General features: G+C 43.7%; 1 protein-coding gene across 1 annotated transcript; it reads left to right on the top strand.

Moving 5' to 3' along the window:
- The first annotated feature begins 3,135 nt into the window (after window positions 1-3,135).
- Window positions 3,136-57,126, top strand: U2SURP (U2 snRNP associated SURP domain containing). Its single transcript, XM_083177995.1, has 26 exons — window positions 3,136-3,292; window positions 14,688-14,789; window positions 16,296-16,410; window positions 16,873-17,003; window positions 18,086-18,153; window positions 18,803-18,897; window positions 22,875-22,910; window positions 22,996-23,078; window positions 23,563-23,728; window positions 24,963-25,174; window positions 27,061-27,104; window positions 31,132-31,236; window positions 38,260-38,326; window positions 40,086-40,249; window positions 40,936-41,098; window positions 41,198-41,277; window positions 42,628-42,715; window positions 45,896-46,015; window positions 46,118-46,274; window positions 46,383-46,478; window positions 47,713-47,779; window positions 48,126-48,285; window positions 49,899-50,009; window positions 52,783-52,901; window positions 55,784-55,951; window positions 56,456-57,126. The coding sequence occupies exons 1-26, from the start codon at window positions 3,248-3,250 to the stop codon at window positions 56,592-56,594; spliced, it is 2,901 nt and encodes a 966-aa protein (XP_083034121.1). The 5' UTR covers window positions 3,136-3,247; the 3' UTR covers window positions 56,595-57,126.
- The last annotated feature ends 14,963 nt before the right edge of the window (window positions 57,127-72,089 follow it).

A 72,089-nucleotide genomic window follows, 5' to 3' on the forward strand; every position in this document is an offset into this window, starting at 1 on the left:
TTCTTGTTCAGAATCAGTCCAGATGATCAGGATATCATCGATGTAACGGAAGTAAGCCAAGGGTTTGATTGAGCAGGATGCCAAGAAGTCACTCTCGAGTTTGGCCATGAACAGATTGGCGTATTGCGGTGCCATTTTACTGCCCATGGCGGTCCCGGTGCGCTGTAGAAATATTTCTTTGCCAAAGGAAAAATAATTGTGTGTAAGGATGAATTTTGTAAGCTGTGTTGCAGGACCAGGAGCAATCCCATTGGACTCAAGATATATCTGGCATGCTGTCAGTCCATCTTCATGGGGGATATTGGAATATAGGGATTCCACATCCATGGTGGCAAGGATGGCTCCATTAGGGAGGGGACCTAGGACCTAGAATATTTTAGGAAACTAAGACTGAAGGAGTTCTTCCATGACAGAGAGGAGACAGAACCTACAAATAGCCAAACACAAATTAGACCAGTCCACAAGAAGAGTTCTGTCTGGACACCACCACCTGGCCGCAGTACCATTTTGGACCTATATATTGACTCTTTTAGAAATGTGGTCCAGTCAACAATATTGGAAAAACATAAAAAGGAATACTTTAACATCAGTGTGCAAGAAAGAAGAGCTATTCACACCTTAAGAAACAACAAGAAAATCACCATCAAGCCTGCAGACAAAGGTGGGGCCATAGTCATCATGGACACATCGGACTATACTAAGGAAGCAAATAGACAGCTGATGGATATCCAATACTATACCAAACTAGACAAAGATCCAACTCAAAAATATTTAAGGGAGTTGAGAAGGCTTATCAGGGGGCTGTCAGCAGAGTCTACTGAACTTTTGGACTTGATACCCGACAGTCCCAGAATTGGAATATTCTACATGCTTCCCAAAATACATAAGCCCGGCAACCCAGGGAGGCCAATCATCTCATGCGTGGGAACCCTCACTGAAAAAATCTCAGGATGGGTAGAGGGTGTCCTGAAACCACTGGTGAGACATACAACCAGCTTTCTCCAAGATACCACGGACCTACTGAATAAATTATCAACCCTAGGTCCCCTCCCTAATGGAGCCATCCTTGCCACCATGGATGTGGAATCCCTATATTCCAATATCCCCCATGAAGATGGACTGACAGCATGCCAGATATATCTTGAGTCCAATGGGATTGCTCCTGGTCCTGCAACACAGCTTACAAAATTCATCCTTACACACAATTATTTTTCCTTTGGCAAAGAAATATTTCTACAGCGCACCGGGACCGCCATGGGCAGTAAAATGGCACCGCAATACGCCAATCTGTTCATGGCCAAACTCGAGAGTGACTTCTTGGCATCCTGCTCAATCAAACCCTTGGCTTACTTCCGTTACATCGATGATATCCTGATCATCTGGACTGATTCTGAACAAGAACTCATACATTTCCATGAAAAATTTAACAGATTTCATCCAACAATAAACCTGACAATGAATTACTCATATACCGAGATAAACTTCCTTGACACCACTATAACAATTCAAAACAACGCAATACAGACAACCCTATACCGAAAACCCGTGGATCGGCCTTCATACCTCAGATGGGACAGCTTCCACCCGAAACACATCAAAAAATCCATTGTCTACAGCCAGGCCATCAGATATCATCGCATCTGCTCCAGCCCAGCAGATAGAGATGTCCACTTAAAACAACTTAAAGGGACCTTTTTAAATCAGGGATATCATCCCACATCAATCAACGATCAGATTATCAGAGCCATCAGGATACCCAGAAATCAACTTCTCCAATATAAAGAAAGAGAAAGAAACAACCGTGTACCTCTGGTAGTCACCTACAACCCACAGCTTGAGGTGCTAAGAAAAACTGCAAAAAAACTACATCACATCATACACAAAGATGACCGCCTGAAAACAATATTCCCAGACCCTCCACTACTATGTTACCGACAACCTGCAAACCTGAAAAATATTATAATCCGAAGTTCACTGCCATCCATTACACAAAGAGGAACCTATCCCTGCAATGTAAGGAGCTGCAAAACCTGTGCCCATATCCTCACTACAGACAGTGTACGGATCCCCAACACACAACAGGACTATAAGATCCCAGGGACATTCACATGTTCTACTACCAATGTAGTGTACCTGATTCTGTGCACCAAATGTCCTATTGGGGGTCTGTATGTTGGAGAAACAGGACAAAAAGTTAAGGCAAGGATGAGGTCCCATCGCCACACAATAAAGGAAAAAAAGACACACTTTCCTGTGGCCAAACATTTCTGCAGCCCAGGACACAATCAGGATCATATGAAAGTGATTATACTAAAAGGAAATTTCAAATCACAAAGAGACAGGAGGGTCTGGGAATACAAATTAATGACAACGTTTGACACCCTTAACACAGGACTGAATCTATCCGAGGGATTTATGGCCCACTACAACATCTGAGGACACTGGCCCAGAGAGAGTGAGGGCATCGGAGCTCTAACTCTGGTCTGTCATCAACTTAGAGACAATAAAACTTTCACACTACTTATCTACAAACCAATTAAGGACTCAATTTACAAGCTCATTCTGTTATTTTGTTTTGTTTTGATCTTAAGAATGTCCATCTATCACATCTTGTTCCTACTCTGCTGTGTATATATATGTGGTTCTTCACACACCTTGTTATACCATGCCTGAGGAAGAGACCTAAGAAGTCTCGAAAGCTTGCATTTTAACAACATTTATTTTTGTTAGCCATTAAAAGGTATCATATTTGCTAGATTGCTATTTTGTTTTTCTCACTGAGGAACAATAAAACTTTTCTTATCAACTGGCTAACACGGTACCAAACTTTTTTCTTTCGACCATAGGGACAGATGCACAGGCACAGGAGATATAGGGATATATGTATAGGGAGGTATAATAACAGATTACAGATGGGGTGTATAATAGGGACTCTGGGTATAGGGACGGGTGGTATACAGAGGGACACATGTATAAGGACAGAGCGGTAGGCAGCGCAGACGGTGCTGCATTATGACTCTCACATACACACAGGCACGCCACTGAGAGATTCTATCTATTCTATCTATTACATGATGCGGCCCTCAGTTAGCATTCGTGACGTCATCCAAGAGGTGCTGTATGGTGGGTGTCAGCGATCTAGATCGATCGTTCAGGCATCAGCTCCAAGACTGCTTACACGCAGCCTGCTTCCGCCCTTTATACTCGGCTTTCCATTGTTCGGCCTGCAGAGGGGAAGCGACGCAAGATGGCGGAGAAAATGTCTGGCGGCTCGCAGAGAGCGGGAGCCAAGGTGAGACCCCTCCCGAGCTGCGGTAGCTCAGCTGGCCGGTAGCGCGGTGCTGCTGGTTTGCGCATGCTGTGCGGGCAGTGCCGGGGTTCTGCGTCTAGTGACGGGTGATTGTGTGCGTGCGTGGTGCGCAGGAGCCGAGGCCTTCTCCCTTCATACACACGTTCCCCTGCGGCCTGGCCGGGATCATGCATCTTACCTGCCCCCGGGGCCAAACTGCTTGTTGTGCTGCGGTTTGTTTGTGTGTATATAAGTGGTCAACTGTGTGTCTGTGACTAGCATTGTGTGTGTGTCGGTGAGGAACGTTGTGTGTGTGTCGGTGAGGAACGGTGTGTGTGTGTCGGTGACGAGCGTTGTTTGTGTGTCGATGACAAGTGTTGTGTGTGTGTGTGTGTCGGTGACGAGCGTTGTGTGTGTGTGTCGGTGACGAGCGTTGTGTGTGTGTGTCGGTGACGAGCGTTGTGTGTGTCGGTGACGAGCGTTGTGTGTGTGTCGGTGACGAGCATTGTGTGTGTCGGTGACGAGCGTTGTGTGTGTGTCGGTGACGAGCGTTGTGTGTGTGTGTCGGTGACGAGCGTTGTGTGTGTTTGTGTCGGTGGCGAGCGTTGTGTGTGTGTGTGTGTCGGTGGCGAGCGTTGTGTGTGTGTGTCGGTGACGAGCGTTGTGTGTTTGTGTCGGTGACGAGCGTTGTGTGTGTGTCGGTGACGAGCGTTGTGTGTGTGTCGGTGACGAGCGTTGTGTGTGTGTCGGTGACGAGCGTTGTGTGTGTGTCGGTGATGAGCGTTGTGTGTGTGTGTGTCGGTGATGAGCGTTGTGTGTGTGTGTGTCGGTGACGAGCGTTGTGTGTGTGTCGGTGACGAGCGTTGTGTGTGTCGGTGACGAGCGTTGTGTGTGTCGGTGACGAGCGTTGTGTGTGTGTGTCGGTGACGAGCGTTGTGTGTGTCGGTGACTAGCGTTGTGTGTGTCGGGCGAGCGTTGTGTAAGCGTGTGTCGGTGACGAGCGTTGTGTGTGTCGGTGACGAGCGTTGTGTGTGTCGGTGACGAGCGTTGTGTGTGTCGGTGACGAGCGTTGTGTGTGTCGGTGACGAGCGTTGTGTGTGTCGGTGACGAGCGTTGTGTGTGTGCCGGTGACGAGCGTTGTGTGTGTGTCGGTGACTAGCGTTGTGTGTGTCAGGGGCGAGCGTTGTGTAAGCGTGTGTCGGTGACGAGCGTTGTGTGTGTCGGTGACGAGCGTTGTGTGTGTGTCGGTGACGAGCGTTGTGTGTGTGTCGGTGACGAGCGTTGTGTGTGTGTGTCGGTGACGAGCGTTGTGTGTGTGTGTCGGTGACGAGCGTTGTGTGTGTCGGTGACGAGCGTTGTGTGTGTCGGTGACGAGCGTTGTGTGTGTCGGAGACTAGCGTTGTGTTTGTCGGTGACGAGCGTTGTGTGTGTGTGTCAGTGACGAGCGTTGTGTGTGTGTGTGTCGGTGACGAGCGTTGTGTGTGTGTCGGTGACTAGCGTTGTGTGTGTCAGGGGCGAGCGTTGTGTAAGCGTGTGTCGGTGACGAGCGTTGTGTGTGTGTCGGTGACGAGCGTTGTGTGTGTGTGTCGGTGACGAGCGTTGTGTGTGTGTGTCGGTGACGAGCGTTGTGTGTGTCGGTGACGAGCGTTGTGTGTGTCGGTGACGAGCGTTGTGTGTGTCGGAGACTAGCGTTGTGTTTGTCGGTGACGAGCGTTGTGTGTGTGTGTCAGTGACGAGCGTTGTGTGTGTGTGTGTCGGTGACGAGCGTTGTGTGTGTGTCGGTGACTAGCGTTGTGTGTGTCAGGGCGAGCGTTGTGTAAGCGTGTGTCGGTGACGAGCGTTGTGTGTGTCGGTGACGAGCGTTGTGTGTGTCGGTGACGAGCGTTGTGTGTGTCGGTGACGAGCGTTGTGTGTGTCGGTGACGAGCGTTGTGTGTGTCGGTGACGAGCGTTGTGTGTGTGTGTGTCGGTGACGAGCGTTGTGTGTGTGTGTCGGTGACGAGCGTTGTGTGTGTGTGTCGGTGACGAGCGTTGTGTGTGTGTGTCGGTGACGAGCGTTGTGTGTGTGTGTCGGTGACGAGCGTTGTGTGTGTGTCGGTGACGAGCGTTGTGTGTGTGTCGGTGACGAGCGTTGTGTGTGTGTCGGTGACGAGCGTTGTGTGTGTGTGTCGGTGACGAGCGTTGTGTGTGTGTGTGTGTGTCGGTGACGAGCGTTGTGTGTGTGTGTGTCGGTGACGAGCGTTGTGTGTGTGTGTGTCGGTGACGAGCGTTGTGTGTGTGTGTGTCGGTGACGAGCGTTGTGTGTGTGTGTGTCGGTGACGAGCGTTGTGTGTGTGTGTGTCGGTGACGAGCGTTGTGTGTGTGTGTGTCGGTGACGAGCGTTGTGTGTGTGTGTCGGTGACGAGCGTTGTGTGTGTGTGTCGGTGACGAGCGTTGTGTGTGTGTGTCGGTGACGAGCGTTGTGTGTGTCACGAGCGTTGTGTGTGTGTGTGTCGGTGACGAGCGTTGTGTGTGTGTGTGTCGGTGACGAGCGTTGTGGTGTGTGTGTGTGTCGGTGACGAGCGTTGTGTGTGTCGGTGACGAGCGTTGTGTGTGTCGGTGACGAGCGTTGTGTGTGTCGGTGACGAGCGTTGTGTGTGTCGGTGACGAGCGTTGTGTGTGTGTGTGTCGGTGACGAGCGTTGTGTGTGTCGGTGACGAGCGTTGTGTGTGTGTGTCGGTGACGAGCGTTGTGTGTGTGTGTGTCGGTGACGAGCGTTGTGTGTGTGTGTCGGTGACGAGCGTTGTGTGTGTGTGGGTGACGAGCGTTGTGTGTGTGTCGGTGACGAGCGTTGTGTGTGTGTGTCGTGACGAGCGTTGTGTGTGTGTGTGTGTCGGTGACGAGCGTTGTGTGTGTCGGTGACGAGCGTTGTGTGTGTGTGTCGGTGACGAGCGTTGTGTGTGTGTCGGTGACGAGCGTTGTGTGTGTGTGGGTGACGAGCGTTGTGTGTGTGTGGGTGACGAGCGTTGTGTGTGTGTGGGTGACGAGCGTTGTGTGTGTGTGGGTGACGAGCGTTGTGTGTGTGTCGGTGACGAGCGTTGTGTGTGTGTGTCGGTGACGAGCGTTGTGTGTGTGTGTGTCGGTGACGAGCGTTGTGTGTGTCGGTGACGAGCGTTGTGTGTGTGTGTCGGTGACGAGCGTTGTGTGTGTGTGTCGGTGACGAGCGTTGTGTGTGTGTGGGTGACGAGCGTTGTGTGTGTGTCGGTGACGAGCGTTGTGTGTGTGTGGGTGACGAGCGTTGTGTGTGTGTGGGTGATGAGCGTTGTGTGTGTGTGGGTGACGAGCGTTGTGTGTGTGTCGGTGACGAGCGTTGTGTGTGTGTCGGTGACGAGCATTGTGTGTGTGTGTCGGTGACGAGCGTTGTGTGTGTGTGTCGGTGACGAGCGTTGTGTGTGTGTGGGTGACGAGCGTTGTGTGTGTGTGGGTGACGAGCGTTGTGTGGGTGACGAGCGTTGTGTGTGTGTGTGTGTGTGAGTGACGAGCGTTGTGTGTGTGTGGGTGACGAGCGTTGTGTGTGTGTGTGGGTGACGAGCGTTGTGTGTGTGTGTGGGTGACGAGCGTTGTGTGTGTGTGTGGGTGACGAGCGTTGTGTGTGTGTGTGGGTGACGAGCGGTGTGTGTGTGTGGGTGACGAGCGGTGTGTGTGTGTGGGTGACGAGCGGTGTGTGTGTGTGTGTGGGTGACGAGCGGTGTGTGTGTGTGTGGGTGACGAGCGGTGTGTGTGTGTGTGTGGGTGACGAGCGTTGTGTGTGTGTGTGGGTGACGAGCGTTGTGTGTGTGTGTGGGTGACGAGCGTTGTGTGTGTGTGGGTGACGAGCGTTTTGTGTGTGTGGGTGACGAGCGTTTTGTGTGTGTGGGTGACGAGCGGTGTGTGTGTGTGTGTTTGACGAGCGTTGTGTATGTGTGTGTGTGTGTTTGACGAGCGTTGTGTGTGTGTGTTTGACGAGCGTTGTGTGTGTTTGTTTGAGCGGTGTATGTGGGTGATGACCATTGGGTGAGTGTGACGAGCGTCGAGTGTGTGTCTGTGACGAGCGTCGTGTGTGTCGATGATGTATGGTGTGTTGCGAGGTCGTGATATGCGGTTTTCAGGGTGTATTTGTGTGGGTGGTCGGTAGTGTACTGTGATGTTGATCAGTGGTGCGTCAAGGAAATGGGTGTAGGTGATCGGGGGGGGGGGGGGGGGGGGGTGGTGAAGGTAATCAGCATTTTGCTAGCCTGGACGTGTAAGGAGGAGTGTAGGTTTTCAGCAGTGTGCTACTGTGTTATGTACAGTAGGTGATTAATAGTGTGCAGGTTATCTGAGAGGTATGTCTGAAGCTTTTAGGTAAATGTTTCAGGGGTATGTAGTGTGCCATGGGGGTGTTACAGATTTGGGGTGTATGCATGTGGAGGGTAGTTGTGCTACAGTTTTGTCTGCATGGGTAGCCTGTGCCTGGGTGTGTGAGTTGCGTTACATAGACATGCATTGCTGGGGTGCATTGATAAGCTGGTCTCTGATTTGTTTGTTTGTGTGTTGGGAAGCTGAGCTATTTTGAGCACTTGTGACGAGCTGCACTGTTCTAGTGTATCCCTGCACTCGTATTTAATAAACATGTTTACAAGCAGGATATTGTTATTATTTATGACCCTATTTTAGAGGGTGACAACATTCTTCAAGTACCTGTAAAGTATGATTACCTGTATTTTATGTGCCTTTGTTATCATTACAAGAACTGGAGTTTCTGTAATGTGGGAATACAATAATTAGTTTGAGAATTGTAATGCAGATTTTATTCATTTTTGCTAAATAAGGCTTTAACATTGTAATTATTCTTTCCCTGGTACAAACAGATATTGGCTTGAATAGCTGTGACAGTTGTAATTCACCAATTTGATGTGATCGGGGTGAGCACAATGGAGCCTTAATGTAGACCTGTCATGGCGCTGCTTTTGTGGCCTGCATTTCTAAACGCTGTAAGAGTAACTGCCTGCAAGCTTGTGTTAGAATAGTGTACCTATGTGTAGTTACCGGAAATGAACACATAGAGTAGTATAGCATAATACCTTGGTAAAGATAGCTGAAGCTGGCCAATGATTACTGCTTTATTGCCCAATTGAACTATTAAGGACTTTTAGTTCTATGTACTTCCCCACGGGTATGGATCATTAGGTCGTCAGCATTATGATTGACAACCATTAGTTTAGGTCGACATGCAGGAAGGTCGACGGTCACTAGGCCGAAATGGATAAGGTTGACATTGAAAAAGTTAATTTTTTTTTTTTTTTTACCGGATTGTCAACATAAACACTGAAACGTAGCACTGCGTCTCCTCGCATGGATGGTAGTGGCATCAAATACCACCTGTCAGCACATGTCGTGTCAACATGGACACCGAAACGTACCACGCGTCCTCTCACATGGCTCGCCATGCTTCGGGCACACTTTTTTATTCTCCCACCATGCCCTAGTGGATGGTAGGGCATGAAATACTGCCTGTTAGTACATTTTTGCTCAAGAAACAGTAAAAAAAAAAAACCATGTCGACCTAATGACCATATCGACCTTAAGTTATGTTGACCTTTTTGCATGTCTACCTTATGTCATGTTGACCTAAATGCATGTCGACCTAATGCTTGTCTACCATCATGCTGGTGACCCAATGACCGTATTCTTTCCCCACTACATTATAAACCAGCTACATCTGCGTCTTACGTAGGGATTCCGGCGTTCACAATTCCGATGCCGGCATCCCAACTACCTCTTTCTATGACCACCAAACTACACAAAGCTTCCAGCCATATCTTGTTTGATTAGAGAAGCACCACCCCTTTCTTTATACATTATTAAGTTTAACCACCCAAATTAATGCTGAAATTTATCGGAGTAGCAGTTGCTGTATATGAGTTAGGGATGACAGTTTTCTGATTCAAAATACTTTGAGGACTGAGGCATTAAATGATTTCAAAATGTTATCTCAAGCCATGAACAAAGCACCTCCTAGCCATAGATCCTGTGGCAGCCTATGTAGGCTCTGCCCAGAAACTTGGTAGGTTGATCATTGGTCCTGTTGTTGACCCTTCACCTAAATCTCCTGCTACATATTTTACATATTTTAAAATGGGTAACTAAATTTATTTAATTTTAGGGGCAAGGCATTGTTGTACACTTATCACTGTATCTGGACACTAAGAAGCCTCAGGGTTGCTTTGCCCATCAATTGATCTGGTTGGCATACCGCTTGGACGTGGCTTTTAACTCGCTGCCTGTAAATTTGCTAGCAAACTTTTTTTTTGTTTCTTAACTTGGTCCTGCCTTTTGTTGGTTTAGTATACATGCTGCCTGATCACTTGGGAGCTGTCAATCACTGGCGGTTTTTGCTGCAGGTGTTCAATCGATTGGCACACAGCATGATGTGCTGATACATCTTTAGCTGACATGATTGGTCTGCAAACTATGCCATTCGCAGATCTATTGCTGGTACACATGGGTTGATGGTCCAGCAATATATCAACAAGTGTGTACCCAGCATAAGATGTGACCAATTCTGCATAGGTAGCAAAAGGTTTCTTTTTCCTCTGGTCCCATTTTTTTTTTTTTTGCATCTTAGACCCATCGAAAGGTCAAGTTTCTGCATCAGTATTCCTTATAAAGGAAAAAATAAAACCAGCGTTGGAAAGAAAACCTGGAGGACAAAGAGTGCAGTTCCATAAAAAATACCCCAAATTGGGGGTTACTTAGCATGGATTGCTAATTTAGAATGCAAATTAAGCGATTATTGGCCATCTCTGTTTGCACTGCACGTGCGTGACTGCTAATGTTTGACAGTAACCCGGTGTCTGGGGTCAGAAACATGTGATCATTGTGTGCATTTCGGCAGGGGAAGTAAATTCCCGAAAAGGTTTGCTGCGTCTGTGCTCGGATGAACACGCGTCTTTTATTGGGATATCTAATAGCAATCTAATAGCATCACCCGATAAAAGAACATTGTGAAAAACCCACGCAAACTGACGTTTTTGCTACTGACGTTTTATCGTGGGTAATTGGATAATACTCCCCCCCCCCCCCCCCCTGTGATTCTGGAACACACAGTTGCGAATTGCCTTGTCTATAGTGATGGGTGATCTGTGGTGGTGTGGCGTAATAAAACATTTGTATCACCACTAAAGACTTGAAGGTGTTGGCCCCTGCGTCACAACTTACAGAACTCACATTTACTGCTGCTAACGTCTTGCTACCATATAAGCTTTAGGTCAGAGATCTACATGATAATAGGCAGGTGGCTATAATTTATTGGTAATGGGTGTAGTATGTGGGATGCGGACAGGATACCGAGGCTGGCATCCTGATTCCTATCGGTAGACCGGCGCTGGATCCCAGAGGTATCAGGATAACAATGCTGTAATACTGACAGCCGGCATCCCGATCGTGGAGTATGCGGGGCGGGTTTGGATCAGCCCAGCGTGGTGGTTCGGTTTAGACACTAGTGCGGGGACTTAGGTTTAGGGTGCAAGGAGGCGGTTAAAGCTTAGGCACTAGTAGAGAGGGTTAGGCTGCGCACCTGACCCCTGTTGGGATTCCCTCCCGTGCAATTAATATTTGCAAATTAGTTTTGTAATACAGGTACTAATTTCTTTGGTGTTTCAATTTATTTATTATTTATTAATAGTTTCTTATATAGCGCATACATATTCCGCAGCGCTTATTTGAACATTCACATCAGTCCCTGCCCCAGTGGAGCTTACATTCTATATTCCATAACACATGCACACACACAGACATTCTAGGGTTAATTTCTTGGGCACCAATTAGCCTACCAGTATATTTTTGGATTGTGGGAGGAAACCGGAGTACCCGGAGGAAACCCACGCAAGTACAGGGAGAATATACAAAGTCCACACAGTTAGAGCCATGGTGGGAGTTGAACCCATGACCTCAGTGCTGTGAGGCAGTAATGCCAACCATTACACCATCCGTACTGCCTCAATGAAAACATTTTCAAATAAAATAAAAGTTGTAGCCAGCTGGATCAAAATTGTATTTTTTTTTTTTGCATTAACACTTGCAAGTATATACATATGTTTAGCATGGAAGTATACGGTATAATAAAAGGCTGCTGCTTCTCACCTTTGTGGGGAGAATTCAAGTGTTGTGCACATCTGTATTGACTCATCTGTATTGACTACTGTTATGTTCCTTTATGCAGATGGGCTGGTAATTAGTAAAATAAAATAGAAAATAGCTATATAGCATAGAAGTATCTAAGTATAAATCCTTTATCCAGAGACTTCTGCTGGCTGCATGTACAATATCCTCAGTGCCTGCAGGTCTTTGTTCGGAATGCACAGTATGTAGCACACTTAGTACTGGTGTGGGAAGTACATTAAAGATTGTTGTAATTATGTTTTCTTTCTTTCTTGTTATACAAAGCTTACAATGATCAAGTATAACTTTTTACCATACTGTGATGAGTGAAGCAATTTATGGGAGTATAGCTTATTCCCTACTCCTAAATCGCTTAAATTGAAGGATCAAGACAATCTTTCAAAAATATTAATATTGATAGTATGCATACAGAGAACAAGGACTAAATGGAGTGTGGCAAACATGATAACATTAGAAGAGTCAAAAAAAGAGTAAATGACATGATTATTGACGTGCACGGTGATTAAGATCCACTTGTGCTTTGCCATTCCCAAAGGTACCGTATTTGCCGGCGTATAAGACGACTGGGCGTGTAAGACGACCCCCCAACATTTCCACTCAAAATATAGAGTTTGTTATATAAGTGCACCAGGCGTATAAGACGACCCTCCCACTTGGAGGCATGTTTTTCAGGGGGAAAAAGTTACAGTATTTGTAAAATTGATAAATTAAATTGGCCAATATGTAATTGGAGCAGAGTTTGGTATGATTTTGTGAAATGTCCAATTGCAAAGTTGCCCAGCATGTGCGTTCATGAAAAGTCAGTCAGATGTTTTTCTCACATTAAAAATCAGGGTTGGTTGGTTTGACCATAGGCAAAAACCTATTGTAAGGAGATCCCTGGTAATTTTTCCACATTCTTGTAGCTTGCTGGCTTCATCTAAATAAGCTGAAACAATGCAGTTAATCACACATGCAACAAATATATAGGAAAGTGAATCATATAAGAGGTGCTAAATCTGCCTAGCATCAAGCTTCTCCCCCCAACATTCCCATAGGACAGGAACACTCCTCGCAAACTTAAAGAGTGAACAACACCAATGTGTTTTTACATTTCTCTGGAAAGTGCTTTTGAATGTTTTAATTATGTTTATTCAGTCTAAAATTGGTTCTATTGAAAGATTTCAAATACTTTAAACCCTTTTAAAGACTAATAACGTTGGATTGCTAATGTTAGCATTAAAACATGGTTGATCAAGGTTTCTAATACATAGCAATGTTTCACAGTATTTTTTTATAACAAACAGGATTGAAAAAAATTCCAATTAAAATGTTAATGCCAATTGATTTTAAACACAAAAAAGCATGTCTTCTGGGTTAAAAAATAAACTTTTTTTTCCCCAACCCTATACAGTACATATCAAATTATGTTTTTATTTGCAGATACAGCCTTCAGTACACACAGTATAGGCATCTCACATCTCTTATTTAGCAGAATTATTAGTTCTGCATAAGGCGTATTTTCTGGGGGGGAAAAATGTTCAAAAAGGACATGTACAGTCCAAGACCTATTATGAGAGATCAAAGCATACTGTATAGTATGTTGTGATTTTTAAGGTTAAGCCCTGCACACACGGGGAGAGGGAGCCTCCACGTTGAGCGCGGTGCTTAAGCACAGCTTGCTCGGCACACAATTCTATTGTGTCTATTTCTGCGGGCATTGGCATCACCATCGCTATGGGGCATATACATGCTTCACTTCTAAGCCACCGTACTATAGTTAGATTGCTTAGAAATGGTGCTTAAAGCGCCCCGTGTGTACGCCCAATTAGAAATAATTTTATTTGTTGCAAATGTTTGGTAATTGTGTCATTGGTTTTCAGCAATGACAAGAATACAACTCACCAATCTATGGGGGGTATGCAATGTGGGATACCCGCCGACAGCCGTGATCCAGGCCCGTTTGTGGTCAGATGGACCGCATAACGACAGACGGGATTCAATGTCCCGCCTGCCGATGGGCGCAAAGGGGGCGTGGCCACTAAAACGGCCGTGGATTGTCGATCTGCGGCCAGGATAACGACAATCCATGGCCGTTATCAGCAGAACGGGCACGACAGCTTCTGAAGCCGGGCCCGTTCTGCCTTGATCCCGCATCAATGCTGTCATTAATGACCGCATTGAATACGGAGCCGCCGCTATTTTCCACGTCAGAAATAGCGGCGGCAGATTGCATATCCCTCTATGAAAAAGTATTTTTTAGCACTAATTCAATGAGGCCTGTGATGCTTGACTGAAATGCACAAAATGTCTTCCATGTATATCCTTAAGCTACTTATTCAGATAAAGATACTCTGTGTAAAATAACTTGTATGCATTTTATTGAACGTCATGATACAGGATTGAGAAGTACAAGCCAGCAACATTGTTTTCTCATGCGTATTAAGGATGGCATTTTATCCCGGATTCCGACTGGGGACATCCTGACAGTCAGAATCCCGTGCATTTCCAACTGCTTCCCACAGTACACTAACAGTCGGTATTCAATGTACAGAGTTTCGGAAAGTCTGCACATTGTCGTAAACGGTTGCGGATTGTCGGCAAACAGTCGTGAATTCGACAATTCGTATCCGTTTCCGACAAAACAGATCCGACTTTTAAAAAGTCACATCTGACAGCCTCCGGTGCTGTCCGTAAAGGCAGCATTGAATAGATATATTTCTGTGGGGAAATAATGGGACAGATTATCTACCCCTCCCCTTTTTTCTTCTAATTTGCATACCCCCCCTTCTTTTTAAAGACGTAGAACTTCTTCTAAGCAGTAGCTAACTACTTACATGCACTGTAACATCAAAATCTTGGCTACTATATGATAGGCTCTAGCGGTACACAATGCTCACCCACAGGATAATCATTCCAGAGAGAGCTAGTACAACACTCTGCTTCAGGTGGTTGTTATTGTCTGTGTGTGGTGCTTGTATTTTTTTTGCTAAGTGGATTTTATGCATTTTAGATTATTAACATTATTAATTTTTACTCATTCTGCTTTCTTCAATAATTCACAGCCGGTTGTACTATACTTAGTTTAACTGTTTTATGGAAGCATTCAGCCCTCTCTGCATGAAGCTTGTTTTGCTATGTGATCTTTGCTTTGTTATGGAATTCAGAAATGTTTTTTAATTGGGTTCTGTGCTGCAGCAGTAGTTTAATGGCGTTGTTCTCTTCCATCCCACATGCAGCAACCTCTTTTGGAAAGTAAGCTTAAAGCATTCAGTATTGGCAAGATGAGCGCTGCAAAGAGGACACTGAGCAAAAAGGAGCAAGAGGAGCTCAAGAAAAAGGTGAGCTGATGGTGGAGCTGTATACCACCCTATCACAATTATCTCATTATAATGTTATTTACAACATACCATTTGACTGCTTTGATGAAGACTTGTTTAGAAGTCTTCGCTTAATGCTTATTTATGTTTTACATAAGATCTGTTTGTATGACCTATTTCTGCTATATTGAAATGCCATCTGGATTCAGATACACCAAACAGGAGTCAGGTCTCCAAGGAACCATGTGAAACAACTGACTTAATTTAATACCCCCCCCCCCCCTTTATTGTCTCTAGTACACTAAGTGCTATTTTGCTGCGTCTGCAATGTGAATAAGACACAGCATTTCAAGAAATAAACACCACCTGTTGGGTGGACTGTTGTACCAAGTGTCTTGTGCATACATGGTATAAAGCAGGGGTGGGCAACAGGCGGCCCGTGAGCCACATGCGGCCGCGAACATCTCCTGACTGGTCTGCCGCTCGGTGCTGCTGTATGTGTGTCTGATGGCGGCTGTGTGTGCTTGCGGCATAGTCCTGTGTAGCCGACGCTCAGCCGACTACGCCACACGCACACACAGCTGCCATTGAACGCACAGATGCCGCCCCCCCCCCCCCCCCCCCACATGTCACTACAGCTGCAGCGTTAACGCCGAGAATGGGTGAATCGCCGTGACTGCATGGGCTGCAATCAGCACCATTTTTCAAGCTGGCATGCAGCTGTTTGGAATATCTAAAGAGGGACAGGTGTGTGGCATTACTAATGGGGGCAGTTGTATGGAATAACTAAGGGGGAGCTGGTGTGTGATAATGTAAGGGGCCTACTATTGTGTTGCATGATGTTTACAAGGGGTATATGGTGTGCTACAATACATTCAAAGACACCCACCCTTTTGAGTGACCACACCCCCTATTTCTAGTGTGCGGCCCTCGAATATCTGCTGGAAGTATTAACTGGCCCCCCAGCTAAAATAAATGCCCACCCCTGGTATAAATGTTAGACATGAGGACACCTCTATATATGGTCAGCTTTCATCAACCAGTTCTGTCATTCTTCAAGTGATAATCCTTCAGCTTCTACACACAGGACCTTATTCCCATCCATTCTGTCCTCCGTGCATTCGCTTGATGTCAGCTGCCTGCCCTCTCCCCGCACAGGGCGCCCGCAGTTTAGAGTCCCCATATAACGAGCGCTGGAGAAATCAGTCAATGGTCGCCGACTAATGTCTGATTTCTACCCGTCTGCAAATGGATGATTATTCTAATCATCCATTTGCAGCCGTGCGTGGGTCGTGCTTGCGGGGGGGAGCAGCCGGCACAGCGAGCGGCGTCTGATGGACTCACAAGGCTGCGAATTTCACACACAAAAACAAGTTTGTTATGATGAAATTGCATTGCCAAGGTCAAGCGGGATAACTTGTCCTGATCTGACAACACTGGAAAAAAAAATCATGTAATACTAGGAACTAGCAGTTTAGTAAATCTGGGCTTTATTCATGTAACCAAACCATCATTTCCCATACACAGGAAGATGAAAAGGCGGCTGCAGAGATCTACGAGGAATTTCTTGCTGCATTTGAAGGAGGTGACGCTAGTAAAGTGAAAACCTTTGTGCGAGGAGGGATTGTCAATGCTACAAAAGGTGTGTACTTTTCCTTGGAACTAAAACACTTCCGTACAAACAAAAGGGCTTCAGACAAAATGATGGCACCTTTTAGCGAGAATACTGTAATTCCTAGTCAGATTATGCCCCTAATGTTATTTTAGATGGTCTAATATGCCTTGGCATTTGCATTAATAAATAAAGGTATATTTGATGTGTGTGTGTATGTAATACATGGCTAGTTTATGCTTTTGTTTTTTAAGTTTGTTTTCTGTTTTAAAACAAAACTTATTAGAGTGCGATTGTTACAAAGGCTTAAAACAATCACAATGATGTTAGAAAATGCATATCTGTAGATGGACCTTAGATGCAAGCTTGGGCCACCATGCCTATGTATCTGTCGTTACTGTATAGCTGCTGTTCTATAAAAATAAGTGTTGTGATTTTCAGATAAGATACAATATGCTTCACCAGTGATACTAATAATAATGATTATTGCAGATGAGCATGACACTGATGAAAAGAAAGGCAAAATATATAAGCCTTCTTCACGGTTCTCTGAGCCCAAACCTCCACCAGCACCCGTCGAAAGACCACCTCCACCAATAATAATCATGGAACCCAAGAAACCTGTAAGAGAAAAACATTGCTTCTTTTTTTTCCTCTTTATTCTGTAGTATGTGTCAATTCAGATGTGCTCCCCTTTGTCTTATGTTCTGTTTGTCAGTTATTTAGTTTAATTTGGTACAGAAAAAAATGTACAGCCTCCAATAAAAAAAATATTGGGGTAGATTAAGGTCAACGGAATTCATGTGGTGATGTCAGGGTTTTCTCTGACCAGATAACACTAAACATACATACTAATGCTCACAATAGTGCTTGGTTAAAATAAATAAGGATTGATTAATACAACCTGCCCCTATAACTGCATCATGTACTGAAATGTAGGTCTAATATATCCACGGCATGTACAGTAGCTGTAAACACTCCTGTTGGAGTAATGCTTTGTTTGTACAAGTATACCACCATATTTTTGACTTGCATGGTGAGCACCCACATGATGTGAAGTAACCTATTTTACTTTATAATATCACTCCTGTATACTGTCCCCTAGTCCCTATTATTCCTGGAAAGACTTGTTTCACAAGTTGCAGAACATTTTTAAGTATCTTTTTTAATTACAGTGGTTTGGCAGGAAGAGCTATGTAAACTGTATAACGCATACATTGCCCAGTCTGTATGGCGTTTGTTCTCAAGCTTTCCATTGGCTTTATTTGGGTGCTCCAGTTACATCACAACTGGTAAACATAATATGGTGGCTTAAAAAGTTAGTGATACGTTGTTCTTGCTATAAATGTATGAGGTATTTTTGGTGTGTTTTGCACTGGGTAGCTTACTCTTAGGAGGGTATATTACAAACCCCATTCATTATATGTCCATAGACAACACGCTAATATTGCCCTTTTTTGGGCCGAAATTGAGCTGTTATCAGAAGAATAATACCCGATAAGTGCAGACATCAGGGCTATTTGGCTAGTTAAGTGGGTCTACTGTATATAGATAGTCCCCAGCAAACTTATTAGCATTGGTAAAAGATGCTGCTAATAGGATACCCACCTTAGTAAATACATTTTTTATGTTTTGTTTTTAATGAATCTTCTTGTACCCAAATTGCAGCATTACTCTTGTTTTTTTTTCTATTATTACTTAATAGCCGTTAAAGAAAGGGGAGAAAGAAAAGAAGAAAAGCAATTTGGAGCTATTCAAAGAAGAACTTAAGCAGTAAGTGGGTTATTGTTCTCAAGAATATATTTAAATATCGCTGTATCTATTCTGTTTCAGGAATGTACTTAACGGTACCTTAAGACTTGATTTAAGTGTGAAGTTTGTATGTTTTCCACATGTTTGTGGCGATTTCCTCCTACAAAGCAATAACAATCAGGCAGTTTAATGGTCTCTACCATACAGAAATGTGTGTGCTCTCTAGGGAATTTAGCCTGTAATCTCCTGTGGGGCAAGAGCTGGTGTTGGTGACAAACATAAGTGACAAACACTTAGCTCTATTACCCTAACATATGACATTCTATTGGATGTTTTATGGGGTATTGATTAAATGAGATAAGTCAGCAATGTGTGTGTGAAAAATTGTTCAACCCTCCTTTCATCCCGATTTATGCTCCTAGAATTTATATACATGAATTATCACATAATGTGACTTAAGTGTTATTGGGTTTTCAAACTATACCTGCATTATGAATTTGGCGTACAGAATCTTTGACATATTGTTATTGGTGCTACTTAATAAAACACAAAGCTGGTTAGTTGTTTAAGGTTTGAAACCTTACATTCCCTAAGTGGCTAACGACAATACTACATGTAAGGTTAATGATGCACTATTTTTGGGTAGTTTCCTGATTTTAATTTGTTGTAGGATTCAAGAGGAGCGGGATGAACGGCACAAAACAAAAGGCAGATTGAGCAGATTTGAACCTCCACAATCAGATGCTGAGGGACAGAGACGTCCATGTAAGAAACATTTTCATCTTTTTTATTTATTTTTTGCACTTGAAATTGTTATACAATTACTATTGTTGTGGGCACAATTTGTTTTGTTTTTGTTATTTTTTTTTAGGTTGTAGCATACATTTCCAATTTACCACAAAAAGTCTTGAGTCCTCTAAACCAGGCTTGCCAATTTCAAAGCCCTCCATGTTTTAATGCAATTTGGGCTGTGTTTTACTGCTCAATCTTCTGACTTCTAGGACGAGAGTCCGTTGATTTCTTATAAGTAGATGGAGTTACTATTTCAGCACTTATATGGGACTTTTTTCTTTGTGCCTATTACTTTGGTCAGGTTTAGCTGCTTTACGTGGCCTGACCTTCGCTGGGCGCAGGGACTATATATCCCCTATTAGGGGATATCCATTTGTTCCCCGAAAAATGTCCGGCTATCTCAATTTATGACTATTACTATTATTGTGGTATCCAATTAAAGGCTTTTTATGGCTGGAAATGGACATGCAATTGCGAGAGAACACATGGAATTGGGGATAAATTCCTGATCCCATGTATTATCACAGGTCCGGCAGCAATTTATTAAGGATTATGGCCCTTATTCTGATCGGTGCGGATATTCCCGCTTGCGTACGGGCCGCCGATGTTTATCGTCTGCGCATGTGCAGAGGTCACTCTGCGCATGTGCAGGCGATTTCGCCGCATGGATTCTTTATACGCCGCACAGGGGGCGTAGAGGGGCGTGAGGGGCTACTTATCCTCATTACCCTATGCATACGCCCCGCGTTTCATGGGCGTTCCCGTGCAAACGCGGGGCGTATGCATGGTAATGAGGCCGTGACGCGTGGGTACGGGGCGGGCATCTGACATCGCCGGATGTCAGCTGCCCGCCCCCATACAAGATTTCACACGGACAATTGTCCGTGTGGTCTTGTGTTGCGGGACCTGGTGGAGCGTGCGGCCCTGCATTCGATGTTCGGCGACCATCGAATGCAGGGGCTGCTCCCACCATGGAGGAGGCGTATCCCCGTCCACATTCATGCGGACCGCCACATATCCGCATACGGACGGAGGTGGCGATCCGTATGGAAGGCGGGGATTCGCCAAGACGGACATCACCGCATATTTCTGATCGGGCCGCACCGATCAGAATAAGGGCCTATGTTTTGCTTGCCTGAGTCATGTGAAGCATAATCCCTGATAAGTGTGGGTATCGAGAGATAAAGGCACCTCATCGGGGCTAATTGGGTAGCCCCCAAGAAACCAATTACCTGCGGTCAATGACCACAATGTGTTCATTGTTGTAAAAATAATATTTTTTTAGAGGGTGCCTTTTACCTGTGGTTATATACCCAATTGGCACTCCAATTAAGTATAAGACTTGCTCTAATAGTTTGCCATTTTCTATTGATTGGTCTTGCGTTATAAACTGCTCTGTGCTACAGAAATAATTGGAGAAGCAAAAAAAGAGGATTTATGTTCTTACTTGGTTACATACTCTCTTTGAGTCCACAGTAAACTCTGGGTATAGCCTGAAGTGAAGAATCTGGGTCACCAACAGCCATAGAGTAGTGTTCAGAGAACTGGTGTCTTCGGAACTAAACTCGCAAGCAAGGTGCATCAGGGTGGGCGCTCTGTGCCCCCTATGCACTTGAAGAAAAGGATTTCACCATGTGAGAACATAAATCCTCTTTTCTTCTTTCATCTACTAGGAGGCACTGAGAATACTGGGACCACCAACAGCTTTCCCCGTAAGGGCAATGACACCCTTGAGCTGCTCTGTAAAATGCAGGAACCAGCCACCTATGCTGGAATTCCCCTGACACATAGCAGCAGTCCTGCCATCTGTTTGGTAAACTAAGTTGACTACCTCCGGTTTTAGGGCCCATAGAGGAGTAACACTTGAATCTAGAAAGGTTCTGACCTTGGCCTTACCTTGTGGACAAAAATATGTTCTTGACCTGGAAGGTGTTGCAGAAAGGAGGAGATGCATCTTTGGCGCTGCCCCCGTAGCAACTACCTTGTCCAAATTTGGACTTAAAAGAGCCTTCCCTAAACAAGGAAAAGCTTCTAACTTTGTTAGGTTCTGTGATTCTGGTATTCTGGCTGCCATATCAGATGTCAACAACTAAGAGGTGCAGAACCGACACAACCAGTAACGCTAATGGTCTCCACACCGCCAGTGTTTAGCTATGTTTACCTGTTCCTGTTAGGGTGTGCTGTCCCTCCTAGAATTCTTCGGCATAAGTCACAGAGACAGTTTTTTATGCTAACGGTGCTGGGGTTGTTGGAGCGGCAGTGAGGGTGTCCTATAGGACACCTTACACTACCCGCTTTGTTTTTAAGAGTAAAGTAAAAAACAAAAAAATAGTAACATGGGTCCATTTTAAAAGCAGCCCCCACAAAATGATTCACACACCTGCCGGCACAAAACTGAAGCTGCCTGGCCAGTGGCTGAGGTATAGTGAAGAAGGGAGACACGAGACCCTCAAATCTCCAGGCTATACCCAGTGTTCCCTGTGCCCTCTAGGAGACGAATTAAGAAATGTTAGCTCCTAGATGATTGTTCTGTTGGTGTGCTTTCATTAATAGTTGTCTAAGGGGGAATTCCATTGCTGGCAAAAGGGGTGAATTGCCATAGCATTGAAATCCTGCTGTAATGTTGGTGGGTGGGGGGTGTTTGTCTGCAAATTCAACTGCAGACAAATCTGTTTGTCTGCAGTTGAATTTCCCTTTGTATGAGCCATTACACAGAGTTTTCGCCTGTATGAAATGGTCAACCCAGATCCTAAACTACAGGTATTCGACCCTGGTCATTTGCAGTGTCTGAGACCCGGAGTTTAAGATCTGAATTGACCCTTTCACACAAAAAAAGGACCAGTGTATTACATGAAATTCCTGGGTGGAACTGCTTCACCCGGGAATTTCAATTTCTGTGTGAAAGGGGTATTAGGAAGATAGTTTCCCTCATAACAGGGGGGAAAAAACAGAATATGAGCTCTTGGCAGTATTCTTTTCCAAGAAAGCATCCCCCCAAGCCTCCCTCTTTGCCCTTGTCTATGGGGTATATTCAATGCTCTTAACGACCAGCAGTGCCGATGGCTAGTTCTTTTTAGCAAGGTGAAAACGGCGATCAAAACGGCGGGGCTTGTCACAAATTGCAGCATGCTCGCTGCATTTGTGGTGAACCTTGCCATTTAAGGGAAACCTCACCGTCATCTGACGATGAGGATTTCCCCTGGAACATTGAATACAGCGAGCAGCCGGCGAGGGGGTTTGATGGCGAGGATGGCTTGATTTCTTCGCTACTCGCTAAAAACAAGCCATCTTCGCCACACAAACCCCCTGAATACCGCCCATTGTCTTGATGCATCACCTGCTCTGTCCTGTCAGTTTTTATCAGTTAACCATTACACGTGATATCTTTACTCAAATCTGAGCTTACAACTCTTGTAATGATTCAAGACGAGTGTCGACTGTTTTTATTCACAAAAGTTAGATGTCTGCAGTAATTTAACCCTTTGAGTGCCAATTGAATTTCTCAAAATAGGTGTGAAAATTGGCAAGTAAACGTTTTTATTCATCATAATGACCTGTAATGTTTCAGTTATATAGGAAATATAATCTTATTTTATACAACATTTTTGTATTAGAAATTATATAACAAATGTGAGCGACGCTGGCATTTTTAGCCAGTATTTTGCACATCACTCACCGATGTTGGCGTTTTTAGCCAGTATTTTGCACATCTCTCACCGATGTTGGCATTTTTAACGGATATTTTGCGCATCTCTCACAGAAGTTGTCACTCAAAGTGTTATGATGCATCGTTAATATGGGATTTATCCTACACTGGATTAAGCTATGGATTTGTATATTGATTATGGAAACCGTGATGTCTGAATTGTTATGTTTACCCAATTATTTTCTTCCTTTTTTTTTTTGTTTGCTTTTTGTGCCTTTTTTTTTTTTTTTTGATTATTAAACAGTGGATCCTCAATCAAGAAGAAACCGATCCTCTGGTGGTAACCTATTTAGTATTTTAACTTCTACTCTAGAATGTTCATTTTGAAACTTCTCATATTAACTACATTTCTCTCCCTTGTCTAGCTCTTGATGATTATGCCCCTGGGTCACATGACGTCGGAGATCCGAGTACAACTAATCTCTACCTTGGGAACATTAATCCTCAGGTAATAACCAGCTATCTGGGTCTGATGTGGACCTACTGAGCTTTTATTTATGGTCTACTGTTGAAGCACTGTTGCGGACTTCCAGCAAGAGGAGGCAGAGGGGGGGGGGGGGGTTGAGGAAACACTGCCCACACTGCCGCTGGTCCATTAGTAGGGGGAGTCGGGGGTCGGGCGCCACCCACGACCACATTCTTCTTCCTTCCTCCCTCCCTGCTAAAAAATCCGGTCGCCATGAAGTAGAATCTGGTCGCCATGGTGACCTGACCCCCGGTATTTGTAAAGCCCTGCACTAATGCATTGCCTAGAATGTGTACATTGTATTTTTTATTTGCTCAATGTGGGATAGAGATCCCGGTACTTGGCCATCACCCTCCAAGTTCAGTAACTTCGCTGTATATCTTGACAGGTGTTTTACTGATTGCTTGAAGTATACAGAATAAACTTGTTTAAGAATGAAAGTAAACCTTCTTAATTGCCTTTATAGATGAATGAAGAGATGTTGTGTCAGGAATTTGGGAGGTTTGGGCCATTGGCCAGCGTTAAAATCATGTGGCCACGAACGGATGAGGAGAGAGCAAGAGAGAGGAACTGTGGCTTTGTTGCCTTCATGAACAGACGGGATGCTGAAAGAGCATTGAAAAACTTGAATGGTGAGACTGGTTTTATTTTCTGGTTTGATAAGTATATTTTAGGGAGAATGTTTTGGTGATTTGAACCGTTTTTACCCAAAATGTACTCCTAAATACTAGATAAATTTAAACAACCCCCCAGTATAAGTAGTGTCGGGGCTTGCTTTGCCATGGCAGGTTATTTTTCTCTATGTTTGTACCCAGCTCTGCCTGCCCTTTTTTCACCATGGCACTGAATGCCTAAATGGCACGTGTTGGAGTGATAATTGGAGGAAGACAATAGGGCTCTGATTCTGGTTGACTTGGTAAACTGCGAAGATCACAACTTAGCGAGTCCCAGAGTGCCCGCACCGGTGAAAAACTGCTCCCCCACCTTCCCTCGCATGTGCTCGCAGCAGGAGAAATCATTCATCAAGTGACATCAGCCGGCCACCCCCCAGCACATTTTGTCCTGCCCGAATTTGCATGGGAACGCCCAGTGTTTCCATGTCCCAACACCGCCCCCTCCCACCTCATTGCAAGCGACCCGGTGACAGTGTAATTGCTGAGGCCGCTCGCAGTGAGGGTTTGCACATGCGTAAACCCTGACCATCAGGGCAGGGGCAGGTTTTGAGTTCACAGAGAGAACAAGAATCAGCCACTAGGTACCAACAATGTGTTCCTGATTGGTAATTGCATTATTTCAAGAATAACCAATAAGTATTATATTGTGCACTTGTAAAGTCTGCTACTTCCCAGCAGTGTCTGGGTTGGCTCTGCAGTACGTGATAGGTTCCAAACATTCATTTTCTTCTTTATCACTTGGCCGTCTTACATTATTTATGAAATGGTAAAAGGGCCATTGTAGAGACCCCATCAGTGTTTATCTAATATGTGATTCTTAGACTAACGCAGTGGTGCTCAAACGTTTTAAAATCACGGCACCTCTAGGACAAAAAAAAAAGTGTATAATTAAACAGTGTTTGTCATCCTTAGTTTTAGTTATGTGGTGAGGGACATGATTTGCTTCAGATGTCCACATGTTTTATCATTTGCAGCAACCAGCACTGGTTTTGTTTTATTAGATTGACCAGAAATCTATTGAAGTATCCCTGGACCACCAACCCGAGGCACCCCTGCAAGTGTCCTGGGGCACCCTTGGGTACCTAGGCACACAGTTTGGGAACCACTGCACTAGTGCTTCGTTTTGCTTGAAAATGGCAAAAAAAAAAAAAAAAAAAAAGAATTTAATTTAATGCCTTTTATTTTATTACAGGAAAAATGGTTATGTCTTTTGAAATGAAGCTAGGGTGGGGAAAAGCGGTACCTATCCCTCCACACCCAATATATATTCCCCCGTCTATGATGGAGCACACCCTGCCACCTCCTCCGTCTGGTCTACCTTTTAATGCCCAGCCTAGAGAGCGTCTCAAGAACCCCAATGCTCCCATGATACCACCGCCCAAAAATAAGGACGATTTTGAGAAGGTAATTAACAAAACTTAGCAATGTCTTCTCCTCATCAGTGGTGTTGGATACATATATACACTTATTTACATACATACCTATCTAAATGATATACTGTATTTCTTCTCCTGATTCATTTCCACTATGTACACTTCTAAACCTATCCAAATGTAGTTTAAACAGGTTAGTACGTGTACCCCATGTAGCCAGCCCTTTAAAACACAGAATTCTTCTTTGTATAGTCGAGTGAAAACAATATTTATGACTTTCACTGTTTTGGAAATCTGTTGCTTGCTTAATGTAGCTGTTCCATAGCTGATCGGGGAATAATCACAGTGCACTGCAGATATGTGTTTCCACAGAGTTTGGTTGCTTTTAGGTATTGTATTAGTCCCCAGATATACAGAGCTTGGTTAAAATCCTGGTACTTAAGTTTTTGCTTCAGGCTTTAAATTAAGAGCATGGTGTTTGAATATTGTTGTTAGTACGTTCTTGTTTATAAAATACAAGCACGGACACCTGTTGCTATTACATACACTACTGTTCCTTCTGCAGTAGGGGGACACAGTGAGTTATATTTTACCCATGGACAGGGCACCGGAGAAGAACAGTCTTTCTGCTTCTCTGAATTTATATTGCCATGGTTAAACATTCCCTTCTGCTCTTGTCACTTTTGAAGTGATGGGACTGCCTGCCCTATCCTGGAGAATGAGGCATGGAGGTGATTCTGCATCCCCTCGTATATGATCCCCACAGTTTGTAAAGCTGGGTACACACTAGAGCAGGGCTGGGCAACACTGGCCCTCCAGATGTTGATGAACTACACATCCCAGCATGCCTTGCATCAGTTTCAGCATGGCCACATAGCAAAACTAATGCAAAGCATCCTGGGATGTGTAGTTCATTAACATCTGGAGGGCCGGTGTTGCCCAGCCCTGCACTAGAGCGACAGGCACTCCTTCCGACATCTGAACAAATTACATTGAGTGTATTGTGTTGTGTGTACACACTGCAGTGATATTCATAGAGGAAGGACCGAACACTGTTCTGTCCTTCATTAGCAGGAATGCAGTTGTTAGGGATATCTTTAGTTTTAATGTTCTGCACATCAAACCTAGTGTGATTTTATGTGACCGAGGGAGTGTGCATATTGCCAGTACACACTGCTCATTGTGTACTCTGCTTAACCCTTTGAGTGCCAATTGAATTTGTCAAAATAGGTATGAAAATTGACAAGCAAACTATTTTATTCATCATCATGACCTGTAATGTTTCCGTTATATAGGAAATAGAATCTTTTTTTTTCACAACATTTTTTATTTGAATTTATACAACCAATGTGAGCGACGCTGGAATTTTTAGCTGATCTCACAGATAATGGCACTCAAAGGGTTAACTGAGAGCACCGTTTCAGCGGTAATACTGCTCGTATAATATACTGTGTTTTACCTTGGCCATCACCAGCAGTGAAGCCATTTTTCTTTTGCCCCAAAGCAATCATATGTTAACCAAGCTCTGTATGTGTTCCTAGCTGTGATGTTTTTTTGCCTCTGACTGCTGAGGTGAAGGTCCCCACAAGCATGTTAGACATGAGACAGTTGCCCAAAATGTCATTGGAGCATAGACTGTTGCCCATTAGTAGTATCTGAAATGTTATTGCCTTTCAATTTCCAGTGTAGTACCCATTTGCTGCCTCATGTGTATAATGTCCAGGCGTGCCAGCTGTCACCCACTTGGTGGGCACACTCTCTGTATCATGATAGTATGACTTTCCAGAAGTGCCTGCACAAATTTGTACTAGATGTTTAGTGTTTAAATGAATATGTATATATATATTTTTTTGCTTGTTACTTGTTAACAATACTCACATATTCTATGTTTATTATCTGATGTGACTTCATATACAGACTCTGTCGCAAGCCATAGTCAAAGTGGTTATCCCAACAGAAAGGTACATTTTTTTTTCTTTATTATTACTCATTTGACTTTAGAAAATACCCCCCTGAATTACAAATCATTGGTTGGTGGTCTTGAGGCGGGTGATTGGGGCTTCACTGAGCAACAGTTCATTAATGGCCATCCATTATTACTACTCTGCACAGTACATGTTGTAACTAGTCCTAATTATCCCGTAATGATTATAGTAATTGAGATCGTGCACCTCTTGAGTTCATATTTATAAATAAAGCAAGTTTACATCTGATATGGTCTTCTGGCTTCACATTTCTAGTTATTATCACAAATATAGTGTATAACATACATACATACATACATACATACATACATACATACATACATACATACATACATGTTGATCCCTTATACATAATGCTTGTGACCAGAAGCATTTTGGATAACAGATTATTCAGTCTTTTGGAATATTTATATATTTCAATGAGGTATCTTGTGCACGGGGCCCATGTGTGAAAGCGAAATGCATTTATGTTGTATTAACACATCAAACACATGAAATTCACACAAATAGATATTATTTGTGCATATAACAAGGTTTCAAACCCCTGAAACAAACTTTGTGTATTATGTCAAGCACTAAATTGGAATTCTTGCACATATTTGATGCCAGTTACATATCTTGCACATATTTGATGCCAGTTACATATCTTGCACATATTTGATGCCAGTTACATATCTTGCCCCCAGCAATGCCAGTTACATATCGTGCCCCCAGCAGTGCCAGTTACATATCGTGCCCCCAGCAGTGCCAGTTGCATATCGTGCCCCCAGCAGTGCCAGTTGCATATCGTGCCCCCAGCAGTGCCAGTTACATATCGTGCCCCCAGCAGTGCCAGTTACATATCGTGCCCCCAGCAGTGCCAGTTACCTATCGTGCCCCCAGCAGTGCACGCTACATATCGTGTCCCCCAGCAGTGCACGCTACATATCGTGTCCCCCAGCAGTGCACGCTACATATCGTGTCCCCCAGCAGTGCACGCTACATATCGTGTCCCCCAGCAGTGCGCGCTACATATCGTGCCCCCCCCAGCAGTGCGCGCTACATATCGTGCCCCCCCCAGCAGTGCCTGATACACATCGTGCCCCCAGCAGTGCCTGATACACATCGTGCCCCCAGCAGTGCCTGTTACACATCGTGCCCCCAGCAGTGCCTGTTACACATCGTGCCCCCAGCAGTGCCTGTTACACATCGTGCCCCCAGCAGTGCCTGTTACACATCGTGCCCCCAGCAGTGCCTGTTACACATCGTGCCCCCAGCAGTGCCTGTTACACATCGTGCCCCCAGCAGTGCCTGTTACACATCGTGCCCCCAGCAGTGCCTGTTACACATCGTGCCCCCAGCAGTGCCTGTTACACATCGTGCCCCCAGCAGTGCCAGTTACATATCGTGCCCCCAGCAGTGCACGCTACATATCGTGCCCCCAGCAGTGCGCGCTACATATCGTGTCCCCCCCAGCAGTGCGCGCTACATATCGTGTCCCCCCCAGCAGTGCGCGCTACATATCGTGTCCCCCCCAGCAGTGCGCGCTACACATCGTGCCCCCAGCAGTGCCTGCTACACATCGGGCCCCCAGCAGTGCCAGTTACACATCTGCAGCAGTACTTTTTGCAAAGAACCAAACATTCTTGAAACTATGGTTTTGGGAATCATTTGTATAACCGGTATCTAGATAAGGGATACTCAACCTGTGTATGAATTATAAATATAATATAATATGCACCTTTAGACCTGATGGTGAAAAAGCACTATATAAATAAATATATAATTGCCCTTCCCTTTTAAATTTTCCATAGAAAGAACATAGTGGGACCCTGTTTTAAACTCCCAATTTGTAAATCTTTTTGCTCTAACGCTCCAACCAATTACCATGTGTAAATGTAAAGAATACTTTGTGTAGCGTTAGGCCCCGGTTGCTGAGAACTAGGTCGGGGTGGAACATACACTCTTGCTCAGTGAAGTGCAGTCTTCTCTTCAAGATGAAAAATACAACCTTAAATTATTCACTCAAATTCCCATTGACCTTTGACATTGGCCTTGGTGAGCAACACCACAGCTGAACTGTCTGCGGCAGCGGGGGACCAGGAAAACATCCAGGGAAGGATTGGGAAAGTATTTTGACCAGACATTGGTACGATCGACTCCAATAAATGTGGTTGTTGTTATGATTAAAGCGCTAGACATAACTTTTGGCCAAAACGTAGCTTCCACTTTTATCAATTGTCATTTCTAGCACTTTTCAGTGTTATCCATTTGTATTATCCAAGCTTTCACCTAAAAAAAATGTAATTACCCTTTAAATATAAAACGTGATTTAGACTATAATGCAGACTTGCAGTGAAGCGTATAAATTAGCGTGGAAGAAACAATGCAAAACATTACATGGCCTCGCTTATATCTGTATCGGTGCTCCACTGGAAATTTCCCAGATTAAAGTATGCACCACTGTGCTGCACATGTGCTGCTTTTCCATAGTCGCTAATTACTTATTGTTTATTTTTATTTTTCCTTTGGTTTGGGTGTGTTCGTATTTTATATATATATAAAACCAAAGTAGGCATACATATCTTTCTAATGGGCTGTATTGGCCCTATTTCTGTTGTTGTTTTATGGGAATCTTAGATAAACCCCTTCTTTTCTATGGTAAACTCTGTGGGTGTTGGCCTGTAAAATGAAAAATAAAAAAAAAATCTTATGTATGGAAGCTAATATCCTTCTGTTATTGAAGAACTAAAGTGATTTGGGACTTCCTTAACCCTTTGAGTGCCAAGTGAATTTGTGAAAATAGGTGTGAAAATTGTGTTCATTATAAGGGTATGGATCATCGGGTTGACCTAAAGACGGTCGACAGTCATTAAATCGACACCGTTGGGTCAACATACTGCAAGATCGACGGGGGTCTAGGTCGACCTGGGACAAGGTCGACACATGCATTAGTCTAGGTCAACAGCCAAAAAGGTTGACGTGGTTTTTCACAGTTTTTTTACCCGAATGTCGACACAGCCGACATTGACAGTTTTAAGTGCACCTCGTCCCCTCGCATGGCATGGCTTCGGGCACACTATTTTTTATTCTCCCCCCCCCCCCCATGCCCTAGTGGATGGTAGGGCATGAAATACCGCCTGTCAGCTCAAAAAACTGTGGAAACCCCATGTTGACCTTTTGACTGTCAACCTAGACCATGTCGACCTAATGAGCTGTCGACCTTGTCCCATGTCGACCATATTTAGGTCAACCAACCGTATCCGCATTATAATGACCTGTAATATTTACCTTATATAGTAAATACAATCTTATTTTACACACCATTTTATATAACAAATGTGAGTGATGCTGGTATTTTTAGTGGATAATTATTTGGAACATCTCATAGATGTTGGCACCCAAAGGGTTAAATATTTTCCTTTTTTTTTTTTTTTTTTGAGCGATGCATTTTGTGTCCTTGTTAATAGCCAACTACAGCAATTATTGGCATTGTACATACAACCACTAAAGATCAATAAAGGGTTATGAAGACCTTCCATTCCCAACAGTATATGGAATAGTGACAGAAGGATTTTGCTTATGCGTTTCCTTTCCATCTTTCATAGGATACTTTAAGCCGTTCTTATTAAAAAGTGAGCATAGCACTTCCAATTAAACACTTATCGTGGTATAATGGTATCAATGTAGCATGGCATTTTAGCCTATAGTTGCCCTCAGTATTCATGTTGCATGACCCTATAGATAGACTTCACTTTAAGCTAGGCTATAACTTTTCTACCTTGGTTGCCAAGAAGATAATGTGTTTTTCATGCTTCAGTGGGACTGATCCTTTAGCTGCTGTAGGACCTCACTGGCCTAGCTTGCACTACATAGCCCCTTCAACGGTGCATTTACACACACTCATATGCTTCATTTCTATGTAGTATTGCAGTGTCTCTAGTTACCAGTATAGGAATTAGGTGGCGTGCAACTAGTGGGTAGGGTGTGAATACATTTTTCTTTAACTGTGCTGTCGTTGTAGGAATTTACTCGCTCTGATACATCGCATGATCGAATTTGTGGTGCGTGAAGGACCAATGTTTGAAGCGATGATCATGAACAGGGAAATCAACAACCCAATGTTCAGGTACAGATTTTAGCTCTATCTCTTCTCCCCAGTCTCCCAGGGCCTCAAAAAGATAATGCTGTGCATACTGTGTTTCTACAGCAATCATTTTTTTTTTGTAAATTTGTATTTATTAGTATAATTAATTACCATATTTATTTTTCATCCAGTAGGGGGCACAGGAGTACTATACGCTGGATATTGAGAGGGGAGGTAGCGTAGTGGGCACCATAGGGTTACAAATATGTACCCAGCATGCTCTGACCCCTCACCAGTTGTCTTTTTAGTACTTACAGGAGCAGGCACTGATTTTTGGAGGGGTTGTCTGACGCCCCTGGATACTTTTATTTTTCACTGAGCAGCGGCCGGGTACCACCCTGCACTTGTTAGCGGTAGCATGGTTCCAACCGTCTAAGAGGTTTCTGTTGCCTAGATGACTGACCTCTTTTATTCCACTACCTCCCAAAGATAGGTTAAAGTTGGAAATTCCCCCTCCGGTAGATGCACAGGGCCTAATTCTTTGTCTCCGTAAAAAGCAAAATTTGTTGTTTAGCGAGTGCTCAAATGCTGCCCCCGGCAAACGACCAAACCCCCCTCCCCCCATAAAAATATTTCTTGTTACAACGCAAGGAAATGTGTTCACAAACATCCCCTCGCATGCATCCCCTAGCAGGAGAATTCCATCTATGGTCACCAACCATAGAATAATTTCTCCTGCCTTCCAGTGTCTGAGTTAGCAGACAAATTTGAGAGAGGTCTCTGGCGGCCAGATCACCAAGATTTTACAGGAACATCTGCAAACCACAGCAGCTCTATGGCAATCTCATGCCTGGAAGATCAACTGGAAGAATCGTCTCTAAAGCCTTCCCAAGAGATTGTCCATTTGGGTGCAGTTCTAGATTTTCGTGTACATAGACCAGTGGTAGCCAACTCTAGCCCCCGAGAGCTACCAACACTTCACATTTTCCAGACAACCTAGCTGCTGCACAGCTTCACTCATTAATCACTGACACATTTTAAAAGATCCACAGATGGAGCTAAATAGCTCACTTGTGATTCTGTGAGGAGACCCGCAAAACATGCACTGTTGGTAGCTCTCGAGGACTAGGGTTGGCTACCCCAGACATAGACTGTTTCTTCCTTCAGACAAGATTCACTTTTTACAGGCCAGAATAAAGTCTCTCCTGCATCCACGCAAGGTATCTGTCTTTGCCTGCATGCAGATCCTGGGGTCGATGGTGGCCAGCTTCGACATGGTGGAATATGGGCAGTTTCATTCTCGTCAGCTTCAACTACAGATTCTTTGCCAGTGGAACAGAGATTATGCTTAGGTCCTGAGTCAGATGATTACACTGACCCGGGATGTCGGTCTCTTTCACGTGGTGGTAGAACAACCTTTTCCAGGGCCGTCCTTATCCCAAATTAGGCCCTAGTCACCACAGGTGTCATCCCAGTGTCATTGGGAATCCCTGGAAAGCCGGCTGCCAATCCATATACTGGAGCTGAGGGCAATATTTCTTGCTCTAGTCTGTGCTCAGTTCCTCATCGCAGGTCTCCCAGTAAAGGTCCAGTCAGACAATGGCACAGTTGGGAGCAGTGGCAGAAGTAACAATAAAAAGAAGTCCTAGATCTTCAGGTGGGCAAATTTTTTGGTACTTATGTAGTATCTGGGCTGCCGATTTCTAAATCGGGTACATCGCATCGCATGCGACCATCGGATGCGATGCGATGACCCGATTTTTCCATAGGAATCAATGTTAAAATGGACTGAGTCCATTTTAACATGGAATTCAATGGGAAAAAGGGGTCCTTTTCATACCCCTACTATCCAAGTGGGCATGGAGTTGGATATAAACCTGTGGCGAGCGTAGCGAGCCACCGAGCCCGAAGCGTGGCGAGCGGACACAGAATACCGTCCCCTCGCGGGGCTCGCTTCGCTCGCTACGCTCGCCACAGGTTTATATCCAACTCCATGCCCACTTGGATAGTAGGGGTATGAAAAGGACCCCTTTTTCCCATTGAATTCCATGTTAAAATGGACTCAGTCCATTTTAACATTGATTCCTATGGAAAAATCGGGTCATCGCATCCGATGGTCGCATGCGATGCGATGCGATATCGCATCGCATCTGATTGTATGCCTTAACTTAAGGCATACAATCAAAAAATCGGCAGCCCAGATACTACATAAGTACCAATTTTTTTTTACCGGCACTGTCTGCGTTGTTCATATCAGGATTTCTCAACTGCGAAGTGGACTTTCCCAATCGTTGGGACATTATCTCAGGCGAATGGGAGCTACTTGAATTCCATCCATTGGTTGACGACTCTATGGGTAGTGCTGGACATCTATCTAATGGCATTTCGGCACAACAACAAAGTCCCAAGATTCAGATCCAGGACAAGAGATCCGGAGGCCTTTCTAGTGGATGCGCTCACAACTCCGTGGCCAGTTTCCACTGGTTTATGCTTTTCCTCCATTCCAACAACTGCATCTACTTTGCAAGTTCAAGAAATTGTGGGGAACCATGATTCTAGCAGCTCCAGATTGCCCTCGCCAAAGCTAGTGCGTGGATCTACAAAGTCTCTGTCATGGCTCCTCTGAGGCTACCTCTCAGGCCAGATCTGCTGTTTTAGGGTCCTTACCATCACCCAGATCTGGGCTGTGTGGCTTTGACGGGATGGCTCTTGAAATATCTCTCAAGGGATTTTTGTCAAAAGTTATTCATACAATGCTACAAGCCAGGAAGCCCTCATCGGATATAATGTACTATCCTGTTTAGAAATATTATTTCTCTTGGTGCTTGACCAGTGGGTTCCAGCCTATAGTTTTTCACTTAGCTCGCCTGTTGGCCTTTCTTCGGGCTGGTTTAGACTTGGGCCTTCGCTTGTCTTCTTTGAAGGTACAGGTGTATGCTTTATCAATACTCTTCGAGAAGAAGTTCTATCGGACATTCGCACCTTCGTTCAAAGAGTCCTTCATGTCCAGCCATTCCCCCACTGGCTCCATGGGATCTCTCCCTGGATCTAAGGGAGTGGAGCTAAGATGGCTATCTTGGAAGGTAGCTTTTGTCTTGCCCATATTCTCTGCCCGTCGGGTGTCAGATCTTGGTACTTCATCTTAGCACTCTCACTTTCTGGTATTTCACCCTGATAGGGCTGCTGATTACCTACCTAGGGTGGTCTCCAAGTTCTATTTTAATCAGAAGATTGTGGTTCCTTCCTTCCCTGGGGCCTCAGAAACTGAGGCTTCTCTTCATGTGGTCTGAGCCTTACTCATTTATCTGCGTAGAAGTAAGACTGTTCATAAGTCTGATTCCTTATTTGTGCTCTGATTCTAATAAGAGAGGCTGACTGTACGCTAAGCCTATCTATCGGCATGTCTGCCGCCTCCCGGATGGGTTGCGGCTCATTCCACCCGATCACTAGATACTTCCTGGCCAGCTAGCCAGAGGGCATCTGCTAAATTGCTCTGTGAGGTGGCTACGTGCTCCTCACCCAGACCTTTTATCAAACAGAGGGGCAATGGCGCCTCGACATGCTGCCTTCAGAGTATACGGAAATCTGGTAAAAAAACGGAAAACTGTGTTATTTCTGCTTTAATGCATCTTGCGCATTAAGTGGTTGGTTTAAATTTCTTGCTTTACTTGTTTAGATTGTTTATTTTATTTGTTTGTCTTGATTTCTTTTTTACTACCTATGTGCCATATAGTTTAAGTTGCAATTCTGTTTTAAATCTATTTATGTAGATGGGGTATGGGGAACTTTGGAGGACCTCTGCACAAGTTGCACCCGTATGTTTACAGAATCACATATGACGTTTATAATGTAGTATACAGTAGTATAGGTTCCACAATAACAAAAAAGGTGTTTATTGAATAATTGAATAAATCACTCTTGTGGAGGTGCACCCCTGAGAGTAAAAAAGTACAGAATTTGGGAGAAAAAGAAAAAAGTACTCTCCTTTGTTTGGGGGCACGCTTATCAAAAAGAAAAAAATCTTTATGTATTGATTATTTAGTTTAAAATTTAACTTTTAATCAACAATTTTAAAAGGGCTTATTGGACAGACACACAAATACAAACTACATGCAACATAAATGAGTGGAAAAAACCACTATTGGACTCCAAAAAGTCCCTCCAGCGTTGTGTCGCTGGTAGTATTACACCACTGTGGGTGGATAATTTACCACTAATGTGGATTAAAGTGATACACTGATTTTCAAAAGAAAAATGCTAGTAGCGAAATGGGTTAATTTCAATGAATGGGTTACATCCAACAAATTGTATGGTGTGTATCCGTAAATATTATCAAATTGCAACAAAACACCATAACAAATTGTTCAGTCGGCAATAATTTGTGACAACAAACATAGAGCTCCAAATGCTATCGGTAAAGACAGGTAACGCAGCGATAGCCACAGCAAGAGAGTGATTTCTACTTCTCATCTGGCAGGGATATAGAGTTCCACGGTGGTGCACACTAAACAATAATGCTTTGTCGACCAACTGGTAATTAGCCCTAAGTCGACACCGTAAGCAGAATGTGTACTCAGCCCGTTTTAATGAAGTTATACTGGAGTAGTATAGAGGAATAGCATCTGCTGTCTTTTCCCCATTAAACAGGTGCCCTGTTGACACTGTCAGTGCAGGGTCCAGCCGTTATTTGAATGGGTGGAGATGACAGAGCTGATAAAGAGATGAGTAGGGAGTGTTGTGTCAGCGTGACAGCAAGTTGACTTATGCCTAATGGGCTAGTAGGCTGCTGCTTCCCAGTGTTAAACCATTGGTGGGAAGTGAGCGGTACTCACCATAGGCTGCGTAGAAAATAGATAGTGGAGTATCTTTTTCCACTTGTATGAAGGTATAAGGTGCCCTGTTGACTAATAGTCAGAGCAGGGTCCTGCCGAATCCCCCTTTAGTGTCAAAAATAACTCCTAGCAGAAATATGTGCATGAGATAGGAGATAGAGGGAGAGAGGTAAAGGAAAACGTCTGGGTCTGTTTTTAATAGTTATCAACTCCCATTGCTAAAAGGCATTGGTGGCAGTGATATTAAATACTATGCCTCAGACGTTTTAGAAAGGTTAGCGGGTATCCCCAATATGGCTGTAAACGAGGCCACAAGTGTTAGATCACTAACTGGCACCAATTAATCTTATGCGCTCAGCATACGTGAAGGGACATTACCGCATTACCGCAAATAAGGGGTGAGAAGAGAGGGCGCAGTGTGGCTAACACTGCTTACCTGCCGCCGGGTAGCTTCTATGTTGTCCTGGTGGATGTCTCCCGACCGGCGCTGAGTAGCGGCGTCAGGTCTCGCCGGCGCCGGATGTGGTCTGAGAGAAAAAAGAAAGAGCAGACAGCTGTTTCGCTCCGATAGCGAGCTTCGTCAGTGCTGACGTGGGTGCCGTCCGTGAGTCTATTTATTGTCCACACCATTGGCTAATTGCCTGGAGGTGTGTCACGGACAGCTATTGCGGGTTTATCCATCACTGACGAAGCTCGCTATCGGAGCGAAACAGCTGTCTGCTCTTTCTTTTTTCTCTCAGACCACATCCGGCGCCGGCGAGACCTGACGCCGCTACTCAGCGCCGGTCGGGAGACATCCACCAGGACAACATAGAAGCTACCCGGCGGCAGGTAAGCAGTGTTAGCCACACTGCGCCCTCTCTTCTCACCCCTTATTTGCGGTAATGCGGTAATGTCCCTTCACGTATGCTGAGCGCATAAGATTAATTGGTGCCAGTTAGTGATCTAACACTTGTGGCCTCGTTTACAGCCATATTGGGGATACCCGCTAACCTTTCTAAAACGTCTGAGGCATAGTATTTAATATCACTGCCACCAATGCCTTTTAGCAATGGGAGTTGATAACTATTAAAAACAGACCCAGACGTTTTCCTTTACCTCTCTCCCTCTATCTCCTATCTCATGCACATATTTCTGCTAGGAGTTATTTTTGACACTAAAGGGGGATTCGGCAGGACCCTGCTCTGACTATTAGTCAACAGGGCACCTTATACCTTCATACAAGTGGAAAAAGATACTCCACTATCTATTTTCTACGCAGCCTATGGTGAGTACCGCTCACTTCCCACCAATGGTTTAACACTGGGAAGCAGCAGCCTACTAGCCCATTAGGCATAAGTCGACTTGCTGTCACGCTGACACAACACTCCCTACTCATCTCTTTATCAGCTCTGTCATCTCCACCCATTCAAATAACGGCTGGACCCTGCACTGACAGTGTCAACAGGGCACCTGTTTAATGGGGAAAAGACAGCAGATGCTATTCCTCTATACTACTCCAGTATAACTTCATTAAAACGGGCTGAGTACACATTCTGCTTACGGTGTCGACTTAGGGCTAATTACCAGTCGGTCGACAAAGCATTATTGTTTAGTGTGCACCACCGTGGAACTCTATATCCCTGCCAGATGAGAAGTAGAAATCACTCTCTTGCTGTGGCTATCGCTGCGTTACCTGTCTTTACCGATAGCATTTGGAGCTCTATGTTTGTTGTCACAAATTATTGCCGACTGAACAATTTGTTATGGTGTTTTGTTGCAATTTGATAATATTTACGGATACACACCATACAATTTGTTGGATGTAACCCATTCATTGAAATTAACCCATTTCGCTACTAGCATTTTTCTTTTGAAAATCAGTGTATCACTTTAATCCACATTAGTGGTAAATTATCCACCCACAGTGGTGTAATACTACCAGCGACACAACGCTGGAGGGACTTTTTGGAGTCCAATAGTGGTTTTTTCCACTCATTTATGTTGCATGTAGTTTGTATTTGTGTGTCTGTCCAATAAGCCCTTTTAAAATTGTTGATTAAAAGTTAAATTTTAAACTAAATAATCAATACATAAAGATTTTTTCTTTTTGATAAGCGTGCCCCCAAACAAAGGAGAGTACTTTTTTCTTTTTCTCCCAAATTCTTAAATCTATTTATACCATGTTACCCATGTGTCTCCCTAGTGTTTTATTTCTAAACATGTTCTCATTCATGTATCTTTTGTTTTGCAGGTTCTTGTTTGAAAACCAGACACCTGCCCATGTATATTTCAGATGGAAACTTTACTCCATATTACAGGCAAGTAAATACAGCTTACATGGTGAAATCTATTTTTTTTTCTGTATATGTTTTCCCTCATTAGAAAACTCAGCTTTATTAACCACTTTATTATCTCTATTTACACCTATAAGCCATAACATGAAAACCTCTGACAGTTGAAGTGAATAACACTGTTGTTTTATAGCAATGGTGCCTGTGAAGGTGAGGGATATACACTGAGTGGCCAAATAATTATGACCACTTGACACTTATACGCAGATCGACCATTACTTCACATTGTTGCCGCTAGAGGGCGAGATAGCTATAAAAACAGAACAAGTGAAGCATCAATTGCACTGTGTTGCCTGTGAAGAAATGGGCAAAAACCATGATTTAAATGAGTTTGAATGTAGGTGCTTGAACAGTCGGAACCAGTATCAGCAAAACGGCTGCACTTGTGAAGTGTCGAGAGCAGCAGTTATTAATGTTTACAGAGAGTGGACTACCAGGCGGAAAACTGGGTCTCAACATCAGGCTTGTGGTCATCACAGGTTACTGAATGCTCGATCTGAAAGGAGACTTGCCAGAGTTGTCCAGTCCAACAGAAGAGCAACAGGATGTCAAATTGTGGTGAATCTTAATCAAGGAGCAACTGTGAAGGTCTCTGAAGGAACTGTTCGCCACACAGTATAGACTATGGAAGCTGACGACCTGTTCGAAAGCCTCTACCGTCTGTCTTGAACAAGAGCACACATCTCCAGTTCACAAAGGAGAACAAGGATTGGACAATAGATTGGAAAAAGGTCACGTGGTCCGTTGAATCGCATTTTCAATTACACCATGCAGATGGCAGGGCGCGAATATGGAGAAAACAGCACGAAAGCATGGACCCCAACTGCATTGCCGCAAACACTTCAAGCTGATGGAGGCAATATTATGGTTTGGGGGATGTCTTCTTGACATTGTATGGGTACTTTTATTGCTGTGGAACAACGCCTGAATGGCCAATGGTATTTGAATGTTATCGCAGATAGTGCTGTAAAGCTGGCATTGTCCGCAGATGGTTCGAAGAGCATGACAGAGACTTTACCTTGCTTAGTTGGCCTGCACAATCACCAGATCTCAATCCAATTGAGAATCTGTGGGATGAGATCGAACGGGCCATCAGGCAGCTGGATCCAGTACCATCAAATCTTAAGGAATTGGAAAGTGCAGTTCATCAAATATGGTCTCAAATTCCTCAGACCACCTACCAACATCTCAGAGTCTATGCCAAGAAAAATACATGCAGTATTAAGGGCAAAAGGTGGTCCAACATTGTATTGAGGGGGTGGTCAGAATAATTTGGCCACTCAGTGTATTTTAGGCAGCAAATGAACACTCTGTTTTGGTAGTTGCGATGGAAGCCTCAAAATGGGCGAGCACAAAAATCTAAGTGCCTTTGTAGTGGGCCAAATTGGGATGACTGGACAACTGGGTCAGAGCATCTCCAAAATGGCAGGTCTTGTGTTCCCCGTATGCAGTGCTTCATAGATAATGAAAGTGGTTCAAGAAGGGGCAACTGGTGAACCTATAATAGGGTCACTGGTACTCCAGACTCATACGTGGGAGTTAAGGCTAGCCCATCTTGGCCTATGCCACAGACGAGCTAATTTAGCACAAATTGCTGAAAAAGTATATGCTAGAAATTTGTAAGAACACTTGTCAGAGTGTCCATGCTGACGTCTTATATATTATATTTGTGTGTATGTATTGCGGCCAATTAAAGCTCAAACTGCTGCTTAATTTCTTTATTTAGGGAGATTCTCCAACAAAGTGGAGGACCGAAGATTTCAGAATGTTTAAGAACGGATCACTGTGGAGGCCGCCGCCATTGAATCCATACTTGCATGGCATGACTGAGGAACAGGAGACTGAGCCCTTTGTTGAAGAGTCCATCAAAAAGGGTTCTCTTAAAGAAGAGTATGTCTGTTTTCTTCTTCTTTTCTAATAACAACTTATCGAGTGGAGTACAGTTTAGAATGATGAATTTCCAGGCATGTAAAATGTTACACATTGAATACGTTTTAACCTCTTCAGTGGCAATCCTGAGAAATTTCCGGGCTGTGCCTCAGTGCCCAGTCTGGCAAGCCCGGAAATCACTGAACTCAAGCACCTTCAGCGCTGCCTGCCTCCCCCTCCTCCTCCCCCTCCCCTCCGGCTTTTGTTTTGAAATCCCTAGCGCTGGCTTATGACAAGCCGGCTCCCGGGGACGGGATGCGGGGACGCAGGTCCGGCCAGCGGGAGGCAGTGGTGGGTTTTTTCTAAAAACCCACCAAAAAAAAAAACTCGCCCAGACTTTGCATAGTGCAGCGCTATGCAAAGCAGTCCTTTAAAGCCGCTCTTCTACTGGTAATACCAGTCTCTCCAAGGCTTGATATATACTCCTTTTATTAAGAAAATTCTGAAGCACACCAAATGCTTAAAAGGCTTGATAATTCTCCCCTTGCATGAATTCCTCTTCGCTGTGGTCTACATGGGTATTCTTTTTCTAGGAGTAAAATGCTTCCTGCTGTTATTTAATGTCATCAGTTTTATTATGTTGAGGAAGTGTATAAGCTTTGCATGGTCTACGCTGCATGGCTGCAATTGTCAGTTTTGTGTTTCAGACAAAGGGACAAATTAGAGGAGGTATTACGAGGTTTAACGCCACGGAAGAATGACATTGGTGAAGCGATGGTGTTCTGTCTTAACCATGCCGAAGCAGCAGAGGAGATTGTAGACTGCATAGCAGAGTCTTTGTCTATCCTCAAAACCCCGCTCCCTAAAAAGGTATTGTTAGCAGTTTATCATTTTACATATAGCTAACTATTTTGCTGTACTTGTTGCTTTAGAGTAATGTCTGACATTATGTGTAATTCTGTTCTACAGATTGCCAGACTCTACCTGGTGTCTGATGTCTTGTATAATTCTTCAGCTAAAGTCGCCAATGCATCTTACTACAGAAAATTGTAAGTATTTCTCTTTGCAAGTAATTCTTTTACACAGAAAATAGTTAATACAGATGCACTCTATAATACTAAGCACTGACAATCATAATACTTATCCTAAACTGAAATGTAACAGAGCAATATTTAGGTGCTTTGTATAATTTTTGGCCAAAAATATGGGCCCAGCGTCTAACCTCTGGTGAATCCCGTGCCATTGACTTGGACATTGGTATTAGGGACCCACCAGATAAGGTCACCTGGTTGCGGTTGGTGGGGGCATATTTTTGTCCAAGAAGTATGCTAAGAACCTCCGTTTTGCTCTGTTTCTTTGCAGAGTTTATTATTCTGATTAGCAGTGCTATAGTTATGGTGCTAAAAAAAAAAAATAATATTAATAATAAAAATGTGTGCGTCTGCATTTTTTTTCTTTTTTATTATCTGTGTGCACAGTAGCACCTCTTATACCAGTTATGGCTAACCTTGTCACTCCAGATGTTGTTGAACTACACATCCCAGCATGCCCTGCAACAGTTTTAGCATGGCCAAATAGCAAACCTGCAGCAGGGCATGCTGGGATGTGTAGTTCAACAACATCTGGTGTGTCAAGGTTAGCCATCACTGTCTTATACTATTCCTCTATCATCAATCTGGGTATAGCCATTACATGTGTGTTTTATAGTGTGGCAAAATGAGTTTGGCACTAACTAGTTAAAAGATCACCCCCCTTTTATAATTAAGTTTGCCATACTATCCCTTGCGACTGGGACACTTATGCATTGGCGGGTACTGTAGCTGTTGACTTCAAGCCTGCATCGTCATTTATATCAGCCCCGCAAACTTGAGTACTTCAGAGGTGCTCCAGTTTACAGGTTTAGTATGGTAAGCTTAATAATAATGCCTTCCTCCTCCCACCAGATCCTCCGTTTCACTAGACACTATTGGCTGTTCTAGCCTATGGAATATACCAGTTTTCATTGCTTTATGGTTTTGGGGTATAGTCTATGTTTTGTTTAATTTAAAGCGCACTGCCTCTATCAGACATCACAATGTTACTATCTGGTGTTCCCTTTATAAAAGGCGCCCATTCGAAAAGACTGATTTATTTATTCCTCTTATAGATCACCGTGCAGTATTTTGTGTAGCAGCATATCTATATTATATCTCACTGTTGGCTTATGTCTGCCTGAGAATGTGGCGTAGTAGAGAGACACAATGCTACCACCAGCATAAGCGTTGCTTTCCATGACCTCATTTCTGTAATAGCGTCCAGTCACTTATTTCGGTCTGTGACTTGATCTCCTGGTATTTGTGATGATAAAGCTGTCACATTACATGTGAACTGGATAACCAATTCTTAATTATCATCTTCAGCTTTGAAACAAAGTTATGCCAAGTATTTGCTGATCTGAATGCTGCCTATAGAGCTATACAAGGGCATTTACAGTCAGAGAATTTTAAGGTGAGTAAATATAGTCCGTTACTATAAAAGGTCTGATTGCCTTGTGCTGATATTCTTTTACTTTTAATATAAAAAAAAAAAAGGTCTATATATTTTAGTGGTACTTGTGTAATTTCACGGCGCCGGCATGGCGCCTTGCGTCGGAGTCCCCTTGCGGGGCTCACTTCGCTCGCCCACGCTGCGGGCTCGGTGGCTCGCTACGCTCGCCACGCTATTTAAAATCAACTCCATGCCAACATGGGTAGTGGAGGTATGAACTATCCATGTTGGCATGGAGTTATGTTACTTTTTTTAAAATAGTTTGTGCCGAGTGTAGAACCCGGAAGTAGCACGGCGCCATGCTGGCGCCGTGAAACTACACAAGTACCATTTTAGTTTCTTTGAACAAGTTCACATTTAACAGCAATTGGTATTTTATTGTAAAATTATTATTATTATTATTATAATTTTATTTATAAGGCGCCACAAGTGTTTCGCAGCGCCGTACAAAGGAACAATACAGGGAGACAAAACTTGGCATAACATTGAATAAATAACAAAAATACAGTACAAATAAAGAGCACCACAGTTCAATACACATTACAGCTTAAATGTAAGTAGTGAGGACTCAATCAACATAAAACTAGAGGCTTGAGGCCAATGATGGAGATGAGTATGAAGATGGTCACTGAGTGTTGGAGTAAAGGAGAGCTGTGAGTGAAATGTGAAGAGAAGTGGGCTTTGACAACAGGAGGGAAGAGGGCCCTACTCGGAGGAGCTTACAATCTAGTAGGAAGGGGAGACAGACAGATTACAAGAGGTGCAAGCGAGGGGGTGGTGGTTAGATAGCAGGATGTAAACAGGCAAGGGGTCGGAGAACCAGCTGGTTTATGCAGTGGAAGGGTACGCTTTGATGAATAGGGGAGTTTTCAGTGCCTGTTTGAAGCTTTGCAAGGTCGGGGAGAGTCTAATGGAGCGAGGGAGTGCGTTCCACTGAAGGGGTGCAGCACGGGCAAAGTCCTGTACTCTAGCATGGGAAGCAGTGATCAGGGTGGAGGAGAGACGACAGTCGTCAGCTGACCGTAGAGGGCGGGAGGGTGTATGAATGGAGATGAGGTTAGAGATATATGGAGCAATGGAATTAGAGATGGCCCTGTATGTGAGTGTGAGGTGTTTGAAGAGGATTCTGTAGGGGAATGGAAGCCAGTGCAGATTTTGTTGAAGGGGAGTGGCAGAATTAGAGCGTCGGGAGAGGAAGATAAGCCTGGCTGCAGCATTGAGGACAGATTGGAGAGGAGCTAGTTGGGATTGAGCAAGGCCAGTGAGAAGAGCATTACAGTAGTCAAGCCGTGAGATGACTAATGAGTGGATGATCAGCTTAGTTGCACTCTGTGAGAGAAAGGGCCTGATGCGAGCAATGTTGCGTAACTGGAACCGGCAAGAATGGGCCAGGGCTTGGATGTGGGGTGCAAAGGAGAGGGAGGAGTCAAGTGACACCCAGGCAGCGGAGTTGGGGAACAGGGGAGATGATGGTGTTGTTAACAGTGATAGAGATATTAGTAGGGGGCATAGCTCTGGGTGGGGGAAAGATAATAAGTTCGGTTTTGTCCATATTCAGCTTCAGAAATCGCTCAGACATCCAGGTAGAGATGGCAGCGAGGCAGTTGCAAACTTGAGAGAAAACAGTGGGGGACAGATCAGGAGAGGAGAGGTAGATTTGGGTGTCATCTGCATATAGGTGATATTGGAAGCCAAAGGAGTTAATGAGTGCACCCAGAGAGGAGGTGTACAGAGAGAACAGAATGGGGCCAAGGACGGAACCCTGAGGGACCCCGACAGGAAGGATAGAAGGTGGTGAGGTAGAGCCAGAGGCAGAGACTGAGAAGGAACGGTTGAAGAGGTAAAATGGAATACGTTTAGGACTGGAACTTTCTTGTATATTCAGTAAGGATATTGTTAAAAGTATAGTACCCCTAATCTGAGCCACCCTAGATATCTAAGTGCAGTGTAGAAACACAACTGTAACCCAGAATAATGGGGGGAGAGAGGTCCTATAGGGTTATCGGGAAAGATACCGCTCCAGGCTTGTCGTATTCTGGATGCCGTCCACATCTTTTGACAGCCAAAGGGAGTTATGTCTCCAAAGGTAGGCCACCCCTATGGAACTTTAAAATAAGTGCCACAAAAGTGAGTGAACTTATACACCTGGGAGAAGGTACTCTGATACAAACACCATAACATTTCTAGAGAAGGAATTGTGTACTCAGGTTTTCCATGATGGAATCTTCATTATAGAGAAAAGATGATACGCATATAGAGAAACAGAAGACAAAAGCCGTAGCTCCCAAAAAGGAGAGATTGGGGGGCACAAGAGTTCAGAGAAACACATATTGTTGTCATTTTTTTACAACCACAATAAGTCTTGAAAAATATTACTGTAAGTGCCAAGGGGCCTTGGTCCTGGCAACCTGTAGGATCGTACAAGTTTTTATAGTGCTAAATCTTAGCAGTGATTGTCCAGAGAAGCTCCGAGATGAAGATGACTTGGGCTTATATGTTGAGCTATTTTAAATGCCGAAAGTGGTGGTCAACTATGATTCCAGGAAATGCACAGGATTATAATCTCCCACCTTCTCGAGTAAACCAACCAGATAAACATTACTGCAGCAGAAATGCACCCATCCTTGTCTACCAGTTTTTGTTGTGGCATGCCACCATCTGAAATGCAAGGTTAGCCATGAAGGCATGGGGCCAGCAATACCTTCCAACTTGGTAATATCTCCTCAGTTGGTTTAGGGGGAAAACAAAAAATAAGAGCTTTTGTTTAACTTGGCTAAACTAATGTGAATATGGCCATTGTCCATTCATGTTGCACTCTTAATGATGATGATGTATTGTGTAGGATCATGTTGCCCCAATGTGCAAATCTATACAAAAACCATGGTTACCATTGTGCCCTGCACCTCCTGTTTTGTCTGCCTTCTCCGTAACTTTATTCAGGATCATTTCCTGTTGCAGTGTAGGAGGGTATAGCGTTGGAGTGTTAAATGAGTAGAAATACAGATCTATTTGTTTTGTTGTGTTTACCTATTTAGCATAATCTGAATTCCTGAATACCTGGAAATATTGTTCCTCACCTGTCTATCCTAGAAGTCCCAGAATGCTTTCTTCAGCAGTTCCTTTTGTGTTCTTTCCATACAGCAACGAGTTATGGCTTGCTTCCGTGCCTGGGAAGACTGGACCATTTATCCAGAGCCCTTTTTAATCAAATTGCAAAATATTTTTCTTGGTCTTGTAAATATTGAAGAGAAAGAAATCGAGGTAACACATCATAAAATTGTAAGAAACTATGCCGCTTGCTTTCTGTATGGTAGTATGGCACACTAGTCCACAGTAGTACCTATGTTTCTGTTGTGTTGCTAGGAGGTAGTTGATGACTTGGATGGTGCCCCAATTGAAGAAGAAATTGATGGGGCTCCACTGGAAGATGTTGACGGAATTCCAATCGATGGTGTTATACTTGATGACCTGGATGGTATACCCATAAAAGTGCTTGATGATGAATTGGATGGCATTCCATGTAAGAGTTTTATCTTATTTCCGCAGTCTCATAAGCTGCATAGTGACTATTCTCTACTTTATTTATTCACTGAAACAATGTTTTTTTTTTTTTATTTATATTAAAAAGTGTACCTCGGTGATGACTCTAAAAAGAATGAGCCAATTTTTAAAGTGGCACCATCTAAATGGGAGGCTGTAAATGAATCCGAGTTGGAGTCACAAGGTGAGTAACCATGTAATTGTAAATTACATAAAAGAAAATGATTGCTGAATGAATGAATGAATATTTGAATAAGTAAGTCTTTCTTTTCCTTCAGCAATACTGGGGGCTAAGCGGCACAGTGGCACAAGTAATAATTAAATGTATAGGAAATCACGGTCTAGTTTTGATTATAGTGGATAACTTATTAAAACCTGAATGTGCAAAATTGTTGATATGTGGAACCTGTTGTACTGTTCAAAAAATATATATATATATATTATTTTATAAAATTATAAATAAAGATTGAATTTAAAAACAAAACATGTAAATGTAATAAATGCCCTGTAATTGCTGTGTACACTTGTTTTTTTTGTAGGGTGGGTTTAATGTTTCCCTGTAATGTCTGCATCGCTTTTAAATATTGACGGTACTTGTTTTCTAGCACGGCGCCCGTTGGGGTTGATCGCATGCCTTAAGTTAAGGTACTTAAGGCATGAGATCAACGCGGAGGATCTGATTTTCTGTCAATTACCAGCTTAATTTGCCGGTAAAGACAAAATCGCGTTGATAGCGTCCATCGCGGCCCATTATAAAGGGCCGCGATGCGACTGACGCGATCAACACGATTTTCCCATAGAGAACAATGTTAAATTTGTTTTAAAGTTAAAATCGCGTTGATCGCATGTCATTATAATGGCATCCGATGCGATCGACGCAATCAACCCGATTGTACATAGAGAACAATGGGAAAAGGGCCAATATGGCCAATTTCTCATTGTATATGCCCCCTAATGGGTTTTAAGTATGGTTAATGGCCCCCTATTGTTAAAGGCACCCCACTATTGACGCCAACTCGAAGCTTGGCGAGCGCAGCGGTACGCGTCCTCGGACCTTTTCATACCCCCACTATCCACGTCGGCGTGGAGTTGATTTTATATAGTGTGGCGAGAGTAGCGAGGGGATGCGTATACCTGTGAAGTTATGCGCATCCCCTCGCTGCGCTCGCCACGCTTCGGGCTCGCCACGCTTCGGGCTCGCCACACTATATGGTTGGTTGGCATGCGATCGACGCGATTTTTGCGGCCCCGATCAATACAATTAAAATCAGTGGCGCCGTGCTAGGAAACAAGTACCATATTGACACTTTATATGTGTACATTAATAGGACATTGTATGGCCATTGCATGTTTGCAATATAGAACTTGCTTTGTTTGAATATAAACAAGTGGTGTTATGTTTTTTTTTTCTCCTTTAGCTGTCACAACGTCTAAGTGGGAATTGTTTGACCAACATGAGGCTTCTGATGAGGAAGAGAATCAAAAGTAAGGACAGAGAATTAGGTCTGCATGTGTCCTCTAGGAAAATGCTCTATGTTCATACTAGTTTAAATGAAAAGGTAGCATATGACTATGGGCCTACAGCCATGTCACGTATTAATCGGTACACTTCTCTTTTAACCATGAGTGGTAGTTGCCATTTTCCCATTAATGCCACTTTTTTTTATCAAATATTTTTTTGTGAGTTGGAGCATTTCATACATAGCCAGCAATGCAACTGTGTCCCCTACTTTTGAATTTTAATTAAACTTGCACCTGAAGACTCTGATTTACCACTTTGCTTATGAAAAATATAGAATCTTATTTGGGCCACAATTCTGATTCATTGCAGCCAGGAAGAGGATAGTGAGGATGAAGACGATACACAGAGTTCTAAATCAGAGGACCAACACTACTACTCCAACCCCATTAGAGATGACCTCTCGGACTCAAAGTCCACGAAATACTCTGAAATGACGGAAGAGAAGCGCATCAAACTTCGTGAAATTGAAGTGAGTAAAAAAATGTTTTGCATATCCCCTAATTCCCATCTCTGCTCAAGCTTCTAACCACAAATTACTTTTTATTACATTTAAAATACTTCTCAACCTTCCCTCACCCAAGCTCCCAGCCACTATCAAGTCCTATACATATAAAAGACTACATGAGAACTTATTTGGTTGTGGCATAGCAAAGGATTCTCCGCTCCAATAGATAACCTTTGTACCTGGTTTTATTCATGTCATTAACTGCATACAACCTCTGAATGGAAAGAGCCTGGCTGTCCAAATACTCCCCCCCCCCCCCCCCCACTGTATGTACAATGTATTGTCAGTGTGTACCTGCGATTGTGTGTTTCCAGCCCATCTGATATGCTGCACCTCACATGGGCCTACCCTGCTGACGACTGCATGCAGGTGAATGTAGTGGGTGGCGGTATATCGCGTGGGCGTACACCAGATTGTGCAGGTGTACATACCTTACCATCGGTCCTTCTATCAGCTGGGACACATCATCCTGATGCATACCCATAGTATTTCATCAACCATTTTGCTGTGTACACACTTGTACAATCTGCATGAGATCCAGATGAGATTATAATTTAGACTATCTGCATACAATATATACAATTTAGACTATATCGTGCAGATCTGCACGATATAGTCTATGCAGCCAAGACTTTCTGGCTGCGATACGGGAGCGCGCATCGAGATCGCAAGGGATAAAACCCTTATGCTGTGTACACACTTGTATAATCTGTATGAGATCCAGATGAGATTACAATTTAGACTATCTGTATACAATTTAGACTATCTGCATACAATTTAGACTATCTGCATACAATTTAAACTATATAGTGCAGATCTGCACTATATAGACAGGGCAGCCAAGACTTTCTGGCTGAGACATGGGAGCGCGCATCTGGATCGCTTGGGATAAAACCCATGCAATCTGCATGAGATCCAGATGAGATTTTGACTATATAGTCAAAATCTCATCTGGATCTCATGTAGATTGTATAATGCTGTGTACACACTAGTACAATCTGCATAAGATCCAGATGCGATTACAATTTAGACTATCTGCATACAATTTACACTATCTGCATTCAATTTAGACTATATAGTGCAGATCTGCACTATATAGACAGGGCAGCCAAGACTTTCTGGTTAAGATATGGGAGCGCGCATCTTGAACGCATCTGGTTCGCTTGGGATAAAACCCATACAATCTGCATGAGATCCAGATAAGATTTTGACTATATAGTCAAAATCTTATCTGGATCTTATGCAGATTGTATCAGTGTGTACACAGCATTAGTGTGTACACAGCATAAGATATTAATTCATCCTTGTCTAATTTAGAAGTCATTAATGCATTTTCTTTTTGTTTTTATAAAGGTAAAAAAACTTACCACATTCACTGTAACGATTTTTTATACTGGAGATACAATACTTAGTAAAGGGATGTATAAAACTTGTACTGATTATTAGTAAATTATTTGTATACTTTGGTGGATTACTGAGCAATTTGTGCTCACACCTAACGTATGTTATTAATGATGTTTTATTCTTACTGGTTTTTTTTTATGGAGTTTTTTTTTTTCTTTCTTTTTTCCATATAGCTGAAGGTAATGAAATTCCAGGATGAAATTGAGTCTGGGAAAAGGCCGAAGAAATCTGGGCAAAGCATTCAGGAACAAGTGGAACACTATCGGATAAAGTTGCTCCAGAGGGTACAATTGATTTTGCAGTATTATTGATCTCTATTTTTTTGTTTTTTCTATGTACCCCCGTCAATATTATTTTGGCATGATATATCGACAGCTATGATGTCAACAGCACATTGTCAACCCGAGAATGCCTACACATTAGTAATATCTGTATATGTTTAGTGTCTGGGTGTCACCTAGACACTGCCGTCTGTTGGCAGCAAGTGAAACTACATCTTTCTCTCACAGAGGCAATCCTGTACAATTAGCTGCCTTATTAGCTTTCTAGGCATTTTCTTTGAGCAGGCTTACTAGTTCTTAAATATAGGATTTGACAGCAGAAAACCACTTGCCTCCTTTTTAACCTTAGAATAGCCTAAAAACCTATGAAATCATTAGTTCTTTGTAAGAATACCCTTATGTCTATCCAAAGCGTGTTTAGATTGCTCCACTGTATTAGATTGTACCACATCTGTGGGGCGGCTATTCCCGTTGTCTGCTAGCCCGTGAAGTAATTTTTCCTCACATTTCCCCTGAAAATAGATTCCTCCGGTTTCAGCATGTGTACTCGTGTCCTAATACTACTTCTCTTCCTTTGAAGAATGTCTCCCTCCTGCTCAGATGTGTCCACATACATCTAGCTCTCTCGTTCATTAAACAGCCTTTCCAGCCGTGCCATGATGCCACTCAGTAGCTGTAACTTTTTCCAGTAAAATGTGTCTTATTCGCAAAGCGATGCAAATAAGATGCACAAACAGCTTCTGCTGACTTCAAATTAACATGCGGCATGCCTATATTCCGTGTGTAACTGCAGCTGAATCTGTATACCTAATGCTAAGTTACATTGATTAGCATTTCTTATGCAGATACACACACAATACAGGGATGCTGCATATCATTTAATCGACAGAAGCAAATTATTATGCATCGCTTTGCAAATAAGATATTGCAATAGGAAAAGTTAGACACAGACACTTGGCTATTACTACAGAGTCACATGGCACTCGCACATTATGTGAGTAACGCGACTTGTAGCGCATAGAGGATAGATGTTTGTGGACACGTGTACCTTGTCTTCATTTGATTGAAAGTTTCTATAATGCCCCCCCCCCATCCTGTTTAGCTCAGCCCCATTCCCGTGTAGCTCTGCCCTCTTTTGTTCCCTGCTGCTGCTTTTTTTTCACTGGGGCAGCAGGGCTGGAGCTCCATGCATCAGGTCCACTGCCTGATCTGTCAGGGCACAGGAGCAATGGCAGCCAAATGCTGCAGGTGAAGTGACTGGAGCCGGAGAGGGTCCCGGCAGTGACTATAGGTCAATATCACTCGCGTCGTTTGTCACTGCCACACGCTGAACAATGTGCACAAGCAACCTGAGCAATATTGTCCAAATTGAGCTGCATGCCCGGTAGATACAGATGCTCGTTAACGGCGTGCATCGTTAAGGATACACACTAGCCAATATTCTTATCAATATCGCTCAGAAGCCTTTTTCTGAGTGATCTTAATAACAATATCTTCTAGTGTGTATGGGCCTTTTATATTTGTGTGTGCCTCCAGTCAATTCAATTTTGGATAGTGTAAATGTATGGGTTGAGATTTGTTGCAGCTCTTTCTTTTTAAGAATTTTTTCATTTCCCTACAGTTGTAACGCCCTTGGCTTGTAATGTACGTCACTTTGTCTGATTTATAACTGTAGATATGACCATAACGGACCCGGAAGTAATCGGTTGTCTTGGGTTGAAGTTGTGACTGTTAGCAGGGAAATTGAGGACCTCCCATTAATGTTGTTTTTTTTTTTTTTTTTATTAACCCTTTCAAGTTCAATGTCTAGTCAAGTTCAACAGTCCTAGCGCTAGTATCAGATCCAATGGTGAGCCACTTTAAAATAAGAACATTAACAATGTTCAACATTCATTATAGACCATTTGCGAATAAATAAAAAAAATTACAATTAATTTAAACCAGACTGTTTGAACTGCAAACAAAAATGTAAACTGCAAAAGGTTAATCTATATGGAAAAACATCAATGTCTGTATATGTTTTTGCTGTCATGTTCCTAAATCTATTCAGCATACATCCCATGCCTTTTGTGTTGGCTTGCATTCAGCTTGTGACACAGGTACCTGTTAGGACTGTAGAATCCTAATGACCCCATCACTGCACACTGTTCCTTTCTCCGGGGAGAATGTGCATGTGAACTTGAGTAAATGGTCCCAAGGTTCATTAGAGCATCAGATTAGCAGTTAAGTGAAACGTTCAAGACACAGTGTAGGTGTAGAGTGTCTGGAACAAAAGTTCACCTGTAGTCTCCTGCTTATCGGATAGCCGCCTGGCTTTGGGGTTTGTCCTGCCTTTCAACTTATAAAAGATTAATGATCCCACTGATAACCTATGGGAAACTAGAAGCTTTTTTTCACATTGGCCAGCTGATGCTCCCAGATAGAGATCTTCTGTCATGCAAATGTGTGTTTGGCGCAGTTGTCCTCGCTAGAATAAATTGCTCGGTGGTGAAAAACTACATTGATGGTCGGAACGTAACAATAATGGTACATTCTTATAGATCATATATATTTATTCGGTTATCCTCAGGATATAGAGAATAGAAAACAGAGGTAATCTATTTACATCTTTTGGAATTGAAAGGGTTCATGATAGAAGTTAGGCATCTTTTCTTCACTTTCTATTTTATTTACATGCTTTCAATTCAGCAATGCACAATTGCATGCAGGTGACTCCTAATTCCACAGGGTGGCAGCAGTTTGCATATAGAGGTTTACAACTGTTATTTTCTTATAGGAGAGAGAAAAGGAGCAGGAGAGAGAAAGAGACAGAGATAAGAAAGATAAAGAAAAGTTTGATTATCGATCAAAAGAAAAGAAAGACAAAGATGAAGCTACTCCAACCAGAAAAGAGAGGTGCGTTCGATCATCTCCAAACCATTCTGTTTGTATTTGTATTTTTTCAAATTGTTTATTTTTGCCCCTCCTGACATGGTAATCGGTCATAGTTCCTAAAGATCCTGCTTGGGGAAAAATAACAAGGAAGTGCCAACATTACAAGATCTGTGCAGCCTGTAGTGACTGTTTTTCTGCCCAATTTGTGGCTAAATGTATTAGTCTGAGTTCGCCCGAGGTTCGGAATGCTGGCCAAACTCAGACTTTTTTTGGTGCTTGTGTAGTTTAATGGCGCCACTTATGTAGTCAGCGTAGTGTCCCTGTCAGCATCAGCGTCGTGTTCCCACAGCCAGCGTGTAGTCAGCTTGTGTCTGCGACTGTGTGCACGTTCGCGCCTAATCAGAGCTTGCGCAGTTAGCGTGGTCAGTCAGCATTACGCAGTTAGCGTGGTCAGTCAGCATTGCGCAGTTAGCGTGGTCAGTCAGCATTACGCAGTTAGCGTGGTCAGTCAGCATTGCGCAGTTAGCGTGGTCAGTCAGCATTGCGCAGTTAGCGTGGTCAGTCAGCATTGCGCAGTTAGCGTGGTCAGTCAGCATTGCGCAGTTAGCGTGGTCAGTCAGCATCGCGCAGTTAGCGTGGTCAGTCAGCATCGCGCAGTTAGCGTGGTCAGTCAGCATCACGCAGTTAGGGTGGTCAGTCAGCATCACGCAGTTAGGGTGGTCAGTCAGCATCGCGCAGTTAGCGTGGTCAGTCAGCATCGCGCAGTTAGCGTGGTCAGTCAGCATCGCGCAGTTAGCGTGGTCAGTCAGCATCGCGCAGTTAGCGTGGTCAGTCAGCATCGCGCAGTTAGCGTGGTCAGTCAGCATCGCGCAGTTAGCGTGGTCAGTCAGCGTCGCGCAGTTAGCGTGGTCAGTCAGCGTCGCGCAGTTAGCGTGGTCAGTCAGCGTTGCGCAGTTAGCGTGGTCAGTCAGCGTTGCGCAGTTAGCGTGGTCAGTCAGCGTTGCGCAGTTAGCGTGGTCAGTCAGCGTTGCGCAGTTAGCGTGGTCAGTCAGCGTTGCGCAGTTAGCGTGGTCAGTCAGCGTTGCGCAGTTAGCGTGGTCAGTCAGCATTGCGCAGTTAGCGTGGTCAGTCAGCATTGCGCAGTTAGCGTGGTCAGTCAGCATTGCGCAGTTAGCGTGGTCAGTCAGCATTGCGCAGTTAGCGTGGTCAGTCAGCATTGCGCAGTTAGCGTGGTCAGTCAGCATTGCGCAGTTAGCGTGGTCAGTCAGCATTGCGCAGTTAGCGTGGTCAGTCAGCATCAGTCAGCATTGCGCAGTTAGCGTGGTCAGTCAGCGTTACTCAGTCAGCACAGTCAGTCAGCTTTGTGTCAGCGTTTATTACATTGTGTGGGAACCATTGACCATTTTTAACCTGCGTGACATGACAGGTGTGCATGTGTTCCTGAAACACCCCCACTATCCACGTCAGCCTGAAGCGTGGCGAGCGGACGTAGTACGCGTCCTCCCGACCTGTTCATACCCCCACTATTCACATCGGCGTGGAGTTGATTTTATAAAGTGTGGCGAGCTACCGAGCCCGAAGCGTGGTAAGTCCCGCAAGGTGGCGTGGATTACTTGACGTAAATTCCGCGGGGCTCACTACGCTCGTCAACTCCATGCCAATGTGGATAGTGTGGGTATGAACAGATCGGGAGGATTCGTACCACGTCCCCTCGCGGGGTTTGCAGCATTTATTTTTTTTCTCTTTCCCTGCATTTCTTTTCATTTGCTCCCATACATTTCCAGGTTTTTGTTCCCACCAGATAGATCAGACAGAAAAATCTGTACGTGTGTATGCACCTTTACAAGCATGATTGCAGACAATAGATTTTCTCATTCAGAGATGGTGCCTCATGTAGAGTGATAGTTTAAAGTAATCTGGTGAAATTGAAGAAAGCGCCAGTAGGAATTAAAATTCCTATTCTCTGAAAGACCTGGAATTTTTAGTCTTCGATCCATTTTTACTCCTCTGCCTCATACAGGTTGTTATACTATATAACTTTTCGGTACTTGTGTAGTTTCATGGCGCCGTGCTACTTCCGGGTGTACGCTCGCCACGAAATATGTCCAAAAAAGAAACTTAACTCCATGCCAACATGGATAGTTCATACCTCCACTATCCATGTTGGCATGGAGTTGATTTTAAATAGCGTGGCGAGCCACCGAGCCTGCAGCGTGGGCGAGCGAAGCTGGCGCCGTGAAACTACACAAGTACCAACTTTTCTTTTGAAAACCTCGACTCATAATCAGGGAGATAATGCCACTTGCGATCCGGTCGGTCAATTGATCGACCGTAATAACATCTATAGTCAATAGGTCAAACACTGTTGTTTGTCAGGCTTTAGATCGCCGTTGACATTAGTTTTTCATGTTTTTCTTTAAACCAGCTTTTTTTTTTTTACGAAGTCGGCATAGTTAGATTCTAATAGTTTGACCTTTTGTCAATGTCGACCTAAATCCTGTTGTCTTTTTTTCATGTCAACCTAAAGCCTGTCTACCTTATTACTGTAAACCTAAAGAACCACACCCAAACCACTTTCAGAGCACTCCTTTACCTTGAGTTGTCAGCGCTACAGTATATTTATTAGGATTGCAATGTCTTGGAATGGCTGAACAAGATAGCTGTCCTATGAACACACTTCTATACCAATTGTTAGAACATGAAATCACTGCCGTCGGCTTCGGGTAGGAAGTGCTGCAGCTCCTTAGTGGTTTCTGGAGCACATCCCATAACCTTCTGGTCTTTTTGAATATTTGGATGATGTCTGTGCTCTCAGATTTGTTTTTCATCAAACTGGTTATTATAGGTACCAGAATTGTTTAAACCCGCACTGATGAATGATTCCTCTTCCTTATGTTAATTAGGAAAAAGCGCCACAGCGGGTCTCCCAGTCCATCACGCAGTCTAAGCAGTAAGAGAGGCAAATCTCCTTCACCAAAATCTGAGCGCTCTGAAAGATCACACAAGGACAACTCCCGATCCAGGTCCTCTCACAAAGACTCTCCCAGAGATGTCAGTAAAAAGGCTAAAAGGTAAACTCTCATTAATGTGTCTTCAATCCTTTGCAGAGCTTGGTATAAAGGAGCAGATAAAAAAATATCCAACAGATTCACAGAGTGGAAAAGCCACTATTTTTTAAAAGTTATGAAAAATATAAAAAAAAAATTTATCCTAAAATAGTAAATCACACATATATGGTTACCTCTGTACCAGGGTGCCCTTAGGAAGCCCATACAAACTCCACACAGAAAGGGTCTTGTTGGTAATACAATCCAGAACCTCCATGCTGTGTGGCAGCAAGCTAGCCATTGCCGGTTGTAAAGCAAATTTATCTTGGATATTTATATATAATAACTGTATTGAATGATGGACCATTCTGTGTTTTATTTTTATTCTGTATCTGCTATCGTTCATTCCTCTTCTCAGAAGATGCCACTTAAATGCCTCTGACTAATAAATCATTGTTAATGTAATCTAAAACAAATGCTTCCCGTCATGGCATGTAGAGTAAAGTCTGGTCTTTGTTTTTTTTACAGGTCGCCATCTGGCTCTCGAACGCCCAAAAGATCTCGAAGATCACGGACAAGGTCACCAAAAAAATCTGTGAAAAAGCCCAGGTCCCTGTCCAGATCCCCTCACAGATCTCACAAAAAGTCAAAGAAAAGCAAACACTGACAGAACTCCCTCGTTTCTTTTTTTCCTGGTGTTTTTTTTTTTTTTAACAATGTTTTTTGTTTTTCAATGAATATGTCATTTAATATGCTTTTTTCTGTGCCTGAGGATATCAGATTTAAGAAAATAAATAAAAATGAAAAACAAGGGTAAAAATTACAAAGTCCCATAAGGCCGCATTCCTCCATTTCCTGTGAATGCATGTGTATACATATCAGTAACTGCATCTGTAGAACTTGTCACTGTTTTATATTGTAAAAAAAAATCCTGTCCACCGTGGTTATGTATTTCCTCTAAATGAACCATTTTGTGCTCTGAACTTCACATCTGTCTGTATATGATCTGCTGGCGGTAGTAAACTTTTTTTATTTTTTTTGCCTTCCCCATATCTGTTTGTTTTAGGATATTATGATGACGATAACTCATTGTTCCCATGCCCCCAACTTTTTTTCTTTTTTTTTTTTTTTTACTTTTTTTGTTTTGTAGCTTTAAATTTTTGCGTCAGGTTTCAAATAAAAAATCAACTGATTATTAACAGCTTTCTTGAGACATGGTGAGCTAAATGATGTCTCCTCTGGTGCACATCAAGATGAGTCTAGGTTTGTGTTGTACTAACAACAGCTCAATATGATCTGTATTTTTGTTCTATACTGAAGACTATCACTGCAGCAAATCTTTAAGATTGATCTGTACAAAGTAAGACTGGGCTAGCAACCCCCTAGCATCACAGCTATCTTTATGTCTGTAAGAGATCTGATCAGTGTGCGTGACTTAGTGTTTTTGCAAAGTGGATGCAATGGGAGCATAAATCCTGTAATAGCGTACCATTTGTAAATGTAAACCAAGCCATCAGGATGGTAGATTTGGGTAACTGATAAAATATAATCCATCCTCATTTAGAATATATTCTGTCTATATTCCCCTAAACAGGCAATTGTTGTGGTATTTACCACTGCAATAGTGTTCATTTACATGTAGTAACTTTTGCGGCATGGATCTTGCGAACAATACAGTGTATCCGGGAAGTATTTACAGCGCTTCACTTTTACCACATTTTGTTATGTTACAGCTTTATTCCAAAATGGAATACATTTATTTTTTCCCTCAAAATGGGTATGCTAGTCACAGAGATTGCCACAACTAGTAGCTAGGATGAACGCAGGCACATGTGTGCAGTATGTACATGTTTTGTTAACAGCTTCAACAAGGTACACTTTTTTTTTTTGTACCACCCCCTAGAAAAATAATGGGGTGCAGCATTAGGCTACATACAGTGCATTTGAAAAGTATTCACAGCGCTTGACCTTTTCCATATTTTGTCATGTTACAGCCTTATTCCAAAAAATAATAAATTGTTTTTTTTCCTCAGAATTATACGCAAAATACCCCATAAATGATAATGTGAAAAGTTTTGGGGTGTTTTTGCAATTGTATTAACTATAAAACACGAAGAAATCACATAAGTACTCACAGCTTTTGCCATGAAGCTTAAAATTGAGCTCAGGTGCATCCTGTTTCCACGAATAATCCTTGAGGCATTCCTACACCTTAATTGGAGTCAACTTGTGGAAATTTCAGTTGATTGGACATGATTTTGAAAGACACACCTGTCTATATAATGCTGTGTACACACGGGGAAATATGATTGCTGGGGATATATTGCTAGCAATATATCCCCAGCAATCATACTGCTACGGGGCGGAGGGGGAGCGCAGCAGCAGACGCTGCTGCTGTCACTTTGAACGGAGGAGGGAGGGAGCAGCCACACGGGGCTGGGGAGATCAACGCTGATCTCCCCGGCGCTGACCTCCCGGCACAGCGATCGCGGGGAAAGCCGCTGGTCGCAGGAGCATGCTCCTGCGACCAGCGACCATTAGGCAGTGCACACGGGAGCGCGCAGCTGGCGATTTATCGCCACCTGCGCTCCAAATCACTGGCAATATGGTCGCTCAGCGACCATATTCCCAGCGATTTCACACAATATTGCTCCCGTGTGTACACACCTTAAAGCACACAGGGGGAGATATATTGCTCAGTCTCTCCTTTTCATCAGCGACCACAGCCGCTAGTGCTCCCGTTTTTAGCCCCATTATAGTCGCTGATGAAAAGAAACCTCTGCCAGGGGGAGCTGCAGTGGTAATCAGCTGGTCGCAGACCAGCAATTTATAATAGGGCTGAAAACGGGAGCGCGCACCCAGTCATTTATCGCTGGGGCACACTCCCATCACTGGCAATATGGTCATCAGCGATATCAGCCCATATCGCTGCCGTGTGTACACGGCTATAGGCCCCACGTTGTAGACCACTGAGACAGGATTGTCTTGAGGCAAAAATCTTGGAAAGGATACAGAAAAATATCTGTATTGCTTTTAAGGTCTCAATGAGCCATCATCTGCAAATGGAAGAAGTTCAGAACCACCAGTACTCTTCCTAGCGCTGCCTGTTGATCTAAACCAGGCATGTCCAAACTATGGGCCTTATTCTAGTTCACTCTTTCTGACAATCCTTCTTAGATGGACAAAACCATGTGCACTGCAGGTGGGGCAGATGTTACTTGTGCAGAGAGCATTAGATTTGGGTGGGGTTTTACTTCAAAGTGAGATCTATATTGCAGTGTAAAAATAAAGCAGCCAGTATTTACCCTGCACAGAAATAAAATAACTCGTCCATATCTAATTATCTGCACATTTTACATCTGCCCCCTGCAGTGCACATGGTTTTGTCCAAAGAAGGATTTTGTCAGAAAGAGTGAACTAGAATAAGGTTGTATGGCCCTCCAGCTGTTGTGAAACTACAATTCCCACCATGCATTGCCACAGTTTTGCTATTAGGGAATGCTAAATCTATGGCAAGGCATGGTGGGATGTGTAGTTTCATAACAGCTGGAATGCCACTGTTTGGACATGCCTGGTCTAAACTGAGTAATCAGGGGAGAAGGTCCATAGTTATGGAGGTAACCAAGAACTTGATGGTCACTGTCAGCTATAGCATTCCTCTGTGAAGAGAGGAAAACCTTCAAGAAGGACAACTATTTCTGCAGCATTCCACCAATCAGGACTATATGGTAGAGTGGCCAGATGTTAGCTTAGTAAAAAGCACATGGCAGCCCATCTGGAGTTAGCCAAAATGCACCTGAAGGACACTCCTACCATGAGAAACAAAATGATCTGGTGTGATGAGACAAAAGAATGAACTCTTTGGGGTGAATGCAAGGTGTCATGTTTGGGGGAAACCAAGCACCGCTCATCACCAGGCCAATACCATTTCTACGGTGAAGCATGGTGGTGGTAGCATCATGCTGTGGGGATTTATTTTATTATTTATTTACTTACAGTTTCTTATACAGCGCAGCATATTCCGTTGCGCTTTACAATTGGAAAAGTGTCAGGAACTGGGAGATTAGTCAAAACATAGGGATAGAGGAATGCAGCAATGTACAGAGACATCCTGGATGAAAACCTGCTACAGAGTGTTCTTGACCTCAGATAGGGGTGATGGTTCATCTTTTAGCAGGACAATGACCCTAAGCACACAGCCAAGTGAATGTCCTTGAGTGGTACAACCAGAGCACAGACTTGAATCTGTTTAAATGGCTGTGTTACGGTACTTTCAATCCAACCTGATGAAGGTTGAAAGGTGGTGCAAAGACTAATGGTCAAAACTGGCCAAAGATAGTTGTGACGACATTCAAAAAGATTTAAGGCTGTAATTGCCGCCAAAGGTGCATAAACAAAGTATTGAGCAAAGGCTCTGAATATCTATGTACATGTGATTTTATAGTTTTTCATTTTTACTAAATTAGAAAAAATCTCCCCTAAAACTTTTTCCATGCTGTATTGGGGTATTGTGTGCAGAATTTTGAGTGGAAAAATGAAAATGCATCTTCCTCATTGCTGATCATGCTACAGGATCAGAACATCTGTGATCATGATTAGCCATAGACCCGGTTTGCCAACACATTTCCATCAACAATGGGATAGCTTTGTTTTGTCCTGCAGGTCTGTGGAAATTGTCCTGGAACCCACAACCTATCTGTCCTGTCCTGTAACTGGGAAAAAAATGTTCCATACACCATGCAAGTTCCTGGATGGCTGTTGCCTACTGGTTGACACTGAACATCTGCATGGGTGGCCAAACCGGTTCTTGAGATTTACTAGTTTCCAGGCCACCTAGAAGTATCTAGAAGTTTTTGGATAGGAATGATTGCAGCATATTTGAAAATGTGACCGTTGGTAATGCCTGCATCCATGCAACAGCTGGTGGTCTTAAAAATATGGACCGTAGGTAGATCTCAATAACCAGTGTGGTCAGCCCTAACACATACCTGTTTCAGGTACTTTTTTTTTAATAAAACCATTTACAAGTATCAAATTAATCAGCACAGTCTCCTGATGCTTTTTAGTACAATTGCGTTTCGACTAGGACCTATTTTTGTCAAATTAAAGTTGCCTGATTGTAGCGAGTTGCATGGGACCTGGTGGCTCACTCGTGCCAGGCATATCATGCTGCATGGTATAATGAGGCTAGAACAGAGGTTTCCGAATGAAGTCATCAAGGCAGCTGAAGGGGTAAAGTGACTAAAACCAAATGACTATGAATCAGCCATTCTCAGCTGGGAATACCAGATTGTAAATTTACTAAACAGAAAAATCTGATGATTTTGCTCAAATATAAATGAACATCAAAGTAGAACTCAGGTATGAATCAATAGACCACAGGTTCTCAAACTTGGTCCTCAGGACTCTACACAGTGGATGTTTTGCAGGTCTCAGAATCACAAGTGAAGTAATTGGCTCCATCTGTGGATCTTTTAAAATGCATCACTAAGTAATGAATGCACCTGTGACCTGGAAAATGTGAACTGTGTGGGGTCCCTGGGACCATGTTTGAGAACTCCTTCAATAGACCATTGTTCAGGTCTTTCAATAGGCACCAGACAGGCGCATAAAATAACTATCATTCGTATCAGCAACGCTGGATGATAATTCAGCACAAAATAGGAATTAAAGTGTTGGGTTACTTGTGTATTATAGCAGCGCCCCCAATGTTGGTCGTACGATGTTTTTATCGCATCGCATGCCATACACCCGATGGCATGCGATGCTACGCGATGTTTGCCCACTATACGACGATGTTAAATGCACCCCCACTCCACTATAAATGTGAACTCGAAGCGTGGCAAGCGCAGCGAGCCCGCGAAGGTCGGCGGTACGCATCCTACGACCTTTTCATACCCCCACTATCCACGTCAGCATGGAGTTGAGAATATAAAGTGTGGCGAGGGGACGCGGATACCTTCACAGGTATCCGCGTCCCCTCGCGGGCTTCACAGGTATCGCTGTGCTCGCCACACTTTATATTCTCAACTCCACGCCGACGTGGATAGTGGGGGTATGAAGAGGTCATAGGACGCGTACCGCCGCCCCTCTAGGGTTACCACCTAGGACCTTTAATTCCGGACACATGTTAATTACACAGGTTCTGTGGCAGTTTAAAATCAGGTGAAGTGGAGTCTTGAAGTCAGCCAGCCACAGAACCTGTGTAATTAATATGTGTCCAGAATTAAAGGGACTAGGTGGTAACCCTACGCCCCTCGCAGGCTCACCACGCTTCGGGTTCATGTTTATTGTATGCCATATACAATGTCATACAATTTTAAAATTGTATGACATTGTACAACATTGCGCGATATCACATCGCATACCATCGTATGCCTTTTGGTATGCGATGTGATGGGCGCCGCTATAATACACAAGTACTAAGTGTTGAAATAAAAAATGGCATGGGGTCCCACCTCCTATACATAATCAACCCGGTGTTGGTTCTAAAAATACAGGAAAAAACTTGGATAGGGTTTCTATGTGTTTCAAGTACCAGCATTGGGCTCTTAGACCAGTCCTGTTTCCAAACAGATGTACGGTTCTCTTGGGTGATATGTAATAGGATGAGAGATTCTGAAAGTGAGAGATTTGGTAAGAAATCTCCATTTTTTTTTAAAGCGGCAATCATTTACACTTCCAAATCAAACTGGTTTTGCAGTGCAAATGTCTGCCCCTTTTAAAAAACCTGGAGATTTCTTACCAAATCTCTCACTTTCTGAATCTCTCATCCTATTAAATTTCACCCCTTGTATTTTTAAAACCAGCACTGGGCTCCACTAGTCTGCAGCAATGGTACTACCCTCAAACTAATCAGTTGGGGTGTGGTGAACACCTAAATAAATGGTTCCCCCACCAGAGCACCCAAGGACCAGGGGTGAAGCCCTGTGCTATCGTTGGCACCCCTGGGCAGTGGGTGCTGGGTTGATTGTATTTAGGTGTAAATACGTAAAAATTTTACCTAGATTTACAAGTCCCAGCAAGCTACCCCTGCATGCTGGTACTTGGAGAACCACAAGTACCATCATGTCGGAATTAAAGGGCCAATTCACACCATGAAAGTAAACGTTTAATACTCATATATACTTACACACATAACTATTGCGGCACATGGCCTCTCAGTCCACTTGTACCTAAATCCAGTATAGTTCCTTCCTCTTCAGTCCAGGAAAGCATCCAAAGGGTTAAAAATAACTAACCGCAAAATACCCAATCCATCCAAACAGAAGGGAACCCATGTATTCACATAAATTCCCTTCCCCCGATTGCTGGGTTCCTGGGAGACTTCTGTTACTTAGAGGACCCATCAGCCAATAAGGGAGCACCATGTAATAACTGTCAAAGCAGACCTTTTGTGTATATTTAGAATGGTGAAAAAATACCCATTTTAACTATACATGGGAACTTTGCGTTTTGCTGTAACCAAAAGGTTTAGACCACATATTATTTTATTTATTTACATATTCTTATATAGCGCAGCATATTTCGTTGTGCTTTACAAGTGGAAACAAACATATTTGACCTAATTAACCTTTGTGGTTGCTTCATGGTTGGCTGTGTTTGACTGCCGATAAACTTGGCAGCCAAATTTAAATGACTTCACTCTTGGTAAATATAAATCCTGAGAACATGGCAGGTTAGTAAAAAAAAGCTGCGTGTTTTCACAGATTTGTTCGTAACCAGCCGAGTTGCTGAACATGCCAATCTTAGTAAATTTACTCATAACAGTCCAGGTTTTAACCCCTTCCCGACATTTGACGTACATTTACATCATGGTCGGGATGTACTTCCCGACACATGACGTAAATGTACGTCATGACTTCAAAGTGTCACCGCGTCTAGAGACGCGGTGACAGAGGGACGATGTCTGCTGTCCCTGACAGCAGACATCTTCCCTCATTGCCCAGGGGGGGCAGCGATGCACCCCGCCATGGGCGATCGCTGCGATTGGCTGTTCAAACGTGAACAGCCAAAAGCAGCGTTTACTGTGTGATGTGCATAATTTTGACTCTGCTGCCCCCTAGTGTCCAAAAAAATTAAAAGCAGGTTGAAATAATGATGTAATAATAAAGTATGGATATGGTCTTTGTTAGTTATTAACTATTTTGAGTGGTATGATTATTTGTTTCACAAGCAGAAAATGTAACATTTTGCAAATTGCAAAATGTTCAATTTTTTTACGACATTTTGGTATTTTTCACAAAAAAAAAAACTGTATCGACCAAAATTTTTCACTAACTTAAAGTACAATGTGTCACGGGAAAACAATCTCAAAATCACTGGGATAAGTAAAAGCAAAAAAAAGTTATCCCCACTTAAGTGATACCTGTCAGATTTGAAAAAAAAGGCCTCTGTCAGGAAGGCAAAAACATGCTGCGTCGGTAAGGGGTTAAACATATCCACACAGCACAGATGGATAAATCAAATTGACTGAGGTATCTATTAAGTAACCTGTGACCAAGCATGTTTATACTTAAAACTTGGTGAATTAGGTTGCCTTGGGAACTGCATTTGGGAAACTCTGGACTAGATGTTTCAGAACACATCTGTACTCTTGGAGTTGGCTTATTCTAGTTACATTACTTTTCAATGTTTACTAATGACATCGTAATTTTGAGGAAATCCTTAAGAAGCGGTTTTGTTGATTTGTGATTATATGGTATCTTCCTTTTAGTGTGTCTGATTTTAGTCTGTAGAAAGATCAAACACAGATGTTGTGCATACATTAAAGGGGTGGACATGGTGCGATTTTTGCTAGTGAATGATTTTGACTATATGCGCTGGAGATCTTTTCTATGGTCACTATGATAGGAAGCAGTATGAAATCCCGGCGTTCAAAATCCCGACGCCGGAATCCCGACCGCCGAAATCCCGACAAGGGGGGGACGTGGATCGACACCCCCCCCCCCCTTGCGGGCTCGCTGCGCTCGCCACGCAGCGGGCCCGGTGCCTCGCTACGCTCGGCACACTAATTTATTCTCCCTTCCAGGGGTGTCGTGGACACCCCAGGAGGGAGAAAGTGTCGGGATTTCGGCGGTCGGGATTTCGGCGGTCGGGATTCCGGCGTCGGGATTTTAACTGCATCCCCTATGATAGTCTATGACTGGGGTAGCCAACTCCAATCCTCGAGAGCAACCAACAGTTAATGTTTTCCAGATCTCCTCACAGAATCACATGTGAAGTAATTAGCTCCACCTGGGGGTGTGGGGGGGTGGTATAAGTAAATGTTTAGAATTGACACGTAGCCTTCCTCTGGTACAAAGATCAAGTGTTCAGGTAGCATTTGTTGGCAATGTACACCATGTACACTCAGGTCAAAAGCATCCAAAATGAATTGCATTGACAATAATGAACTTGGATCTGGATAATGACCAGATTTTGATTGCATGGTTTGGAAAGACCAGGCATTTTCTGGACCCAAAACATGCTGAGGTATTATGCCAAGTGCCAAATATCATAGCATGTCTTTTCAGGTGTAAATGTTAACGTCCCTAGTAAAACGGATCTATTAAGCAAAAGAGATTTGAAGTTAGTGGTCCTTAAACCCCTCCAGTAACATCCAAGAGGTTTCCAGTGTAAAACAGACAGCCAGCATCAGAGCTCCGGTGTGCTCGCACGTTTGCGGGTGCGCGCATTCAAAATCGTGTTCGCGCGCATGGTCGTGCAAGAGGGGGGGAGGGTTGCGGGATCTACCTCTCTGCTGGCTGTCTGTGTCTCTCTCGGTCCTCATGTGTCACATGATCATGTCTTTCCTGTCACAACACCAGGCTCCATGTGTGACCTCCTCTCATGTGGGGAGGAGTTCAGCATGTAGTAGCTTCCTATTGGAAGCTGCTACTGCCCATCGTACAGAGGCCTGAAAACTCCTCCCCCACTTGGGTTGCCAGTACATGGAGCGATGACAGCAATAGCTTCCAACAGGAAGCCATTCTGTGCCAATCGCCAGGGCTACAGTGCTTCCATGGGCTGCTGCCTGTGCAGCCCAGCAGAAGCAAATCCTCTGCAGTGAGCATGCCCAGACTTCAGCGAGTCACTCAGGGAGATACAGCTGAAGGAAGGTATGGATTGCACCAGAGAGGTGCATGGAAGTTTATTTTAATTTTATAATATTTGAGCCTCTGTGAATAATATTGATTTAAACTATTATTTATGTGTAGATCTTTAACAGGAGTATACATTTCTGTAGTTTAATATTAAGGTTATTCAAAGTATGTATTTTGCTCTGTACCTGTGTTTGTGTGCATATGGGTACATACATCATTTGTTTACAGTATAAGCACAAAAACACTGGTACAGAGCAATCACAATCAAGGTTACTTTATTCCATAGATTAATGCTGCTTTCCCACTGCAGACCAGTACTGGTAATCTTAAATGGTATTTAAAATGGTATTAGCATTCCCACTGCAGCAGATTACCGTTTTAAATACCATTTAAGTACCATTCCCATTGCAGTGAACCGTGTAAAATGTAGAGTGCCTAACCCCCCCCCCCCCAGTGTAAAGAGTGCCTAACCCCCCCCCCCCAGTGTAAAGAGTGCCTAATCCCTCCCCCCCCCACCCCAAGTGTAAAGAGTGCCTAACCCCCCATACCTGCCCTGTGCCCCACCTCCCTTCCCCTTGCACTTACCTGCACGGGGATGCAGGGCAGTGGGGAGGCAGCGGGGGTCCATGCAGGGTCCAGGCAGTCCCAGTGCCTGATGAGAACTAATAGTTCTCACTTTGCGCATATGTAATGAATGCACGTGCATACTAAGGAGCCGTTCATTACATATGCGCATATGTAATGAGCGGCTCTTTATTATGCACGTGCACTCATTACACATGCACAAAGTGAGAACTACTAGGTCTCATCAGGCAATGGGACTGCCTGGAGGCTAAATAACGTTTAAGAGGCATTCCCACTGCCTCTTAAACGTTATTTTAATGTGTAGGACTCTGCTTTAAAAACGGGTTGAAATACCATTTAGCTTTAAACGGTATTTCAACTCTGGCACTTTCCCACTGCAGCCTTAAACGGTAAATTGCACTGAAAATCGGCAATTTACCGTTTTTTAGCTGCAGTGGGAAAGGGCATTAAGGTGATTTAAAGTAGATTTTCTGTATGTTGTGTTCCATTTGCAATAAACAGTACCCAGACAATTGCAGCCCCCCTTTAGTCTAAAGGCAGGAGCCGCCACTGCGTTGCACATAATATTCTTACAACAAGAGATGCTTAATTAATTTGTCACCTTGGCTCTGCCCCCAGAGATGCATATACACTTTGGCATTGTGTAATTGTGTACATCCAGTGTAAATTTTACATTGCAATATATATACTGCTAGCCTTAAGATCACCTAAAGATTTATTGTACAATCTGGCTGGTTGGAACAAAAATCTGGTAATGTATCTGTGCAAATGTCAATTGACATTTTCTCTAAAGTGCCAGAAAACTGACACAAATGATAGTTCACACGAATTGGTTACATTTATTTATTTACAGTTTCTTATATCAAAAGGTTTAAACAATTTGATTGACCATTTTTGTCTGTCTTAAGTATTTGAGAGCAAATGATCAATTGTCATTTGCATGTTTTACCAGGTTTTTGTTACAATGAGCCCTGTCGAATAAATAATTTTTAGGCATATGGTCAGTCCTAGTTTCAGACCAATAGACTTGCTCAGAAATGTAATATAGGTCAGCACACATGCTGGGACATTACTAATTACATAGGTCAGACCATAGAAACATAGAATTTGATGGCAGATAAGAACCATTTGTCCCAACTAGTCTGCCCCTTTTTTATCCTTCAGGTAATCTCAACCCTTTTTGATCCTTATTTCTTTGTAAGGATATTCATATGCCTATCCCAAGCATGTTTAAATTGTTCTACTGTCTTAGCCTCTACCACCACTGATGGGAGGCTATTCCGCTTATCCACTACCCTTTCTGTGAAGTAATTATTTCTAACATTTCCCCTGAACCTTCCTCCCTCCAGTTTCAGTGCATGTCCTCGTGTTCTATTACTTCTTTTCCTTTAAAGAAAATTTCCCTCCTGTACAATGCTAAAACCCTTCATCATGAGGTCCCCCCTAAATTTAAATCATTGATTTCATAAAGTCATCAACAAGTAGTTTAGCACTTTTCTATTATTAAGATTACACAAAAAGTGTTATAAAACCCTTCCAAATAAAAATTTTTTGTGTGAAAACCTGGTCATACATCAAAGATGGATTGGGGCAAATTGACCATTTTGTTATGATTGCCCCAAACCATTGCTGATAGACAGTGTGGGCTTCCACACTTGACAATTGTGATTTAAAAGAAGTGATCGCAATCATCATTGCTCATTGACCAACATATTGGACAATCAGCAATGGATTGGATGTTGCTATGTAATTGCTAATGTATGGTGGTCACTCTTTTCTGTGACTGATTTGAAAATTGTACAATTCTTCCATTGCTGACAATAACTGCTATAGAGATTACAATTAGAAAATAAAGAAGAAAATAGACCTTATTTAGAAGGTGAATATGTAAAACAAATAAAACAAAAAGTGTGCAGAAGACAGGGTGAATACCACACACCAAGAAATCCATACAATGCGATGCGATTATAAATTGTATCAGCACCCTAATGGGTGGTTACAATGGTTAAATGCACCCCCACGCCACCCCCAAGTATAAACGTGAACCCGAAGCATGGCGAGCGCAGCGAGCCCGCGAGGGGCGGCGGTACGCGTCCTACGACCTTTTCATATCCCCACTATCCACGTCGGCGTGGAGTTGAGAATAGAAAGTGTGGCGAGCGCAGCGAGCCACCGAGCCCGAAGCGCTCGCCACGCGAGGGGACGCGGATACCTGTGAAGGTATCCGCGTCCCCTCGCCACACTTTCTATTCTCAACTCCACGCCGACGTGGATAGTGGGGATATGAAAAGGTCGTAGGACGCGTACCGCCGCCCCTCGCGGGCTCGCTGCGCTCGCCATGCTTCGGGTTCATGTTTATACTTGGGCTGGCGTGGGGGTGCATTTAACCATTGTAACCACCCATTAGGGTGCTTATACAATTTTTAATCGCATCGCATTGTATGGCATTGTATGCCATATACAATGGCATACAATTTTAAAATTGTATGCCATTGTACAACATCGGCCGATATCGCGTCGCATCGCATACCATCGCATGCGATATGGTCTGCGATGCGATGGGCGCCGTGCTAGTACACAAATACCTAAAAACCTTCCCCCCACTTACCCAATGACTACTAAGGCTAAACCAGTGGTTCTCAACCTTGGTCCTTCGGACCCCCCAACAGTTTACGTTTTCCAGGTCACCCTGCAGGTGCACAGGTGAACTCATTATTCACTGACACATTTTAAATGATCCACAGGTGGAGCTAATTGCTTTAATTGTGATTCTGTGTGGAGACCTGGAAAACATGCACTGTTGGGGGGTCCTGAGGACCGAGGTTGATAACCACTGGGTTAAACTGTACTTTAAAACCTAAATAATTAAAGGAAATATATATAACGTAACAGTCAAATCTAAAACAGTACTGGAGTATACCTTAGAGCAGCGGTTCCCAACCCGTGGTACGCGTACCACGGGGGGTACGCGCTGATCTCCCAGGGGGTACGCGACGCCGATGGTGGTAATGGCGGCGGCGTGACCCGTCACATACGCCGGGTCACGCCGCCGCGGCTGGAAGAACCCCATGGTCATGCGCAGACGCGCTGTGAGGAGACCGCCGCGCCTGTATTCCATTCGCCGCAGCGGGAAGGACCCCCGGAGCATGCGCACTCGCGCTGGAAGGAGACCGCCGCGCCTGGACTAAAGACGCCGCGCCTGGAAGGACCCCCGGAGCAGCGCAGACTTGGAGAAGGACACCGCCCTGCCGCCGCGCCTGGAAGGAAGGACGCCATCGCCATCGCTGGATGTGAGGATTTATGCCAGGTGAGTATTCATCTTTAATCATGGCAGGGGGGATGTCGGGTAGGGGTGCCTTCTCCCTCCCTTATTGACTATGCTGGACGTGAATTAAAAATAACCAGATATAAACTGTGGGGGCATACTTGTTACTGGCACTGTGGGGCATTGTTGGCACTGTGAGGCATTGTTGGCACTGTGGGGCATACTTGTTACTGGCACTGTGGGGCATTGCTGGCACTGTGGGGCATTGCTGGCACTGTGGGGCATACTTGTTAGTGGCACTGTGGGGCGTTACTGGCACTGTGGGGCATTGCTGGCACTGTGGGGCATTGCTGGCACTGTGAGGCATTGTTGGCACTGTGGGGCATACTTGTTACTGGCACTGTGGGGCATTGCTGGCACTGTGGGGCATTGCTGGCACTGTGGGGCATACTTGTTGCTGACACTGTGGGGCGTTGCTGGCACTGTGGGGCGTTGCTGGCACTGTGGGGCGTTGCTGGCACTGTGGGGCATACTTGTTGCTGGCACTGTGGGGCATTGCTGGCACTGTGGGGCATACTTGTTACTGGCACTGTGGGGCAATGCTGGCACTGTGGGGCATACTTGTTGCTGGCACTATGGGGGTATACTTGTTGCTGGCACTGTAGGGGCATTGTTGGCACTGTGGGCACATACCCAGTACCATGGGGTCATACCTGGCACCGTGGTGGCATTCCCGTTTCTGGCACTGTGCGGGCATACCTGGCACCATTGGAGCATATGTGTATCTGGCACTTTTGGGGGCATATGTGTATCTGGCACTATTGGAAGGCTAACGTGATCCGTTGGAATGTCTGTTGCTTCAGTAATAGAGATTTGACAAGGTTCTGTTATTTTATATGCCCTCCGCAGAATGGGCTGAGCTTATATTGTGGCCAAGTGGTTGCACTTTTTTTTTCCCGTCATTGCCAGTATGACTTGCCCCTGTTAAGCCACACCCCTTTTTAGGCCACGCCCCCTGAAAATTTCACGAGGGGGTACTCCTAAATGAAAAGCCTAATCAAGGGGTACGGGAGACAAAAAAGGTTGGGAACCACTGCCTTAGAGGGACAAAAACTCCATTACAAACTGCAGTAACATAAAAGTTTTAATATATCCTTTCTGGTATGCATCCATAATGCAAACTTTTCTTTCTCCTTGATCTATTAATTATATTGGCCCCTGATATATTTATACATGTTAAGCATGTCTCCCCTTAAACGTCTCTTTTCTAGCATAAAAAATCCCAAATTGTCTAATCTGTCTCCATAATTCTATTTCTCCAACCCTTTTATTAGCTTTGTTGCTCATCTTTGGCGTTCCACAATGTCTTTTTTTGTGGTGAGGAGACCAGAATTGTACTAATGTATCATCAGCCCCTGCCCCCCGCAGCTTTTGCGTCCAGGAGAGATGAGGGCATGCCGTGCGGCCATGTCCACGACTCGTACATGCTGCAATCAGCGGGGCCTTTGAGTGTAGTGGGGGCGCACGCGTGCACAAATGCCAGGGCTGATTAGGAGGCCCAGTCCATTTCTTTCTGCAGCACTGTGTGTACTCTCCGCACCACCCTAGTTATGGCCCTGACTGACAGTTAAGCATACTTGCCTACTTTTAAAAACTAGTTTCAGGGAGATTATAGTTGGTAGTAGAATTTTACACAGCGCCCTACTGGGTGGGTGTGTCATGTTCCACCCAAAGGGCGTGTCTAGTTCCATATATGGAGAGATTGTGAAAAGAGTTTGTGAACGTGACACCTAGAAGTGTAGGTGTGTACAGCTTCATTTGGGAGAAATCGTTTAAAATAACTTATATACAAATGTAGATGAGCCCCAAAGCCGTTAGTAAGAGCTACTATACTTGGTAAAGTGCTGGGAAATGGCGCTGATAATTCAATGTAAATGTATCTGTCTCTTTCCTTTTTTCCCCAAAAATGTAACAGTGTAAAGTGGGATAGGTGAAATGAGGGAGATTGCTAGACTAATGAGGGAGAGATTGCTGCAACAACAGAAAATGATCTGTATGAAAATAAGCACATGATTAGCAACCACTACTATGTCTGGTTGTGATCAGTGTGTTTGCGTTTCATGTGTTAAAATGTATGCCTGTTTGAATAGAAGCAACATTAGTGTGTATGTAAGTGTGAGGTAATGCTAGAGAGAATCAGCAGAGGCATTATGGGTCAATGGATATG

The sequence above is a fragment of the Crinia signifera genome, chromosome 3 (assembly GCF_055691185.1).
Source record: "Crinia signifera chromosome 3, ASM5569118v1, whole genome shotgun sequence".
Taxonomy (NCBI): domain Eukaryota; kingdom Metazoa; phylum Chordata; class Amphibia; order Anura; family Myobatrachidae; genus Crinia; species Crinia signifera.

Bases quoted from the DNA above. Each gene is read 5' to 3' on its own strand.
- U2SURP (XM_083177995.1), top strand. From the start codon at position 3,248: ATGGCGGAGAAAATGTCTGGCGGCTCGCAGAGAGCGGGAGCCAAG. The intron at 16,411-16,872 runs GTGTGTACTTTT...TGATTATTGCAG, and splicing joins GATTGTCAATGCTACAAAAG to ATGAGCATGACACTGATGAA. The intron at 17,004-18,085 runs GTAAGAGAAAAA...ATTACTTAATAG, and splicing joins TCATGGAACCCAAGAAACCT to CCGTTAAAGAAAGGGGAGAA.